The sequence below is a fragment of the Chelonoidis abingdonii genome, chromosome 7 (genome assembly GCF_003597395.2).
Source record: "Chelonoidis abingdonii isolate Lonesome George chromosome 7, CheloAbing_2.0, whole genome shotgun sequence".
Classification (NCBI taxonomy): domain Eukaryota; kingdom Metazoa; phylum Chordata; order Testudines; family Testudinidae; genus Chelonoidis; species Chelonoidis abingdonii.
The window spans coordinates 57,316,299-57,387,547 of NC_133775.1; the positions used below are offsets into that span (position 1 = coordinate 57,316,299).

Below are 71,249 nucleotides of genomic sequence, written 5' to 3' on the forward strand. Positions count from 1 at the left end.
GTAGAGCACAGAAGTTGGTTTCATCTGTGCCCTTTCTGCATAGGGGGTATTGAAATCTGACTAATTGACACAACCTGCAATGATAAGTTTAAGAAGCCAACACCACCCCTGTGATTCACAGTAGATGGAAAATTGGCTGAGCACAGACTGAAGTATATGATCACCAGCAATAGGATGTCTGCCCTCATACTGAGAACTTCCCCTGACAGCCTTTCTGCTCTTCACCAGTTTCCACCACAAGCCTTATTTCACAAAAGCTAGACACCTGAAAACAGTGTATCTATTTTACCAATCACAATAATACCTCTCAGTGGCAGCTACTCAGCCCAAATAAGCAATTAGACAAAGCTGAGCCTACACTGGCATAGCCAGCAAGGTCCTGCTAATAGATGCAAGATCAAGTGCCTCAGCCATTTTCTTACTCATGAGTGGCCATGAATTAAGCAGCAGGAGCCAAAGGCAGGGGCACTGCTTGCCCTTTCCCTGTGCTACTGCCAAACCACAAGGACAGAAACCAAGGGTATATCTACACTGCACTAAAAACACCCACAGCTGGCCTGTGTCAACTGGCTCAGGCTCAGGCTGCAGGGCTATAAAATTGCAGTGTAGCCATCTGGGCTGGAGTCATGGCTCTGGGACCCTCCTGGGTCGCAGAGCCCAGGATTCAGCCTGAGTCAGCTGACACGGGCCAACCATGGGTGTTTTAATACAGTGTAGCCATAACTCAAGTGTCTACCACAGCCCTACATTTGGCAAATGCCCTTTTGCCACCTAATTCCACACACCAAGGATGTAGGAGCGCCATTCCTGGGGCTGGTCTCCCTTCGCCTTTCACATCCCTAGTGCTTAAGCACTGCTTCAGTCTGCCAGTGTAGCTACGTCAGCAGTGAAGAGTGGGGACTGCCATAGCCAGGCACTGGAGTAACCAGCAAAAGGAAGGCATCTCTTGCTTCCTTTACATGGGTACTGAGGATGGAATGTAGTTCCCTGAGATCCCTGTAGGCTTAGGATTTCCAGCTAGTGAATGCAAGAACTGGCACCACACTTTCCCTGTCCGGGGATACTTGGGCCGGTCCCTGTTTGCTGGGCAAGCTGTTTCCACCAATTATTTGGATCAAGTAGGCAGGAGTTTGGATAAAATGACCCTGTCACAGCAAGTGCAGCCAACGGGCTCAATTTTGACAGTGTCAAGTAGCAACCAGTTTTTTAAACAAATGAATTAACTGCCCATGAAAAGTGCTCTCCCTGACAACTGGAATCCCCCATTCACACAAGAGATGCAGCACTGGCAGGAGCAATGCAGGCTCAGAGCCTACAGTGAAGGGGACCATACAAGCACCTGAATAAACAGAAGCCTTCCTATATAGAGCCTCTGCTCTGACATGGAGTGCCCACCTCTAGGTCTGATGGAACAGTGCAATCTCCAGGTCCAAAAGCCTGTGGCTTGTGCTGGGAGTGCTACCAAAGGAGCTAATACCAATGTGGAGACCTGGCTAACGCTAGCAGTAAGCCCTCCCATTCACCTCACATCAGTCGTCACAATGTCAATGGATGGCACCAGCTTTGGGCAGCTACTAAACTAGTTTATATTTCAGCAAGCCACCTCCCAGGAGAAATGCTCTGTTTCCCGTTACTAATCCCCTGAATCATCTCATTTCCCTCTGTCAAAACAGTTGGTCATTTAAAGAAGTTGAACACTTCCTCAAAGCCCGCTGGATGGAGAGATTCTGACTGCAGAGTTTGTGCTAAGTGGTTGCTGCAAATTGCCTGGCCCAGCAATAGTTTGATTTACCTCCATTTTCCTTGCTCGAGTCCATGGAGATGATGGTGTCTCCACATATGGGCCTGGTACACACTTTGCCCTGGGGATCTTACAGTCCCATTGGCAGCATCACAATCCAAGTGACCAATTGCCAAACAGCCTGAAATTGAAATAGCGGGGAAGTTATTTCCTGCCCATTGGAGCCAGTTGACCTTTTCCGAAATTGCAGCGAGGTCTTTGTCAAGTGAGGTATTGTCAAACCGGCCATCTGTAAGCAGGTGCTAGGGTGGTGGGGGAGCATAGTGCCAGGTCGCCTATGGAAAACACTGCTGAGGAGAGATGAGAGGTGTTAGCAACTCCTGTCAAAGTTTCTGCTGGTCGGGAAGTTGCTAGCAGCCTCCCCTCAAAGACAGAGCTCCAGTGGAGGGCAAAAGGCAAGAGAAGAAGAGATTATGCCATCACAGCCCTCTCCCCCTGAAAAACCCACAAGTCTGGTTGTGACTACTAAGGAGAGAGGGGGCAGTGCATTGATCCCTTAGCAGCAGCCATAGCCTAGCTTAGAAATTGGAAACTGAAGCATTTCCTCACTGAGCACGTATGCTAGTTTGTCACTGTAGGGTCCCTAATGCTGCCACTGCCGGCTTCCTCCCACAGTGGGGGGAGACAAAGAATTAAGGTGAAGAAAGTAGGTTATGTCTGGGTCTTTCCATTCTTCGCTATAATGTCCAGAACACAAGCACCCCAGGAGCTAGCTGAAGCAATCGTAGGCTTTCTGGGTTGAGTGCAAAGGTGCAGGGATGTGCCTGCTGCTTTGTGCCAGAAGCAGATGTTTCTCTTCCACTCTCTGACACAGCCATGGTCCCTATTACAGTGGATGAAAGGACAACAGCTATCTGAGGGCAGAATTTGGAGTAGTTGGGGGGATGGCCCAGCATTTGGCTCTCACATTACCTGGTTCATGTGGTCTTCTGTTGGACTTAGGGCACTTGTCCCCACCAACCTCTCCAACCCATGGTTACAGAACCGATCTCACCTGATTTTACCTTGTCCATCGTATCCAATAGTAGGTGATGCATCTTCCTGCCAAGTCAGCCATCGCACCACAAACTTATGCGTCTCCCTCTTCACTTCCCACCTGTTGAAGGGAAGCCTGATGAAGGAAACTCTAGTGAAACTAACACACAGACAGATGCCTGCTTGTGGCTCGCTCCGACACAGGGACAGGGTGGGTGTTTTACGCAGGAGTAGTGAAGGTGGGGGACTACAGAGATCACTGAGCGCACTGCACAGTCACAGTATGGTTATCAGCTGTCAGTCCTGACGAGAGGCGGAAGAGATCATGTTAGTGAATTTCTCTTTTTGCCCGTCTCCCACTTCACCATATGGGGTCCTGTTCACATTCACTGTGACAACCTTAAAAATGCTCTCGACTTTTACTTTGATTACCTTGATTCCAACAGCGTGACCGGCTCCCAGCTGCGGAGCACAGAACCTAGAGCAGAGGACCCAGCAAGCCACACCACTTCCAGGTGAGCTGGTGAATGTAGTGAGGAACCACATCAGGGAACAGGCTGGAGAGCTGCCCTCTGTCCACCAGCAGCGTGAACTGGAGAGTCTCCCCCAGCAACTAGAGTTTGCTAGAGATGGGCCTGAGGCTAAGTCTGGATCCAGATCCAGACCTGAACTTTCAGTAAAGGTGGGAAAGGGGTTTGGATTTAGGGGTTTTGGCCTCAGTCTAGCACCCAGTGCCCGAAATTGTGACAAGTCAATTCACCGCCCCCAAACCAAGAGTGAGAGTCTTTACATTCTAATTTACTTTTCAGTGTTTAATGCCCTTTGCATTTTGGGGTCCAGCTTAGCAAGTGAGGTCACACTGATCACCGATTCATATGCGCTGGCCTCATGCTGCAACATCTGGGGTGCAAACCCTGCTGAGGATAATTTTAAAAGAATTCCCATGGGACTGACATGTTTTGAATAAAAGCTGCCATTAGCCCTTCCTCAGGCCTATATTTTGGGGCACATTTAGGCTGATTGTGTCCCTTGGAGGCAACAGTGGTTTTGTTTTTCAGAACAATGGAACTTACACTGCCCAGTGCTTTCTAAGGGGAAGTCAGCGTTCTCAGTCTTACTTTGCATCAAGAGGCAGGTTCCTGTTTATCATCAGTGTTGCCAACTCTTAATTTTAGCACCAGTCTCACGCTTTTTGGTGGTGCTCTTAAAGCCCCAGCTCTTGGCGTTAGTTATGACATGAGAATCTCAGCATAAGGATTTTTCTAGCCCTCGCAACTGAAGACAAAAGCTTGACATCATGAAATTGAAAGGTTCAAAATATAGAAGCAAATCAAAAGAACGCAGAACTTTAAAAAAAAAAAAATCTCATGATTTCTAAACATCTGGGATTGGCAATATTGGTGCCATCAAGACACCAACATTTTCAATAATTTACTTTGCTGTGTAATTAGATGTAGTGATCAGAATCTACCCTGCAAACGATCTCTGGCCTGGTGCTGCATTCTACAAGGAGGAATGACGAAGGAGGAGACACAGTACAGGCTTGAAGCAATAGTTTTCCAGAACTGCTGTGATCTCTCCCACACAGAGAATGACTCCAGCCTGCCACTCACAGGGCTTTTATTTGGGTTAATATTTTTAAGCTGCAGCTAATCTGATTTGCTTGCTAGTATTTTGTTTTTCTTTCAGTTTCTTTTTTTTCTAAAGGCTAGTTTCAGATTTGCCCCAGAGGTGGCATTTGAAGGGGATGGCCCCCTCTGGCTGGGGATTTTGTAGCAGCATGATGCTGCTTGAGAGAGAGGCGGAGGTTATTTGTTATACTTCACAGGCGCTTTCTTTAGAAGAAAAGCTCTGCAAGCAGCCAAGATTCCTCCCCCCGGGTGAAGAACAGCCAGGCAATCTGTCCAGACACCCTGGGATCATTAGCATTGAAATATAAACTCTCTGGGGGATGGAGAACAAAAGCCAAATTACTCATCCAAGGAGCGGGGGCGGCACTGGGTGAAAGGAAGGCGGCTGGAAGAGCTGTAGCTGGGCAGGTGTCTTCTTTCCTTGGCTGCTGGCCCAGAGCTGTTTGGGGCCTGCAGTGAGTGTGAGTGGGGCACAGAGGCTTGCTGCTGCCGCAGGGGGCCCTCCTGCCTCCAGAGCAACAGAGGCAGCGTGGGGGGTGTGCTTGAACTGAACAGGTTCTCTCCAGCTGCCATGGAGGCAGGAAGATGCCAGCTGTGCCCAGGCTGCTTGAGGCTGCATGGAAAGCTGGCACAGAGCAGAGGCTACAGGGCCCAGTTTTCTAGAGCACCACAAGAAGAGCTCCAATCATAAGAGGGCTGGCAGAGGGGAGCAGTCACATTCAGCCCCGTCTGGTAGTGGGAGAGACAGTAGCCTCCGGCCAGTCACTTTGTCTGTGCCTGGGCTAAGCCTTTCACACACACATGCGCCTCTCTGGCTGTACTGCACTTTTCCCCATGGTACTCATGCACCATCAGCGCAGCACGGTGTCCAGATCATTGCACCCCCCACCCCAGCAACCTCGGACTGTTCTGCTTCCCACGGGATTAGCCAGCCTGCTCAGGGAGGACCCTGCGTACTCCCACTTGCAGCTCCCTTCGGCCCCAGCTGCTAAGTGGGGCTTGGCATCCAGCCCTGCTGCATTGGGCTCCATGACGAGTCTCTAATGGGGTCACTGGCACTTCCAAAGTGCACTGAGACAGTGGAGGGGCAGCATGGCTCAGTGCACTGAGCACAGGGCTGGGAACCAGGAACAGCTGACTTCTAATCTTCACTCTGCCACTGCCATCCTGGATAGTCCCAGGCAAATCGCTTCGCCTCAGTGTCCCACTTTCCTCACCTGCCTTTTACAAGCAGCCATACTTACACCGCCTCTCAGGGATGTCTGGGCAGCACTTTGAAAGCGTAAAGTTTGACCTAAGTGCTAGGTAACAGTATTTTTGCAGGGGGCTGTCAGCACTGGCCCTTTGGCCCCACATAACTTACAGAGCTTCCTGTGTGTGTGGAGGACAGAACTGGATAGCTGCTTCTCACACACAACCACCCAGGCTGCTTCTCCTTGCCACGAGGGAAGAGAACAGGGGAGATGTTGTTCCCATTCTTCCCATGCTCTCCCCCCGCAGAGCTGTCTGGGATGTCTGCAGGCTGGAACAAATCCAGAACTGCACTCCTGCTGGCTTTGACTAGCTTTCCCATCAGAGCGCGGGTTGCCTTCACATGTATGGAGAGCACCCGCAGGGTTTACTTCTGGGACACGTCGTAGCCAGCTCGCTCTCTCTCCGACATATATTCACTAGAGTGGCGATCGGCCTGTGCCAAAATAAACCTGGCATTAACCAACCTCAACTAGCCCGTGCCAGTGGCTAATGAAGGATGTTCCACTCCTAAGTTATAAGCACTTGAGGCAGGCTGCATGTTTCACCCCCATGTGTCTATTGACATATCAGCAAAGCAGAGGCTCTGCTGTGCTGAAGCTGGGCACCCTGGTGCCTCCTACGTGTAGCTCAGCACTTCTCATAATGAGACCTTAGTTTGCCTGCCATTCCAGTGACTCTGCACCTGGGTTCCTGCCATCTGTCATCCTCTCACAGGTGAGACTGGCAGCCTCATGAAAGGTGACCTGCAATGGAAAAAGAAATGGGCTCATCATGCCTTTGTTTGTGAGGGATAAAGCAGCATGAAAGGTTTTTTCCTCCCTAAAAGAGGGGTGGTGGCATCAGAAAGTCAGAGCTTTCCATCCCTGGAATGGTGCAAAGGGCTGGAGACTCGGTGGGCTTCACAGCGTCAGCACAGACGAAAGCTGAGCAATTGAGAGGAGTGTCCAGCCTCTAGGGAAAAGGACATCACTGCTAACAATTCATCCCCTCTACCCTGCTCTTCCGTACTGGACCTCCAGCAAAAAATCCAGACACTGCTTCCTGTTGTTCCTGAGGGGGTAAATCTAGATGCAACGAAAGAGGCACAACCCCTATTTTAAAATATTTCCCTTTGCAGGTCACCTAAAATCAATTGGCTAGGCTGGGAAAGCACAGCTGTGAGGACAGGGTTCATGGCTGAGCAGCTGTTACCACACAGAAGCCAGAATGGCTGCCTGCATAAACCACTCAGCTCAGCTCTACTCACCAGTGGAGGGAGCGTTAGGGTTAACTGAGGCGGCCCTCCGCAGATGCAGAGCCACATAGTGTTTTCTTTCAAGAGGCAGCACCTGGAGCCCAGGGCTATCCATCTGCCACCCACCGCCATCCGGCTGTGACCTCTGATGGCCGTCTGCCTTGTGCTAATCATAATTTTTTTGGAGGGCAGAGATGAATGGCTCTTACTGCCTCCTCTGAGGTGGGAGCAGAGGAGAGCTGTGGGCACTGTTTTGCCATTGGTTTTATTAGAGTTATTTAATACATACATTCAGTGAAGGTGCCAGATCAGCTGGGCCCCGCACTCAGCTACAGAGAAAGCATAAGCCCTCCCCCCTAGCCCCCTCGGGCTTCAGCTCTGACCCAGACAGGCAACATCTAGGGTGAAGAGGGGAGCGCAGCACCCAGGCTCAGCCCATTGTTGGCCTTTCTCCCTGGGGCAAGTTGTGGCAATGGACGTGTGATGGGGAAGCTTGTGCAGTATGAACTGGCCAAGCCCACAAACCAGCCAGCCCATGGTAACATGTTTCGGCCATTATCAGTCTGGGCCTGGGGTGAACTGCCCTCCTGAAGCAAAAACATCATGTCCCTTCCCCTCTGCCACAGGGAAAGGTGTTACCTGGCAACTGGAACGTGCTCCCTGTAGAGAGTGGGGTGGGGAGGGCTGGACCCAGCTGTTCAGTCTGGCAGCGTTGCCTGCTCCCCAGTAACAAGATTAGTTAAGAACACTGGCAGTGAGGAGGGGCAAAAGTGACCTCTTGGGAGAGCAAAGGCCCCGGACATGATGAGGAGAGCAAAGGCCGAGGAAGTCCTAGGAGAGCCAGAGCGTGAGTGTGTACATCAGACAAAGCATGCTCCCCATGCAGAGGGTGCTGGAGGCAGGGGCGGGAGGGAGGCAGAGATAAGGTTGGAATGAGCAATTTTGTTAGAACTTCCCCTTTTCCCAAGTCCTCCACTTTACCAGCAAAGTCCCTCCCTGTGCATCCTCTTACAAACCTCTCCTTTCCTTGCTTTCCACTACCAGCTCCCTCTCCTGGGCTGGCTCCTCCATCCCTCTGGCCCTGCTTTTAAGCAGCATCCCATTAGAGAAGCAAAGAGTCCTGTGGCACCTTACAGACTAACAGACGTTTTGGAGCATGAGCTTTCGTGGGTGAATACCCACTTCGTCGGATGCTTATGCTCCAGTATGTCTGTTCGTCTATAAGGTGCCACAGGATTCTTTGCTGCTTTTACAGATCCAGACTAACATGGCACCCTTCTGATACTTTATCCCATTAACTTATTTCACAGTATACCAGGGCCCTTTCTTCACTCTGGCCACCTTTCCATGGCTCATCCTGTGCAGTCCCAGGGACCAGATTGTGCTGGTTCTGGTGTCCCAAGCAAAACTGTCACATCCACAAATGACTAAACACCGGTAAGGTCCTTGCATGATGTGTCCCCCGCCATTTGAGCTCAGCAGGCTGGGAGGTCTCCAAGCCCACAATTTGCATTGCCCTGCACATGGAGCTGCCAGACCAGCTGCCTGTCATCTGGCCTTTCTCTAGGACTTGCACCAACTCAGCCCCACTTCCAGTAGGACTCTGGTTTCTAGCCATTAACCCTGTCGAGTTGCCAGACTAACCTCTGACAGGGAGCTTACTGCGCAGCACTGAGGCACTGCAGGCAAGTCTGCTTGTTCCTAAACAGACTAATCCCACAACCACGTCCCCCTTTAAGTGACTTAATCTTCCTGCTGCTCCAGCCCCATAACCAGACTGCAGCCCCCTGTAGCGAGGCAGTGGGATACCCCACAGCCCCGCAGAGGGATGAACCTCCCCTACGACCACCATGAGCGGAGCCGCTGGGTCCTGCGCCCGCCCCTCAGAGGGCACGGCGCAGACCCAGAAGTATAAAAGCCCGCCTGCAGAGCTCAGTCAAGGCCCAGCCACCGCAGGGGCCAGACGTCTGCAGCCGCTGCCAGCCGAGCTCACACCCGGCCAGCTGAGCCTGCCTCGCGCTCGCTACCCCGAGGAAAGTGGCCAAGCCTGCCCCACACTCGCTACCCTGAGGAGGACTGGCCGGGACCGCCCTGCGCCAGCTACCCCGAGGAGGACTGGCCGGGACTGCCCCGCGCCAGCTACCCCAAGGAGGACTGGCCGGGACTGCCCCGCGCCAGCTACCCCAAGGAGGACTGGCCGGGACTGCCCCGCGCCAGCTACCCCGAGGAGGACTGGCCGGGACTGCCCCGCGCCAGCTACCCCGAGGAAGGGCCGAGCCTGCCTCTTGCCAGCTACCCTAAGGAACCGCTGAGCCTACCATCCACTACTTACCCAGAGGAACCAATGGTGTTTGAGACCGCCGGTGATGCTACGACGACTCAAGTACCCTACGAGGGGGAGTGTGGAAGTAGCCCGGGGGCAGCCAACCCCAGTCTGGCCGCAACACTGCCAGAGCCAATGTCAGTGTGTTGCGACCAGGATCCCCACTGACAGCAGCGAGTCTCTGCTGCTGCTAGGGCCCCGGGCTGGGACGCAGTGGAGTGGGAGGGCCTGCGTCCCCCCTGCCACCCCACTCCGAGGTGGCAGACTCCCCCTTCCCCTGGGCTGAGGAGGCCGAAGCCTATGAGTACTGCTCACCCCTGCCTGAGGGCCTGAGCATTCTGACCCAGCGGTTGTTGTCCCACCCTGACCTAGGGCCTGGGCCAGTTTCGGACTATTGATTCAGCCCCATCCCGGGGCCTGAACCCCCCTAACCGAGTGTGCGTTATTCCCCACGATAGCAGAGCCACTGGCTGGCGAACTAGAGCGAGGCAGTGGGATACCCCACAGCCCCGCTGAGGGACAAACCGCGGCCGAGCCGCACTACACACCCCCACACCCAGACTCAGCCGTCCTGCTACCCTTCCCCCAGATCTATGGCTCCCAGCCTCCCATCCACTCTGTGAACCAGGGACCCTCCCCAGCTGTGGGATGGCTTTCTTTGACAGATGCCGAGACTGGCTGCTCCTCCTTCCTGCCCATTTCCTTATCTCTGCCAGCGCTGCGTATCCCGACCAACACCAGCTTACCCCCCCCCCCCCCCCCCCCATTTATCTACATGCGCCTCTTAGGGCACCGCATCCTCATCAGTAAACATGGTCCTGACCTGGCCACTCTCGGAGCACTGCCCGCAAACACTAACAGGCCCGTTCCCTGCCCCCCACTCTCACACCTGCTCCAATAACTCAGGTACAGAATGTGGAGAGTTTCCATCAGAGATTTTTAATAAGTTAAGAGAAACACAATGATGAACATACAGAGGTTTCCAACACTGGTTAAACGAGTCCCTCGTCAGGCCGAAAGGGTCCCATCAGCACATCCAGCAGGTCCCTGGGCTCTATGTCCCACCCTTTATTTCACCAGCATGAGTTAGCCGAGGAATGACATTGGCCTTCATCTCAGGCTGGCAGCAAGGAGCCAGTGGGAAACCTCTTGGTTCAGTGACAGGAGGCAACCAGAGAGGGACTGACAGCACCCAGGGCACAAAGGCAGACCTGGCGAGAGGGTGGCATTGCATGGCAGCCATGGGCTCTTGCTGCACAGCTGCCAGGCTGGCGCTCAGAGCTGAAGACACTGGTGCTGCCAGGCCCCCACCATGGGAGCCTCTGATGGATATGCTGATCAGGCAGCGCCCCCTGCTGTTTGGCCACTGGGAACAGCAGGGACTGAGCTGGCAGGTCACAGATCCCTCCTACATTGCAGGCAGTCACTGTGTGGTGGATGAGAGCAGAAAATAAGACCCCTGTCTGTCCCAAGCTGGAAAACATCGGGGAACAAAATATTGCACCGTAAGTCTTGCCCCTGAATGCTACTCAGCATGTTTGGGTGCAGAGCCCCAGCCAGTAACACTCACCGCAGGGGAGCTGAGCGGCCCAGGCAGAACAGCAGCACCTATTGTTTCTGCTGGACTAGCATGCATGAGCTGCTTGGTGCACCAGCCCGCCCAACAGAGACAGAGGCTGTGAAGCAGACATTGCCCTGACAGTCCCTTGGCCACGGACAGGGATCCGCACTGTCCGTCACAACTTTGCATGCGCGCACTATTTAGCACAGAAAGGTCCCCGACACGGAGACAGCACTGACTGTGCATCAGGCATCTTTCCAGTCACAAAGGCATCTCCTGGCAGCAGGAGTTGGGCTCCATGCCAAGGACTGTGTCCCTGCAGCGCCCCAAGAGGCAGCAGGGGCTTCACCCACATGCTGGTCTCTCCTTGTTCAGCACGGCCACTGAACACTGCATAGCATCGTGCTTCCTGGGTGCAACTCAGCAGGACCCTGGCCTCCTCCATGCTACCGCTTGGTGGGTCTCTGCTTGAGCACTCGGATGGATAGGGTGTTGGCCCATAACAGCAGTTCACTGATGTGGGCCAGGCCGAGCCCGGTGACCTTGGCACCATTCACCTCCAGGATCTCATCCCCCACTCCAAGGAGTCCTGCGTACAGCTTGGCTGTGCTGGTGTCTGCCATCTCCTGGACATAGATGCCTGCAAGGCAAGTGGAGAGCCCGCTCAGTGCCCCAGTTATGCAGAGAGTAAGGTGCAGCTTCCCTGCATCAACTCCTACCCTTCCTCTCAGCTCCTGCTGTGGCTAATGTTGCACACTGCAAACAGACCATTGCTTAGGTCACTTTGGCCTAGCTGCTTTTCCTTTGTGAGTATTAGGTACAACTCTCTGGTCTCCAGCTAGTCAGAACCAGGCAGGTGTTTTCAGACCAGCTCTTCAGAGAGCAGGGGACTAAGGCAAATCCAGAGTTATGCTGGAAGGCAAATTGGGAAAGTTCTGCGATTGGACCAGTTAGGAGAATGGAAATTCTCACTGTGGCATTTCATTAAGGTGAAAGCCAAATCAGCGCACACAGGGATATTCTTCTGCTTGTAAGACATTTAGGGCAAGGACTGACTCTTCCTACGTTTTTACATTGGCCAGCACAATGGGGCCCACTTGGACCTTTGGCCAGCACAACAATAAAAATAAATGATCTGCTCAGAGCACACATTCCCTGCACGTGTGACTGACTCCGGCTGCTTTGAATTTCTGAGCTTCCTGTTTGCTCCAAACTTCACAGCATGCCAGATTGTGAGGCCAGGATCTGGAGCGATCCAAGACCCCCTGGTGCACCAAGCCACAGAGGGATCTGGATAAGCTGCAAGTTCACTAAAAACCTTTGGTCGACACTGTTCCAACGGTGAGCACTCGCAGTCAGAGAGGGGTTCAGTTTTCATGCTCGCTCAATTGATGGCCTCTGAAGCAACACTGCCAATAAGGGTGCCTGCTGGGGCATTGAAATCTCTGAAATCACACACATCTACTAGTGATCGGACCACAGCCACCACTCACGGCACATTGGCCGCCAAACCACCCTGTCTCTGTAATTTGAGCTGAATTTGGAAGCAGCGACAAAGGTCCAGACCTCCACTGCTCATTACCAGCACCAGGCAAACCCTCATGGTCATTTCTTAAGGTAGGACAGGGATGCTGAGAGGGGTTTAGGCCACAGACTGCAGGACCATGATTGGCCATCCATCCCTGCCTGCAGGCCACCTGTTGGCCATTCCTTGCTGCTATGCTGCAGCAAGTGCCGATCTGAGTCCCCAGCTGTCTGTAGGGGGGTGGGGCAACTCTCCTATGCAAATAAACATCAAACAGTGCAACACGGTGGGGGAAGCAAGCAGCAAAGTACATGCACAACAGATGGGAAAAGAGAAACATGAAAACATCCTCATTGTGCCTACCAAGAGCTGTGGTGCATTCACCCACATCCACACAGCCCCAGGCCAGTCTGTAAGGGGAACTCCACCATAGTCATAGAATCAGAATATTAGGGTTGGAAGGGACCTCAGGAGGTCATCTAGTTCAACCCCCTGCTCAAAGCAGGACCAATCCCCAGATTTTTACCCCAGTTCCCCAAATGGCCTCCTTAAGGATTGAATTCACAACCCTGGGTTTAACAGGCCAATGCTCAAACCACTGAGCTATCCCTCCCCCTGGGGATGTCACAACCACTCTACCCAATGGGAGAGGGGTCCTGGTGTGGAACAGGCTGAGACTCATTGGCCCTCTTTAAAGAGCTCTTCAGCCATTGGGTATATGCAAGTCCTTACTAGCCATCCTTCCTTCTCTTCCCCCAGGGGGCTCTGAATGGCTGTCCATGTTCTGAGTCTCAGCTGAAAGGCCAAGGACTGCAGCGGTGCAGAAGGAGCTACCCCCGGAGCCCAGGATGGTTGGCTTTGAGGCACCCAGCAGCGCTGCTCGCCGGACCTGCTCTGTGGATAAACTGAGGAGTCGGGGCAGCAGAGCTGTCATGGCAATAAATTCACTAAACATCTTCAATGGAATATAGTATCCAAGTCAAGTCTGGTTAAATCAAATGCCAGCCTCCTCCTGGAGCCACCTATCTGACGCCAGGAGCCAGATGTCTTGCAACACTGCCAGGAGCCCAGCTGGGAAGAAGCCTGGAATGTCTGGGCTCAGTCAGGCCCTGAGCCTTACCAGTTTCAGGGGGCTCTTCTCTACTTGGAATGGAGATGAGATTTGTGGGGGGGACTCCAATAGCAAAGGCTACTCTGAGGCTGGTGGAGGTTCCAGAGCCCACTACTGCCTGAGGGCTGCTTTCCAGGCTGGCACTCCAGGGCTCCATGGGGATTTACAGAGACAGCAGGCCCCAGACACAGGCGCTTTCCCCATCCCAGCTGAGGACGTTAAGGATGAGAGGTCTAGATGGGGTGTTTTGGGAGCTCTACTACTCTGCTGACAAGCTAACAGCCCAGGAACTGCCAGGCTGGGGCAGCCCAGGGGACCATCCAGTGCATGCCCAGTGTTCCACACGGGCCAGCAACAGCTGCTTTACAGGAAGGTGCAGGACCCCTTCCAGCAGGCTAAGGCAGCCACCTCTCCTGCCCTGGGCTGCCATGTTCCGGGGTGATGCTCATGGGACACCGGAAGTAGGGTGCTGCTAGAGAGGCCCCACTTGTGGAATTTGCTCCCACCCAAACCATTCCTAAGCCTGAGACTGGCTGCCCGTAGGTCACACTGCCGTCTTTGTCCAGGCTCCCCCAGCCAGGGCCAGCCATCCTGAGCATTGAGCAGACTGACTGGCTTCTCTCCACCTCTTGTCCCATAAAGCTGCAGGGGGTCACGGTGTCATTGCTCCCCACCCCAGGAATGTCAACTGCTCCCAGTCCAAGCTGGGTAACATACACAGGTACCAAACATTGTCACGCGTGTACGACACACCACAGGAAGAGTCCAGCTCCCTTCCAGCAGTAGCATAACACATGCCGTTCTCAAAGCTGTGCCGCAGACCCGAAGGAGAGACAAGGGGGTTTTCAGCCGGGCACACACACCAGGCAGGCTGGGACTAATAGCACTAAGCAGGTGCTGAGAGGGGGGTATTTTTAAGGTCTCAAGAAGCTGAAACAAACCATAAAAGCTACTTGACGGTGCTGCTATAAAACCCCACGCGTCATTCACAGCAGGTACCTGTGTCAGGTCGACCATTCCCTGAGGAGACACTGAACCCAAAAGTGCCCTGTGGGGGGCGCTGAAGCTCCAGCTGACTGGTTCCATCCGGGAAGACTTCTACCACCCGCCCGACTGTTCGCACCAAGTCAGGGGCGCCAATGTCCTCCACGCTGAGGGAACGCCGGGGCGGGGCACCTGCTATCCTGGAGGGAGAAGGGAATGAGCCAGAGGGAACGTTACTGCTGTGTGGAGCAAAGAACCCACCACCCTTGGAGCAAGGAGGTGTAATATCTCAGCTACTGGGAGTAAAGGGCTGAGGCCTAGAGCTTCCAACAGATCCTTCATCTCAGGGTCGCAGGGCAAGTCCAATTTGCACTCTGAGGAGCCTGAGGCAAGTGTTTGAATTGTTACTGCCTAATAAGGACTTCCCCTTGGTTCTCCCGTTTCAAGGCAGAGGAGACCCTGATCTTACTAAGAGGAGACTCCTGGAAATTAGAAATGGAAGAGACCTGCAGCATTAGACCCTCTAAGGCCATCCCTCAGGAGCCCAGGCGAGGTTGCCTCACTCTCCGCCCACTGTCTCCAGGCCTTTGTTCATCCCTGTTTCAATTAGCTCCAGCAAATGTTGCTTCCTTCACTTCCCCATAGGATAGCGGGTCACGCACTTACAAAGTTTTCCCTGATATTCACCTGGATTTTCCTTTCCTTCATTTCATCCCATCTCTCTTCATTAGACCCTCCTACCCACAGCAGACCAATCCAATCAGCGCTCACACTAACAACTAGCTGCTTCCGAATCCAAGTTCTGTGTCTGCTGCTCTCCACTGCACCCAGAATGGAAGTTTCTGCAGTCTAGGCATGAAGTTTGCAAGGCCTTCCTGGAGCCAGTTCCCCCAGAGTAACTTGCCCTTTGGAGGAAGCTAGGCAGAATTCCAACCAGGTGCAAGGTCTTTCAGACGGTCTGGAACTAGGTTCCTATCTGTTCTGCCTGAACGTTAAAAATCCAGCAGCACGTTTTGCAAGCATAAAAGTTTCCCTCACTCAAACATCCCCCAGGCCCTCAGTACTGTGCTGTCTTTCAGCATCCCGCCTGAAGGTGACTATACCACAGCAGTGAAGTAACTTCTATGGCATTTAATGTGCCTTGGGGAGCAAGCGCTGCATCTTCCTCTCCTCCCACTAGAGTATCATATCCCTCTTCAGCTCCCTTTGTTGGCTTCCCCTGCCAGCCCTTTGGCATCACAGTAACAGTGTCTTCCTGGTCTCCCCCCTGATGCCCCGCACAATTCTGCTCTTATTGCTCCCTGTTTGTCCCCTTCACCCCCAGCCAATCTCCTAAAGGGCTTCTTAGCCCCTCTTGCTCTTTCCCTGGGTATAACAGTACTCACTGGAGACCTGGCATGTGACTGGGGCATTTCTTTGGAACCTTGACCCAGGGCTGGCCTATGCCACATGACAATAGAGACTCCTCCCAGCACTCCTGTGTATCACTCTTATTACACTGGCATCTTCTTCCAAGCTGCCCCATGCCCCAGGAACTCCTCCCTCAACACATTCAGACCCCCTACAGACAGGCTCAAGCGTGGCTTCTTACCAGAACCACCCCAAGAAGGGCCGCACACAACCCAGCGTACCTGAAATAAAGTGATGTCCACACTGGTTTGTAACAGAACTACTCAGTGTGCAAGGACCATATCTCGTGCCAGGCTTTGTGCAGCACCAAGCACACAGACAGAGCTAAATAATTATTTACTACTGCACTGGCATCACCACTAGTGGAATTAACTTGTATTACAGATTAATGTAGAACACTATCACCCAGCACCAGCTGCAACCTCCCTTGCAGATCGGTAGCATCAGTGTTCTCAGAACAATTAAACGTCATCAGAGATCTGGAGTGGGGTGAGCTGGGAGCGCCCCTGGCCCTCCCGCATTCCTACCTGTCAGCTGCTTTGCTTTCCCCTGGCTTGCCCTCCAGATAAAAGCTGGAACGGTCAGTCTTGCCCAGGAGAGAATGCATGTTCTGTACCGAAGAGGCTTTCCTCAGTTGGCAGAAGGGTGACACCTAGTGGGAGAATGAGAGTATTGTAAACCAGAAGTACTGGAAGAAAATCCAAGCAAAAGTGTCTTTTGCCAGAAGGGGACGCTCAGGGAGCTCCCAAGTGACCAGCATTTGAAACCCCAAGTCCTCTTGATCCCTTTTGAACCCTCTAAAGGCCATAAAAATCAACAGAGGAAGAAAAACAATCCCAGTTTCTTCCATTTCTTCAGCATCGCTGTATTAACAAATGTACTAACAGGAGTGTCAGCTGTAAGACCCGGGAGGTACTTGCCCTGCTCTACTCAGCTGGAGTAGTGTGTCCAGTTCTAGGCACCACACTTCAGGAAAGATGGGGATAAACTGGAGAGAGTCCGGAGGAGAGCAACAAAAATGATAAAGGTTTAGAAAACTCGATCTGTGGGGAAAGGTTAAAAAACTGGACATGCTTAGTCCTGAGAAAAGACAACAGGGGAGGGGGAGGCGACTTGATAACAGTCTTCATATATATATTATGGTCTGTTGTACAGAGGACTTCTCAATTGTTCTCCATGTCCACTGAAGAAGAGACAAGAAGTAATGGGCTTAATCTGCAGCAAGGGAGATTTAGGTTAGATATTAGAAAAACTTTCTAACTGTAAGGACAGTGAAGCTCTGGAAGGCTTCCAAGGGAGACCGTGGAATCCCCATCATTGGAGGTTTACAAGAACAGGCTGGACAAACACCTGTCAGGGATGGTCTGGGTTTTTTTGGCCCTGCCTCAATGCAGGGGGCTGGACTAGAGGAACTTCCGAGGTCCCTTCTCACCCTACATTTCTATGACTCTATGATCAATGCCTTCCACAGAAGTACTGGGCTGTCTTGCTTTTATAATCACAAGCAAACACAGATTTAAGTGTTTGAAGACAGCTCACACACCCTTCCAGGTTGGCTCAGAAACGTGCACCCGTGAAGGAGTCTGATGAGGCTTGCTTTCATAAAATTCCCTCAGCCATCCTGGACTGCTTAGCACTTGTTGGGAGCAATGTTACACAGGGCCCCAGTGGGACCAGAGGGGCTTTGGGCCAATTACATTAGCAAAGGGACTTCATTTTGGGATCAGTATCTCAACTCCATATAATTAAAGGCTGCAAACAGATTAGGCTATAGACCACCCTCCCAGCTCCAGTGCCCTGCTGGGGTTGGGTATGTCTGACCCTGAAAAGGCCCAATCAGCCAGGACTATGCAGAAAGTGTGACTGAACCCAGCCTAAGTGATCTATGTGCACGCACGCACGCGCGCACACACACAAGCACACTCAGTTGTAGTTGTCTGTTTCCCCCCCCCCCCCCGCACTACACTCTTCCATCTTCTTCTTTCTACCTTATTCTGTTACACTTCCCCAGCTCTTCTCTTCCCCTCTGCTATGCCTGTGGCACAGATTCAGCTGTGCTGACCAATTTTCTTGTAAGCTTCACTCAGCAGTCTGTGCGCACAACACAGTGGGGCAGACTGGCAGGACATGAACGGACAGGGATGCACTTAAGGCTGGTAGAGCAAAGCTCTCTCAAAGTCAGTTCAAGCTGCAGCAGCCTGCATACTCTTCAAAGGAAAACAGAGTAGGTCAGACATAAATGGTGCATCTGTGCAGTGTGGTCTAGTGGGTAGAACACCAGACTAGGACTCAGGAGACCTGGATTCTAATCCTGGCTCTGCTGCTGGGTGATCTTGGTTAAGTCCCTTCCCCCTCAGTCTCCCCATCTTTAAAATGAGGATAATGATACTGTACTCTTTTGTAAAATGCTTTGGGATCCAGTGGTGAAGACTGCTGTAAAACCTAGAGATTATGATGATTTAGCGTTATTCTTCTGCAGATCTCAATGCACTTCCTCTAGGAAGGAGGGTAAGCATCCTAACTCCCATTTTACATAAGGGAATACTGAGGCACAGAGAGGTAAAGTGACATGCCCATGGTCACAGAGCTGGGAATCACACCCAGCAGAGGATTGTTTCCTACTACGGTATATTCCCCAGTGCTCTGTCCAATCTAGGCCACACACAGACCCTGTGTTCTGCCTCCATTGTAAAGGATCTCACAACTGCCAGACCTGCAGCATGTACAGAGTCACGCTTGGGACTCACCAGGCGCAGTGACTGCAGGGAAGGTGCTTTCTTCAAATCAGAGCAATCAGCAGCATCTGCCTTGGCTTCTGGGGGTGGAGCCAGGCTTGGCGCCTCGGCGGGAATCTGATCCATGCTGTAGCACCGGAACCTGCCCAGTTTCTGCTTGGTGCTCTGGCTGAGGGTGCAGAAGAACTTTTTCAGCCCCGATGTGGAAGAGCCCCCTCCTTTCCTGCTTGCTGCAGAGGCCGACGGCTTCTTTGGCTCTGGGTGGGCATCCAGCGGTTTGCTAAAAGACAAGTAGTTTCCATTTCAATAGAGATGTCAGAGTTTGCAGCCAGGATTAGATTCCACTAAGACAGAACAGCAGATGAGGGGTTTGTTTTACTAAGAGCATCAACACATGAACAGTTTCAAGTGGCACAGCAGAATCCTGCAGCAAAGGCATACGCACACAGGGCCCAGTGGATGTGTTTGGCGGCTTGTGTGAAATGACTTGATGGGTCCAGCTCTTAATAAGCTGGTGTCCATATCTCCAAAGCCACCTTCCTGGCCATCTCAGCAGAGAGGCAGCACTCCCGTCTTACGTGGCAGTGCCAGCAGGGCACACCAGCACAGAGAAAGCCTACACAGCCACTGTCCATGTGTTCTGACAGAGAAGGACTTTCACCAGCACTACATTTGCTAAAACCCAAAAAGAGCAGCCGTAGATGTTGCCAGTGTTGCAATGTAAAAAATACAGAGTAAAAAGGAAATAAAGTGGCTCCCCTGAGTGACAGCGAATGGAAAAATCCCTTCGCATGGCTTTGGTGCACAGACTCTAGCTATGAAAGGTGTCTGCACAGGGGTGAGAATTATGCATGATCAAAATTAAAAACAGATACATGACTGGGCAGAAACCATAAACCACCAGATTCTTCCACCTCAAACCTGCAGCTTGGGGAACAGAAACGGAGCACACACACAAAATTGCTAGTGAAAAGAAATCCTTTAGGTTTGTGTCAATTCTTTCTCTGGCTTTTAAGCCCTGTAAAGTATTCTGTTCCTAAAAGCTGGCAGGGGCCAGAGGTTTGGGGGAGGTTAGCTTATATGAGAATCAGCTCTGGGAAACCCAGAGGAAAAACACAGGTTTTTTTAAAAGGCAAATGTATTTCAACGTAAACATTACAAACTAGACTGTTAACCTGCCATGAGTAAAACATCCAGACTCCCCTCGTAAGAAAAATCACAAGGAATAATGGAGAATATTGTACAATGTAAGAATACATTACATACAAATAATCTGCATGAAAATAACATTATATTAAAGTTGAAGTAAAACACTCAAAAATTAGGAAATGCCAGAATAAATGTTGCCTGGGCAACCTCGATTTGGCTCCCTTGAGCATACTTAATTACTTGGTCACGTACTATTTTTTCATGGGGCCCTTGCCTCATTCAGCACGCAGGATGGGTGGTGTGCACTTAACTAGCATCTATTCAATATTTTGTTTTAGCCTCACTGTTCAGTGAGTGTCCCCAAGTCTTATTTACTCCACACTATTCAAACCCTGCTCTGAAGACAGAATTAGTACGTTCCTCAAGGTCTGTCTCTATGGTGCTCATCACTGCACTATCTGAGTGCTTTACAGACGTCAACTGATTTTTTTTCACGACACCTCTGTGAGATGAGGTGGTATTATTCCCATTTTACAGATAGGGGACAGACATGGAGAGGGAAATGAGGCAAAGAGATTAAGGTCAAAAGTGTCCACTAATTTTGGGTGCCAAATTTGAGACCCCTAGGACCTGATTTTTCAGAGGACTTGATGTTATGTGGTGCTTTGTATGTTCAAAACACAGCTCCTGTTGACTCCAGCTGCAGCTGTGAGTGCTCAGCCCTTCTGCAAATCAGCCTCCAGGGTCTCACATTGGGCACCCAGAAAATGAGAAACACACGATTAGTAACCACCTGTGAAAAGCTCGGTTTAAGTCAGTGTTTCTCCTCCACCTTTTCAAGCTGGCAACCCCTTGTTCAAAGTCAGATATTTTCACAACCCCCATCCTTTTATCAGAGTAAAATGTAGCAGTGACAGCAAGGATCAGCCTATATAATTTAACTCTGAGTTTTGAGAGGTAGAGAGATCTTGACCTTGAAGGGTAAGAGTGTGTGGGGAGCGAGATTGTCTTTGCTTTAGACTGTAATAAAACAGTCAATGCTCACACCTCCCCACCCTCACCCTTGATTGCCTTTTGGGATCCTTCCCACTCTCCTGAGGGCTGTGGCCAGTGTTCCCTCTAATTTTTCACACCCATGTGCAGAATACATTTTGTTACGTGCAGCAATATGGAGGTGATGTGTCACATATCGACACATCACCTCCATATTGGTGCATATAAAAAAATTCATGTGGTGAGGGTGGAGCCAACGAGTTCAGAGTGTGGGAGAGGGCTCAGGGCTCTGGCTGGGGGTGCAGGCTCTGGGATGGGGCTGAGGATGAGGGGTTTGGGGTGCAGGAGAGGGCTCAGGGCTGCACCAGAGGATTGGGGTTGGCAGGGCACAGATGAGGGGTTTGGGGTGCAGGCTGCCCCAGGGCTACGGTGGGAAGAGATGACTCCCCCCAGCCCTCTCTTGCCACAGCAGCTCGGGGCTGGAGAAGAGGCACCTCTCCCTGGCCACAGCAGCTCCGGCGGGCCTGGGTCAGGCTGAGGGAAGGGCTCTTCCCCTGGCTGAGGCAGGTCCACACTGGGGCTGGACTGAGGGAGGGGCTCTTTTCCCTTGGCCGAGGCAGGTCCGTGCTGGAGTTGGAATGAGGGAGAGGCTCCTTTCCCTTGGCCGAGGCAGGTCAGCACTGGGCCTGGACCGAGGGAGGGGCTCCTCTCCCCTGGTCGAAGCAGGTCTGCGCTGGGGCCAACAAGAAGAGGCACCTCCCCCGGCAGCGCTGGGCTGGGCCGGGCCGAGGGAGGGGCTCCTCTTCCCCAGCAGAGGCAGGTCCACGCTAGGGCAGGTAGGGAGGGGCGCCTCTCCCCATTTCACCCCTGAGTCCCTGCATGGAGCTTAATAGGCAGCTGTGTGGCCACACAGCTTAGAGGGAACTTAGATCCATCAGTTGAGAAACACTGAATTGACTTGCCCAGCATCACATAGGAACTCTTTGGCAGAGGCAGGGCTAGAACCCAATTCTCCAGGACATTATTCAACTGTTTTAACCATGAGACCATCCTCTCTCTTCCTCATTCACTATGCACCTTCCAACTTCACTACACAATTCGGATTCACCCCAGAAGCAGGTTGATCCTGTGCAATAAACGAATTAAGGGTCCTGTGGAAACAGTAGCATGTAATCATGTAATTAAAGACTAATATAACGCATCTGTAAGCAGAATCAGGATGAGCTCTACCCTGACATTTGGTGGTGAATTATGGGGAGTGTGGAAAGGAATTTCAGATATTTGCATTGGCACATCCACCCCACCTAGCATAGCCCATGGCAGCCTGGGATCCCCAATCTCTTTGTTATTGGGGCAGAAAAAAAAAAAAGTGTTATCACCCTGATTATGTGAATGAGGAACTATGAGGCTGCTTTATGACAGAAAGGACTCAAACTCAATTAAGTGGTACTTGCTAGACAAGGGACATGGGTTCTAAAACCCAGTGAACTGAGAGAGGTTGGGGACTGGTGTGTGTACCTGATGGTATGGGCCCTTTTTGAGGGCCTGGAACACCAATTGCACATCCTCTTCTCTCCACTGTTAAAGAGTAGAGCTAATATTGATTCCATTAGGAGTCCATCTAAAGGCTGCTGAGCTGAATTCATGTTGGGCCAATGATGTACCAGCACCGGGGCTCCCCTACTACAAGCTGAAATTGCTAAGAGCTGAAATCACTAAAAGAGCGGAGCTGAGATCACTGAGTGCTGTGTTAACTAGTGGGGGAGCCTGAAGACCTATCGCTAAGCAGCTGGCAGAGTGGAGCAGTTTGCAGGGATGGCTGGAGTGGCTCACAGGTTGGCTGGATGAGTGGCACAGCTGGCGTGCATATCACTCCTGGGTTTTAAGTCCAATCCACCCCGAAGTCCAAAAACCCGAAGTCTTTTGTTACAGAGCAAGGCCCAGAGTATTCAAAGTTTATTCTGGCGAGTTTTTTACCCCCTAGGCCTGAGTGGGAGGGGAAAGCCCATACAGGGTGTTACGGGGCACTACCGTGGGGGGGCCAGGGGGCCAACTTGCTCGCCTCTCCGTGGGTAAAACTCTGCAGATAAACTCTTGAATTCTGAGGTGGCACTGACTAGAGACTTTTGGGTTGTTGGACTTTGGGGTGATTGGACTTAAGACCCCAAGGGAAAAAGGACATTGCCGAACATACTTGGAGGTGGGTTTTTGTTTATGGTTTGTGTTATAATCCTGTTTGTGGTGTTTCTCCAATGTGATGCCGCATTGTTTCCCTCCTTTATTAAAAGGATTGTGCTACACTCAGACTCTGTGCTTGCGAGAGGGGAAGTATTGCCTACTAGAGGTGCCCAGGGGGGTGTGGTATGTAAGTGTCCAGGTCACTGGGTGGGGGCTCAGGCCGGTTATGCATGGTGTTACTGAAACGGAACCCCTGGATACTGAACCCGGCCCTTGTTGCTGCCAACTCAGAGGGGCAGAAGGGTTACACATGTGCAGAAGGGGCCACATTGAGGTTGCCTTAATTCTGGAATTTCTAACTTTTGAGTCCTTGACTTTATAACTTGAATAATGTTCTTTTAACATCGTTTGTGTGTGTAATTTCCTAGGTTACTAGAAAACAAACAAAAAAACAAATTCTATCATGTAGAGTCACACAGAAACCCGCACAGTTCATCAGCAGGGTTGGAACCTTTAGATTCACATCACAGATCTCTGCTATTTAAGCTAACAGAGTAACTGATAGCAGTAGCAGGTTGTCATCCTCTCTGCGAACTAGAGGCGAAGGACACACACTTTGCCAGTGGTTTCACAGATATTTGCGGACATCAGAGCAAATTCCAGTCCGGGCTGTGGATGGGAGGGTACTCTACTGATCAGGCCCGTCTGTTTGCCCCCCCCACGCTTAACCCCTTCTGCTCCATCCATTCCAGCCTGTCTGTGTTCTGTTCCCCACCCCAGCTCCTTGTCCCCGTCCCATTCTCCTCACATAGTCAATCCCAATCTCCATTCCTCAGGCTTCTCATCCCCGTCCCAGTCTCCCTGTCTCAGTTTCCCACTCCCAGCTCCTCATCTTATCTATTTCTCCCCAACCCATTTGGCCTCCAGTCATTCCCCACCCCAACTGCCCCTTACACTGGGTCCCAGTCTTTCTCCCAGGCTCCTCATCCAAACTCAGTCTCCCCAACCCCTCCCCAGCGTTTCCCCTCTCTGGCTCTTTGCCCAGACACAGGTAGATCAGAATGATCCCCACGCTACTGGAGGAGAGAAAAGCCAGGTTTTCAGAGGTGCTGAACACGTGCCTCACACAGTGACTTCCCCTGGACTTGTGGCTGCTCAAAATCAGCCCCCATCACCACAGACACAGGTCACTGAGTCAGTGGCTGATGGGAATACAACCCATATCTCCTGACACCCTGTCATCAAAGCTAAGATACAAGCTCCTTAGTGATGACTGTGATGCTGCTGTAGGATATTAGATTAGGTGACTGCAACATTTCAGTGGGAACTGCTCAGATTACACCTCCCTGCACAGACAACACCCATCATGCATGCCTGATGGCACCTGGATTAACCTGCAAGGAACCCAACATCTGGGTGGGATTCCGAGGCCATGACAGGCCCTGTTGACAGACAACAATGAACATAAGCACTATGGGTATATGCAGGAGAGGTGGCCTCTCCTGTGGGCAGGCAGGTGTGTGGGTAAGACTCTGACAGTGCTTTAAATTGCCTTTGCTACAAGAGACCACCATAGTTTGGCTCCACTTTCCTACCCTACATCAGGGTGGGCTGTTCAAACAGTGGAAAGACTCCCAGGTAAACTTCAAACTCTCCCAGGCCTGAAGGAGCAACACTGGCCTTTAAACTAAGTGGCAGAAACTACAATTTGGGGAGTAGTGGTAGAGAACAAAGAAAAACATTAGGGATGGAAGAAGTTGGGAAGATCCTTTCTTTAAATGGCACAAAGAAAAGGGCAAAGACACCACAGTACCAGCAGCGGCACTGAAAATCTCTCGATGCTGATCAGAAATCCATTTGGGTCTACAATGAACACCATGACTCGCAATCAGGTATAATTAACCCCTTCGTGTCTTCACTGAAGTATTTATTTCTAGCATTCTGGGATGTGGACAGGAAAGGGGGAAATGCATGCTGACTGAGGGGTATCCTCAGTAACGGCAGCAGCAGCTTTTGGGGGAAGGCACAGTGGGGAACAGGAAGTTCCTGGCCAGCTCTAGGGAGAGCAGGGACACCAAGGAGAGGCTGATAGAGGAGGAGAGATGGGCAGGTACATGGATGGGAGAGCAGAATCAGCAGGGGAAGGTTTAATACTGGAAGGCTGGCTCCCCACCAATTAGCAGCTACAGCTGTGCCAGCCAGCCAGCAAGCAGTACTAGCAGCAGCTGGGGGAACAAAGAGCCAGGGAACCAGAAAGGGGCTGCAGATTTGGAGAATGGAAAGGTTGCTGACCCCCTCTGGTCAAACGCTGCTCCCAACTCTTTCTGAAGGGGTACCAGAGGATGACAGGTATTTACATATGCATAGCGCCTCATTACCAGCAGATGGGTGTGTCTGAGGCCTGGGACCTAACTGCCACACCCCTGCCTGCCTTGACAACCCCACTGCCAGGCAGAGCTGCCAGTGCGTGGGTTGCCAGTCTCTCTCCTATCTGCCACCTCCATGATCACAAGCATCAGTCTATATACCAGGCACAACATAATCCCACCCATAAATCCCGAGGGTTGTTACTTGCAAACCTCTGCAGCCACAGAAGGAGCTGTGCAGTTTACAGAAGCAGGAGTCAGTCCAACGCCAAGCCACTCCCCTCCACAGCTCAGAGCCCTTCCACTGATGTGGTTGTAGAGTGGGGAGCTTGCTGGATATTTACTCACCTCCCTTCTGCGAACGGCTTTGCTTGCTGTGACCCAAACACTGGCGCTTCCCCGCTGGACAATCGACCAGCCTGGGTGGGCTCGGTCTCCTCAGCTGCCAGGGAGAGGGTGATGCCCACTGAGCTGATGGCACTGGGAGCAGCAGAGGGAGCTGCTGCTGAGGATGCACCTATCATGACAGCAACATAGTCAGACAAGCACCTATTGGCTGGTTCAGAAAACAGGCTCGGACAGGAAGGTGACTCTGACCCAGCTATTGGAGTCAGCAGGGACGCTGACCTCACTCAGCCAGGCCCGCTGTACTACAGGAGTAGTGATAGTTTTCATTACTCTTCCTACATCCCCATTGAAATGGAGCTGCCAGTACCTCAAGTGACCCCTTTTCATTTAGAGGGTCTAGTCTCTCCCCAGATACCCATCCCTGAAGCCTCTCCTGTCCTGCAGTGGGTGGCTCCCATCTCAGCGGACTTGTGCCATGCACCTGGGACTCTCCCTTCATCTATGGATGACAGTAACCCTTCTCTGCCCCCTCTAGTTCTTTAACGTCTATCCTGGATTGGGTAGCAACCAGCACTATTCCCATATTAGCCAATCTCACCCAGCTGCCAGACCCCACCCCTCCGGGTCTTATCTCCAAGCACAGCAAACATGTGACCCTGGCACCGCAGCCTGATGACCAGCATGTTCAGGCATTGGTGAGCTGTCAGAGGGAGGGCAGGTTTTACCAATGAAGAATATCTGCTCCAAGAGCCCACTACTTCCCTTGCTGCGGAGTTCAACTCTCGAGACTGTCCGCAGGAGCACCAGAGCTCGCTCACCTGTCCTGAGAGAAGGCAGGGAAGTGGCCAGGTCTCCAATCAGACAATGCTTATGAGAGCCCAATGGGAAGCCAGCTCAGAGCACAGAGGACAGGTATAACACAGCCATGTCACTAAGGGGCTAGCAGCAATAAGCCCATCTTACCTTTACTGTCTCCCAAGGAAGCAGGCAGTTTCTGGACACTCACGGCCCACTCTCTGTGGCTCAGAGCCGCGCTGGCAGCCTGGCCATCATTCTGACACTGAGACTGTGTGTTGTTGCAGTTATTGGTGGACAAGGCCAGGAGTCGGCCCTTGGAAAGCACTTTTGAGCTGTGCTGGCTTTTCTGCTCCTCCGGCACAGACCCACACTTGCTGGGAGAAGTGGGACGAGTCACCGGGTCACTGGTCTCATCCAGGCACCCAGTTTTGCGGCCTGTCAGCCTGTAGCTACCCGTCAGGACGGCCTTCCTGTAAGGCACAGGGGAGGAAGCTTTCCCAGTCGGCGGCGGGGCAGGGACCCGAGCCAGCAAGTTGTAGCATGGTGCCCCCTGCTTTGCTTGTTGTTGGGAGATGCCTCCTGCTGCTCTGGGTTGGCTATAGTTGCTGGCTGGCTGAGGGGTGGGGGCAGAGCTTTCCAGTATGCCTCTGTTGCCTGGGATTGACGGTGCTGACAGCTGACCCTGGGCAGGGGGCGGAGGATGAACATGCCCCCGCTGGACAGGGCCAAGCGCTGCATCACCACTGTTCTTCCCAGCCAGCCGAGGTGCAGCTGGGAGTTGGTCACCTTTGGAAAGTGCTTCTACTTCATTGCCTGTTGGCTTGGTCACCTGACCCTCTTTTAGCATGAGGGTGTCCTTCAAGCTGGAGTTTCTTTCCTCACTGATGTTCTCACCAATGGCAGCCCTGCCAGTACAAAGCACGTTGTCAGAGACCCTGGTCCCTCCACTGCCATCATTCACCCCACACTCCTCTTGGCCCACCTTCCTGCCTCTCATGTCCTTCTCCGGAGCACGAGTTCCCCTAGGAGCTTGATGCCCACCAGGCCAGCAGCCTCTGGCATCCTGGTAACCCTGGGGGTGGCAGCTCCCTGGCCCAGCCTCTTCGCTGTCAGTCCTGCAGCTGTCAGATGTGTCGGTGCTGTCGAGAGCTGAGTCCACGTCATCTATGTAGGTGACATCCCCGATATACGTCTCCCTGATCCGCTCCGTATGAACACGCTGCCAGGAAGGAAGAATCCAGAGGGGAGACCCCCTTGGGCCCAAAGTCCTTCCTCTCGCCTCCTGCTGGGAAGCACTTGGCTCCCCACTTTCAGCATCGGTGATGATTGTTTTGTTTTCCTGAGTTACGCTGTGGCCCTCCAATAAGGGCTTAATGGTCTGATCAGCCCTAAGGTCCATGTCCTGATTAGCTGCTGAGCCCCTGAGATAGGAGCCACAGGCTCTGCACTTCCCCTCTGCACTTAGCACAGTGGGCCCAGCCTTCTCAGAGCGCCCCCTGCTGGCCAGGTGCGCAGATGTCCCTGCAGCCTGCCCACGGTTCTGCTGCTCCTTGCAAGCTTTACTGACCCCATTCTCCTTGCGGTGGAAGTCCCCACTGATGTAATCTGAGAGGTCTGGCTTGGAGACCAGTGGGCTCTGTCCCAAAGTCAAGAGGACTGAGTCCAAGACCCGCTTTTGGCGCAGTTGCAACCTCTCCAAATAGCGAACTTCGGCATCCCGGAGAGATTCGTCCTCAAAGCGCACTCGGGATGGGGACAGCCCTCGCTTCCTGGCCTGCCCACAGCTGGATTCCCCACTGGAGGAGTCACTCAGGTTCCCACTGATGTGGGCCTTCCCATTCCTCATAGCATAGCTCTTCTTCAGATCTGGAGCGGTGCTCCCACCCGCATCCCTAATGCAGCCACATAGGGACAGAGAGGATGGTTATGGAGTTGCCAGCCAGTCACCTCTCCCCTTTTATTCCCTTCAAGGGAGTCCTGCCACTCTAGCATACTGTGGGCAAATGGCTCCACCCTGTGGAATGGACCCTTGTCCATCTGAGTGATTCCAGGGCCCCAGGGTCAGGACTCATGCCTCACCCAGCCCACCTCCCTTTCCCTAGGAGGCAAGTACACCCACCTTAAATCACCCCCTTTTGGAACAAGTTTCCCTCCTTTGCTACCAAGACTCAGGGGGATACGTCCAGTGCCCATGGTGAAAATCCCACTGAAACCATAACAGAAAGTCTTAAGGGACCAGTGGATTAAGGGCTAAAGGCCAACAGGGTGCAAACTCAGTCCAGCTGCTGTTCAAATCAGTAAATCAATCTGTGGTAAGTACAGAGGAGAACAGGAGCACCAGCAAAATATGAACAGATAGGATAGATGTAGGTGCCATAGGGGCCTAGGGGCCGGGCTGGGCAGTAATATGCAGGAGACCTGTGTTTGTTTTCATGCCTGGATCTAAACTCTGCTGGCCTAGAGAGGTGTGGGGGAGCACACTGGGCCCCTCGGGAAAGGCAGTCCTGACGCATGGCTCAACACTGACCTCTTCAACAGATAAGGGAGTAGTGTGGCCAGGCTCCCTCAGAGGTGACTGGGACAACAGGCCTTGTTCTAATGTGGAACAAAACCAAACAAATTTTAAAACCTCACAAGCCAAAACTGTCATCCTCTGGAGCGCTTGAGCTTATTTTAGTCTGGGAGACCTTTCTATATCAGTAGCAAAATAAATCGATCTCTGGGAGCCAAGAACTTGCAGTCGGTGCCTCTGTCATCATAAAAGGAAACAATGACACCCCATTCAAATCCTCTAGTATGTGGTTCATTGTATGTCTCTATCCGGTACGCATGGAGCATCTGTACAGTGAAGGTGTAACAGGCTTCTGCTGTGCATGTGACATTTGTTTACGTGGTATAGTAGGCTGCAGAAGTGTCTCTGAACCCTTTTGATACCAGGAACCGGCTTGCTGCCTTCCTAAACTGTGTCAGGAAGATCTCATGAACTGGGGCCAGTCCACGGACCGGTAGTTGAGAAATACTGGGCTACAGAATGCCTAGTGTGTCTGCATCTACATGAAAGCAGGGGTACTGGAACAATTTGGATAGTGGGGGTGCTGAGAGCCATTGAACCAAACTATAAACCCTGTATGTGATGGAAACCACTTCAAGCCAGGGGAAGGCAGCTCTCCTAGTTCCAGTCCCTATGCGTCAGAGCGAGGATCACAGTCTGGTTCTATTTCCATACATGCTTAAGAGTGTGAGTGAGGCAGGAAAGCAGAAGAATACTGCAGGGAGACTGGCAATAGAAGCAGATCTCCCACCCCCTCCCCCTGGCATTCCCTGGAGCTGTGACTGACATGCGAGGCATTGCACTCACCGCTTCGCCTGGGGAACAGCAGGAAGGATGTCGTGGCTGGCTCGGAGAGGGCTCGTCCTGGCCTTCATGCGGGCTCTCTGCAGCAGCTGCTTGGCCTGCTCATGCCTGGGGCTCAGCTCAAGCTCCTGAGTGGGAACAAAGGCCCTGCAGCCAAGCCAGTGGGGAGCAAGGCAGGGGGATTAGAAAAAAATAACAAGGATTAGAAGTGGTTTAACAGTGACGAGGACTGCGGCTCTGCCTGGAAAAACAACCCACAGTGCAGCCTCAGACCCACTGCAAGCCAGCACTAGAGGGCAGCCTATGCCACCAATAGGGGAAGCCAGGGCTCTCACAAGAAAGGCATGGATGCCTGTTTCCAAAGACACAGTGATAGACTGTCCAGGGACAGGAGGAGGAAGGACGGGAGCATTCCCTAAGCAGCCTTACAAGTGGATGCAGCAGCTCTCAGGGACCTAAGCCAAGCTGAGGCCAAATACCCTGAAAACCAGGACAAGGAGCCCATCTCCAGCCACATTAAATGCACCCTCATGGTTTCCACTCCCGCTCAGTTTGACCTTTAAAGACAAACTTCTACTCAGCGACTGGTTTTTGCTGGTCCCTCTGGTGGCTATTTACCAATAGGCCAGAGCTGAAAAGAGCCTGCTAGGCCCCCTCCCCTCTGCCAGTACCCGGCTGTAACTGCTAAATTCCCAGCATACATAAGGGGAAGTTAGATTAAAACAATATACTCGCAATGGAAGGCTGCAATGCAACACAACTGTTTCTAAGACTTCAGAACAATTACACATAAGAACACAATAGCAGACACACAAAGCAGGCTGCCCCCCTAGAACAGAGGCACAACTCCCGTCATCTTGCTCTAGGCTGGCTGGCTGAGCAGGATCTGGGCCTAGCAGCACATATTCTACAGAGCCCCCTAGTCTGCAAACAGGAGCAGCAACCTTCCTGAAATTTAAAGGGACAGTGTGTCATTTTTACACAACTTTCAATGCACCACAGCACCCTGCATAAACATCTCTTGCAAGTTACCTTAAATATTTGGAAATAGCAAAGCAGAAGCTCTCCAGGGACAGGGTTGCTGGTATTTCTGCAGTTTTGCACGCCCATCACACTCCACAGCTTCAGTTGCATAGTAGATTTGCCCAAAGAACAGTTGAATGCTGCGCTATAAGTCACAGTGAAAATACTACTTCTCTCTGCTTTCCCTCTGTAGATCTCAAAGAGAATATCACCTCCATTTTACAGATGCAGAAACTGAGGCACAGATAATTGAAGTGACTTGAACAAGGTCACCAACCAGGTCAGTAGCAGAGGTGGGAGTTGAACCCGGGTCTCCTGAGTCCCAGTCCCTTTGGCACAGGACCGCACTGCCCCTACAGCAATAATATGTAAACGACAGGGAGGACTGGCTGAGCAGAAACAAAATGAAGCAACCAGGAGTAAGGGTTGTGCAGGAGGAGGGACTCTTTCTAACAGGAACTAAACAAAGGTAGCAGAAGCAAAAAGAGCAACAAGCAGGTTTGCAGCCTGAGATCAACCCGACATTCCCCACCTTGTCTCTCTGCAGCAGCCCTGTTTACAGCCTATTCCTGCAACACCTGTGCAAAGTGAAGGGGAAGGAGAACTGAAGTTAACCCCTTGTGCACCGGAGAACGTGTAGAGCCCCTGCAGCCAGCTGTTGGGGCAGTCCCTCCCCAACTTCCTTTCCCTTGGAGTTCAGCTGCTCTGTTCCCTGGGAGCTCCCTCCTCTCGATGATCTCTGGCAGTCTTATCTTATCCTGGTGCTCATTGGCCAATTAGCTGCCAGTCAGTCATCTAGAGAGTTAAATTACAGATGGATTTCTTCTCTTCAAAGGCCAGCTCCCAGCCACCCCATGACATTGGGCAAGCAGTAGTCTACCCCCTTTCGCCCACCGAGATCTGCCCATGCACCTTAGTCCTCACATGTAGCACCCCCTCCTATCCCAGTCAGCTTCGCCAATGCATCTCGGCCCAGGCCATTTGTTTCCTTCAACAGCTTCCTCTCCTCCTCCCCAACGGTCATGCACTGTACTGGGGGAAACCCCTTGGCAGCCAGCACAGCAGGCACAGAATGGGAGGTGCTGTTACCCAATGGGAATACTTGACCCCAATTCTCCAAGAGTCGCACTGGCTCCCTGTCCACTTCCAGGTGCAGGCCAGGGATTGGAGCCCTAGGTGGTTTGGGTTCAGGCTGTCTGAGACACATCTCCCTCCCCACCTGCCACACAGCAGTTGAGGGTCTTGAACAAACAGTCCTTAAGTTTAAGCCAGGAGGCTGGTGCATTCTCCAGGGGTTCTGGCATTCATTCCCTGGCTGGGTTAACAGGGTTCAAGTTTGTTGCCCTGAGGCCCAAACAGGGGGGGTTGTCCAGTTTTCTGGGAGGCCGTTGTGCCTATGTTTTTAGTAGGCTCTGCGTACTGCGGAGCCAGTGCACAGGAGAGATACTTTGCAAAACAATGCAGTACACAGCGCAATACATGGCACTTTCCTTCTCTGTGCACATCCGACTCCCTCTCCAGCTAATCTGCTGATGCCATTCCCGCCCCATTCCACTCAGAGAAATGGCAGGTGCTAAGGTGTGACGAACTGGGAATGTTCTTAATGTTTGCTCTGAATAGTGTATTGGTGCCTCAGTGTCCCCTATGCAGTTCTTAATATCTAGGTGTTGGGATAAGAGTGTGTGATTGCTGCAGAGCAAAGGGCCAGTGCACCTAAATGCCTGGCACTCTGTCTCCTAGCAACTGATGGCCGGGGCCCCTCCTCTGCAAAGGTGCCAGCTGAAGGTGTTGGAGACAAAGAGATCAGGTGACCTCCTGGGAAAGGAACTGAGCAGAGAGGAGGGGCTGGAGGGGTTTGTTAGTCTAGAGCTGGCTGGGGACAAGGAGTGAAGTGCAGACGTGGGGGTCTGGCTCACTGCCCCCCGCCCCAGAATGGACCCGGCCGAGGGGTCCGGTTCGCTGTATCTACAAGCTCTGTTTTAGACGCTGTTCCTGTCATCGAATAAACCTCTGTTTTACTGGCTGGATGAGAGTCACGTCTGACTGCAAAGTGGGGCGCAGGACCCTTGTGGCTTCCCGGAACCCGCTGAGCGCGGGCTTGCTGTGGGAAGCGCACGGAGGGACAGAGGATGCTGAATGCTCCAAGGAGAGACCCAGGAGGTGAAGACGTGTGAGCGTCTTGCCCTGAACAAGTCTGCTCCAAGGGAGAGGAGGCTCCTCAAAGTCCTGACTGGCTTGGTGGGGAGCAGTTCTCATTCCCGCCCTATTCCACTCAGAGAAATGTCAGGTGCTAAGGTTCCCGAGAACAGGAGGGCGCTCCACAAAGCGTGCCAGGGGCATCAGCTTGCAGATTTAACTGAGCCAGGAAGCACTTTGATGCTCTAGTGATGGGTGCTCTGCCATAAGACATCTCTCGCATGTGGCTGTTCAGTCCACAGAAGAGATGAAAGGGGTGGGTGTGTCCCCCTTTGTGTCAGCAATGCCAGGAGTGTAACCCGCCAATGACAAAGCCAATGACCACGTGTCTCAGGGAAGGGAGGAGAGCAATGTCTTGTGCCCCACTAAAGGTTGTTCAACCACAGAAGTTCTTTGCCTACCAAAACATTGAGGGGATGCTTGGTTCCTAGCTCACCAGCAAGTGTCATTAGCAGTCCCTTCTAATGCAGCATCCAGCTGCTCCAGACACATGCTGGGGTCTGACTGGGGCTTCCCCCTGGGCTCTGTCACAGGGTCAGGGAGAGGGATGTATCAGCACATCTACATCTTCCCAGGCAGGTGCACAGCAGCTTTTCCCCTGATCTGAGAGCACGGATGGGGAATTCAGTCTGTTGGGACATGCACCTGTCTGGGACGTGGAACTAAGTGAGCCCCTTACAGGCAGGGGAAAAGTGTTGCCAAGGGCAGGCAGCCCCACAAGTGGGAGAGGGCACTGGGGATGTTCAGTGGTGAAGAATGAGGAAGGAGAGTTTACCAGCGGTGAGTACCTCTGACACAGTCCATTAACCATGTGGCTAATCGCTTACAGGACCAGACACATGGCAGACTAGGCTGCTAGCAATGATGGCCCATAGTTAGGGTTGAGTGGTCATTACTCACAGGCCATACAGACAGGAGATGTTCTCAGACCACCGGACCCCTAGCCAGTTAGTGCTCTGGGGCTGACACCCCTAACATTTCCTTCCATTCGCTTTTGCTCTCAGATTGTCTTCCCCAAAATCACTGCCCCCAGGCCCAGAACTCAGGACCTACAGGCAAATATGGCCTGGAGTGCCATGGTGAGAAGACACCAGCATGAAAGGGAGAGAGAACACAGTCAGGCTGCTTAGTGCCATGTGCTGAGAGCAGAATTACACTGTCGCATCAATGGGAGACACTGGCCCCATCCAGAGGCTGCCTCCTCCCAGTTCACTAAAGCAGTGTAGAGGGACAGCAGGGAACACCCGAGAGTGCTCTGGGCACTGTTCCCATTTCTTCCCTGCTCTGCCTCAAATGCTGTCACTCAACAGCCGGCGCCTACAAAGCCAGGAAGGTTCCCATGACACCAAATGGCCACGCTGTCCTTGAAGGAGGGGACTGTGGGTAGAGTGTAACAATTCCCAGAATCCTCAGCAGAAACGGAAGGGGGTCTGAAAAACAGCCATTGTCCTTGGGATAGCTGCCCAGAACACACTCCTAGCATATACAGTTAGGCAGAGGGGGGCACAAAACCATGGCTGGCATGGAAGAAAAGCAGCTGTGTGGGCCCACACCAAATGTCACTTTTAACTAGCTGAGCAGACACTCATTGTGTCCCAGGCTGGCAGGAGCCTTCAATGAATGCACTAAACTCAGTTTTATGTTCAAGAGCTAGCAGGTTTGTTGAATGCATCCAGCCTCATCCTCTGCTCACACTCTCCCGGAAGGCCCTGCATTGGATAGGACCCATGGTGAATTTTTCAGGGCCTCTCTCTCACATCCTGGCCATGACCATGGAAAGGGATCAACCCAGCTTTGAAGTAAAGTGACGCCCCAACACCAGCTACACCCAAGCCAGAACTCAAACACTTCACTAGCCCAGAGGCACAGGATTTCTGTCAGTTCCACAGGAACCAGCATAGCAGGAGCCACACATAATGCACTCAGTCACACTGCAGACCCTGCCCAGAAGCAGCAGCCTAAATCCACTTGGAATTAGAAAACAATTTCCCAACTGTAATTGGGGCTATAGGCTCCAGTCCCCGGGCATTCAAACTGCAACTGGAGCATTACTGGATCTGTAGTACAGCCCCTTCCTCCCCCTCCCCCCCATCCCCGCCAGGGATTGCATCTCTCCACTGCAAGAGGGTCTGCAGCAGCCCTCTCCCGACACAGCTGTGTCAACACAATGCAGCTCCTCTTTCTCCTCCATAGAGAACCACCACAATCCCTCTAGTGCCGCCAGCTCCCCAGGGGAATAACCCTAGACTGTCTCAACAGCAGCTGTACTAGGATATGCATGTTAAATCTCACCCCCAAGGGAACAGAATCCCATTCTCTCAGGGGCAGTAAGCTCCAAGCTTTCCTTTCTGCTATCTAGTTAAGCTGCTGCACTCAGGACAATCCCCAGGATGCCTGTCCCCACCCACTCCTCTGCTCCCTTGTACATTGCACTGCCCTGGAGAAAAATTGCTTCCCATTCTTCCACTTCACATTGTCTGCAAGCTGCCCCCTGCTCTGTCCCGCCCCACATGTGATCCACAGGCTATTCCAGAGCACAGGCTTTCCCTACTGGCTGCTGCCATAATCCCCCTGATTACAGTAATCAGCTCAGGCAGTCACTTCAGAGAGTCTCAGATTAACCCTTTCATGCCCAGGGCTTCCTAGGAGAAGGCAGGCATGTGAAACACAACAGCGTCCAAACTCACTTCAGAGCAAGACACGCATTCCGTGGGCACATAGTGCTTCCTACTGACTGATGGGTAGATTTGTCTTGCCTGTGGATCCTTTCCGTCACTTGCAGCCTCCATAGCGGGATGGCTACCCACACAGACCACTCCAGAGCTGGAGCTAGCGTATGCAGGGAGCACATTATACTCACCTCTGCAGCGGAGTCCAGACAGTTTCCCAGTGCCATTCAAGGCACTGACTGGATTTATGAGGCCCTTTATAGCTTGGGCCCTAGTATCTTAGGACTTGTCTACACAGGAGCTAAACCGGATGAAGACCAGTTAAGCCGGTTTGAAAACACTTGCATACGCTAACTGCACATCTGTTGCAAACTCTGGAATCATCTTGCAAAGTGAGCTAAGTTCAGTGTGAGCTGAGTTAGTTCAATCTACTGTTCATGTGTACGTGATGCTGCTATGGCAGTCCTCCAATGGCTATCCCACATGGCCTTGTGGGTGGTGGTTACTGACCTCTCTGTTTATCTGTGTGCCCTCCACTGCTGTGGTGTGAAGTTGACCTGAAGTCCCCCTCCTCCAGTTAAAAACTGGCAGAGGGCCAGGATATTTGCCCATTTGCTCCTGGATTCAAATACATCAGCTTTCCTGCAGCATTACTGCAGAAACCCTGCAACATGCCTCGAGCAGCTGCTTGGAGCTATGCTGAGACACTAGATCTCATAGCCATCCAGGGAGAAGCATAGCTGCAGGAAGCCCTTGTGGCCAGCCACCAGAATAAAGATCTGTGTGTGGATATTGCTGGATAGATGTCTTCAAGGGGTGACAACAAGGACTCCTACCAGAGCAAGCTCAAGAGCAAACAGGCAGAGGCCATTAAGGAGGCTGTGTGATTCAGTGACTACAGAACTAGCTCAAGAATTATGAGAAAAGCGAGATTCCCTTCCCAGCTGAGTCACTGATGTGCTGTGACACCTTTTGGCAAGTCACTTCATAGCTATTTGCGTTTGTTTCCCCATCCGTAAAAGAGGGATAACAAACTGAAACTTGGTGGGATAATACACATGATTGGAATATTGGTGTGGATGAGTATAGTTTGCTTAGGAAGGAGAGACGGGAAAAAGGGAGAAGGGGTTGCCTTATATATTAAAAATGTATACACTTGGACTGAGGTGGAGATAGACATAGGAGACGGAAGTGTTGAGAGTCTCTGGGTTAGGATAAAAGGGGTAAAAAACAAGGGTGATGTCGTGCTAGGAGTCTACTACAGGCCACCTAACCAGGTGGAAGAGGTGGATGAGGCTTTTTTTAAGCAACTAACAAAATCATCCAAAGCCCAAGATTTGGTGGTGATGGGGGACTTCAACTATCCCGATATATGTTGGGAAAATAAACCACTGCGGTGCACAGGCTATCCATAAGTTCCTGGACTGCATTGCAGACAACTTTTATTTCAGAAGGTTGAAAAGCTACTAGGGGAGAAGCTGTTCTAGACTTGATTTTAACAAATAGGGAGGAACTTGTTGAGAATTTGAAAATAGAACGAAGCTTGGGTGAAAGTGATCATGAAATCATAGAGTTTGCAATTCTAAGGAAGCGGTAGAAGGGAGACAGCAAAATAGAGACCATGGATTTCAGGAAGGCGAGTTGGTAAGCTCAGAGAGCTGATAGGTAAGGTCCCATGGGACAAGACTGAGGGGAAAAACAACTGAGGAGAGTTGGTAGTTTTTCAAAGGGACACTATTAAGGGCCCAAAAGCAAGCTATTCGCGATGGGTAGGAAAGATAGAAAATGTGGCAAAAGACCACCTTGGCTTAACCATGAGATCTTGCATGACCTACAAAATAAAAAGGAGTCATATAAAAAATGGAAACGAGGTCAGATTACAAAGATGAATATAGGCAAATAACACAGGAATGCAGGGCAAGATTAGAAAGGCAAAGGCACAAAATGAGCTCAAACTGCTATAGGAATAAAGGGAAACAAAGAGACTTTTTATCAATACATTAGAAGCAAGAGAGGACCAAGGACAGTAGCCACTGCTCAGTGAGGAGGGAGAAACAGTAACCACGGAAACTGGAAAGTGCAGAGGCTAATGACTCTTTGTTTCGGTCTGCCACTGAAAAGTCTGAGGAATGTCTAACAAAGTGAATGCTTATGGGAAGGGCCTTAGGTTTAGAAGATAAAATAAAAAGAGCAAGTTAAAAATCACTTGAAAAGTTAGATGCCTGCAAGTCACCGTGGGTACGATGCATGTAACATACATCTCGTGAAATACAGGGAACTGGCTGTTGGCAGTAGTCATTTCCTTTCATGGGACTGGGAAGGCATTTTCCCTGTAGGGAGGTTGTGGAATCTCCATCTCTGGAGATATTTAAGAGTAGGTTAGATAAATGTCTATCAGGGATGGTCTAGACAGTATTTGGTCCTGCCATGAGGGCAGGGAACTGGACTCGATGACCTCTTGAGGTCCCTTCCAGTCCTAGAGTCTATGAATCTATGAATCTATAAAAAAAATCTCCTTTGCTCTGAGTGTGCAGAGAGCTCAGTATTATTCCCCACTTGTAATGGTCTATCTCCATTCTTTGTTAAACTGGAGAATGCAATAGAGCAGAATCCCTTGACTTACATAAAAAGTTTTGCATGAAGGGTGTATCAGGGCACCATCAAGTCTTGTCCATTTCCCTAGTTAGCAGAGACACCCGCTAATGTGACATTCTCTCTCGTTAAGTGCTTGCCGAATTCCTCCCTGCTCCCAGTACTGATCTGTGAGATGCCTCTAGCGCTGCCCTGAGTCAGCCATTCCACAAGTTCACTCACCCACCTACTATGAAACCTGTCAGGTCTCTCATCACCCATGACATCCCCACCAGCTGGAGGCCCAGATCGTACAGCGAACTCAATCAGCAGATCCCCCCGCCAGCTCCCACCTTTGGTGACCAGAGCATCATCCTGCACAGTCCTACAGCTGAGCAGCTGCTCAGCTGCCTCAAATGAGGCCAAACACAGCTGGAAATCTCACTCTCTAGGATCTCTCTCTCTTATTTTTAGTCCATATCCCTAAGGTTTATCATTAGTTCACTGAGATTATAGGTTCCCACCTGCACTATCTGCACTAGCCCATGGGGGGATTTAAGTCCGATTCCCTCCCAACCACAAGCAGTTACAACTTTCCCAGACCTGTATATGTTAACCCCTTTGATCATCTGGGTCAGTCTCTTCCTGGAGATTGTGTGGAGCACAAAGCCCACAACTGGGCCCAGATCTTGGGCAAGCTGAGGGCCATATTTCCAAACCGTGGCCTCTGCGGATGCACTTGAAAGCCAGTACACACAAATTTTGAGCACTAGCACTTGGTGTCTTACAAGTGTGACCTCCCAAGGGACAGTGCTTTAAAATCGCTTGGATCCGTGATGTGCATATGCACAGATGAACATGGAGGCAGACTGGCCTGGGTAGGGCACGGCACTGGGAGGCAAGAGACCTGGGTTCTATTGCTGGATGACTTCGGGCAAGTCTCTCCTCCCCCCACCCCGCCTGTGTCTCCGTCGTTGCAAAGCACTATGAGAGGTGTGCAGAGACTATGGGGACGAGGGCCAACAGGCCGGATGGATGGACAGAGACCAGCTCCAGGTCTTATTGAATATTTGACCCACTGCCTAAAAGGGGACTAACAAATCCCCCAGGGAACACTAGAACTATTGACTCCTCCTTAAAGCCCAGGCCCACAGTTTAGAGCCCATTATTTGCTTTGCCCTATGACCCAGCTCTACACTGATTTGCAAGAATCTGTCTAGCATCTACAACTGCTCTCAGGTCTCTCTCTTGCTCCCTATTCCACAGGATGTATCTACTCCATGAATACCCTGACTCAGGCTCCTAAGCTAACTGTAAGGAGCCAAAAACTACCATCACCACTAGCAGACTGAATAGAGGCCCAGCCCTCGCTGGGCCTGGAGACTGAGCTGCCGATCTCTCACCCAGGGAACTGATCCAGGTGGCTGATACACAGAGGCAGGGCAATAGCTGGCGGAAGCTCATGCTACCCTGGTTCCATAGATAGAGGGCTCCAGAGATGTCAATCTGACACCTCTGCTAAGCACTACAAACAGTTAATTGTCACTGGACCGGGACTCAGCAGACCTGGATTCTGTTCCCAGCTCTGCCTCTAGCCTGCTGGGTGACCTTGGGCAAGTCACTTGTTATTTAGGGAAGGGGGAGGTTGAAACAAATAAATGAGCCATTTGTCCACCCATTCTCCCAGTCTGCATCCCCCAGAAAGAACAGCAATTGGAGGAGGTTGAGATGAGTAACTCACTGTGGAGGGGTTAAGGGGAAACTTCCACCCAATCCACAGGGCAACAGCAGATCCTCTGCAGCCTCAAGCATGCAGTAGCCCCCAGGGCTCTTGTGCTTGTGGGCAATGGGGAGAAGGCCAGGGGATCCCTGCAGTCATGCCCTGCTCCTCTCTCATCCAAGAGCTCCAGGCGCTGGGATACAGCGAGCACAACTCTATGGCAAGCAGATGGTGCACCCCGGAGTCCTGCCACTCCTCCCCACAATGGAATCAGGCCAGATCGTTGGCTCTGCTCTCACAGCGGGGCAGAAAGAGACACCCCCCACTCCATCTTTGCACCTGCTGGGAGTGTAGCAGCCTGACTTCCTAGTGGGTGCCATCAGCAGGGGGTAATTGGTGAGGGGAGCACTCTGAGCAAACAGGGACGGAGCACAGGGCAGAGTTTCCTTGGATTCCAGAGTCATACCACAGACTAATAGACAAGGTGAGGGGAGCAAGTGCAGCACAGAAGACACCCCCCTGGAAGGGAATGGGTAAGGTATGAAGCAAGCCCTTCCTCCTCCGCCCTCTACTGTGCACACGCACACATCCTAACCTCAAAAACCTTCCTGCTGACAATGATTGTTCCCCCAACAGCTGGATCTGAGCTGGTACCCAGAGCCAAAGTCACTCAGAGATCCAGATCTGAATTGGGCAGCATTGGCCCCTTGTCAGGTTTCCCTGGCAAGCCCCCATAAGCAGTAGCCAGTGGCGTAAGGTAAAACTACTTTTAATGGCAGCCCCACACAGGTCACACTGCCATGCTCTGCTAAGAGCTACCTGTCCTCAGAGGAAAAACATGCCTCACATGCTGGACCCACCCCTTGTGAAACACACATGGGACTCTGCAGCAATATAGCATTTGGGGCTATTCAGGGCTCCAGCTGGGAAGAACAAGTCCTGTAATGCAACAGTCCCAGGGCTTATAATGAACTAATACAAGCTGGCGCTGACGGGAGCCTAGAATTAACTGCTCTCCCAGACTTTACTCCTTTTAGCCTTCTGTTTAGATGTGTGTGTTATTTTTTCTTGTTCAAGTGGGTGGTGTATTGCAAACTGTTACAATTACACATTATCACTTTAAATCATAGGGGGTTTCCTGCTCCTGCTTGAAGGCTGGGGGAAGCTACAGGGAAGTGTGTGATTTGGACATAGCAGCAGTCAATCAGCTGCCAGCCACCCTGCAGAAAGGGATGAGATATGCTTCTCTGTCTTAGGGAGCAGCCTGTTCTGTCTCTCTGCTTTTGGGTTCTTGTGTGTTACCCTTCTGAAGTCTGGAAATAAAGTTGTGTTATGTTAAAAGCTTCCAGCAGAGTACTGTATGTTTCCATCTGCTCCTCTCCATGCGTATGCTGGGAAACAAAGCACAGTGAAAGCAATTCCCATCCTTGGTTTAGCAGTGCCAGGTTCCTACTCATCCATGGGCAAGGGGCACTGGCAGGGAATGCTGTGCATTTAGCGATTGCTATTTCAAGTGAACTGGTGGCAACTGCCTGACTCGTGGCCCTGCAGACTGGAGCTCTCCATAGAACCTCAGAGCGGCTGAACACAAGCAGCAGCAGGGCCAGCTTCCCCCAGGCTGGCCTGGGAGAGCACCTTCGTTCTGGCCTTGTGTGTGTGAGGGGGAAAGGCCACCTCCACGGGGAAGGGGTAAATTCAGGAACCAGATGAAGACCCACCAGGGACTGCCTACTAGTTTTAAAAATACATGTGGAGGAATCTTCACTTCCTTCCCGCAGTGTTCTCAACTCTTACCTGTACCCTTCTGAGTCCTGCAGTGAGATCCCAGAGTCCCAGTCCAGGTCATTCACCAGCAGCTCTGCAACCCAGAACAGAGACGCACATTGAGTCGCACACCTCAGCAACAGGTAAAGAAAGGGGTGTGAAAGTGACGCTGCTCTTCTGTTCACTACAGATCTCATTTACCCGCAAACCAACCTCAGGGCTCATCCTCCAAAGCCAATCCTTTCCTTCTAGATTATGTCACCATAATGCAGCGTATTTCAAAGGCTTCCAATCTGCAATATGAAGATTTTTGAGATACCCTCTGGTCTGACCCAAGATACCTTTGTACAGAACCACTGGCAAGAGAGAACAGCATGGGCTTCACTAGGGTTTGTTTTAAAACAAATCTACTTGGACTCGTATCACTCCATTGAGTTGGGTGGTCTCAGCTTTCATGAGATAGTGATAAGGAGAGTTACTGTTGCCTTCCTAGCCATGTTTCCACAAAGAAGGCTGACTACTCACTTAGCAACCCCTGCAGATGGTGCACTACCCATTCCCACAGAAAAGGGATTTGGGGGCCACGGTGCCTAGAGCTACAGTTTTCTACAGGACAGTCTTGTTTCTCCTCACTCAGCCTTTCCCTTATAAGATGGCGAGGACAGAGCTCACACAGCACTAGGCCGTATTTTGGAAAGAAATGGTCACCCTGACAGGGAGTTAGCAAATTAATGATGCACTAGTGGGGATGGAAACTTCTGGAGACAAACAAGTAGTGAGTTTGCTGATCTACTGTCCATAGTAATTCAAGGGTGGATCTCCAAAAGAAAAATTGAGATAAAGTGTCCTGAAAAGGGCTTTTTTTCTGCTTGTATTTTAAATATTAGAAATTCAGGCCTTGGCTCTTCTGTTTAACCTGGAAGACACTATGGATGACTGAAGAACTGGCAGCATTATGACCTCAGATCTATTCTACAAGTGAAACCTGATTAATTGAGAGAGGTGATTTTTATTCACACACTGTAAAATCTTGGGATTGTATGCGTATGGAACTGAAATACTGGAGAAACACTTAACAGAAAAGCTGTCTTTGTTAAAGATTCAATTTTGAGCTGTGAACGCTTGCAAACCGCATCTGAAGCCTCCAACCAGGCTTGCCATTCCTCATTTTTAAGCTACATTGATAAGGCCTTGAATTTAAGTGACTACATAAGGAACGTACACTGATTTAATTGAAGTGGTAGCTATTTTTTTGTGGAGAAAAGGCCTGTGATTTAAAAAAAAAAAGAATACAAAAACCCTCAACCCCCCTCCCCCCGCATTTCAGGCCTTCTTTTCCTATCATAAAGGAGCAAAAATGGGCAACAGTCACAACTCCAGTTTGTTGTGCTTTCTTTGCAGGGCAGCTGTAAGTAACGGTGAGTGAGACTGTGTAATTCAGAGTGGACAGCAGGGGTAGGTACTGCAAGGCAGGACTGAGGTGCATGGCAGAGTAGCATTAAGATGGCTATGACACTTCCCCTGCCCATTACACACACTTGAGATGCTCCCACATCAAATACCCACCTTGAGCAGCTCCATCCTTCGCTAGCATGAGTGCTTCCTTCGCATATCGATGAGGCTCCAGAGGAGAGCGGTTCTGCCTCGACAGGCTCAGCGTCTCCTGCAGCACAGCCCGGTTCCTCTCTACCCGCTCAGCCAGAGACAGCCCGCTGGCAACACTCGCAGCACTGCCAAGGCTGTCCCAGCTCTCAGCCCTCCACAGCCGCCCTGATGGGGCTAACCCCCTGCACAGATCGTCCTTTTGAGCTAGGGGGAGGGTCTCCGAGTCCCTAGCCTTAGCCAGCTCTTCTCCAAAGGGGGCTGGTTTGCCATGGTCTTCAAGGGAAGATTTCTGGCTGCTTGAGGGAGGATTCGTAGTGGAGCTTGTGTCCCAAAGTCCATTTGGGGAGTCCCTTTGGGCCCTGTTTTCTGAGCAGTAGTCAGCATTCTCCTGCATGCTCCTTCCTGGACTTGGGAGCCTCCAGAGTTCCTCAGCTGAACCACAGCCCAAGGCACTGCCTCCTCCCACTGTTCTCTGAGCCTTCAGAGTGTCTACATCGTCAGCGTAAAGGTCTGCAGCCACAGGCCCCTTGGCACCCTGCCCAAAGTCCACATCATCATGGCTGTCTAGCAGCACGTCCGTCAGGTAAGTGCGGATCTGAGCCTGTGGCTCCACCACTGCGTCCTGAGGGACCCCCTCCACCACTGCCGGACCTGGCGCAAGCTTCCCTTTCCTGGCCTTGGGCTTCTTCAGAGAGGCCCATTCCTGGGACACTGCTCCTCCCTGCTTAACGGTTGACCTCTGCTCCTTCAGAGCCTTCACCTTGCCCTCCAGAATAGAGAGAGTGGCCCTGCCCGGTTCCCCTTGCAGGCCCACTGGCTCCAAGGTCACTCGGACAGGCTGGTCGGTGCTGGGCTCGGCACTCTCAGTGGGGAGGTTGCTCCTACTGGCGTTCCTGCCATGCTGCTTCATGCCCTTCACGGCTCTTCTCTTCTCCATAGGCAAGTTCCCCTCCATGCCGGCCTTCTGCCTCCCAGGGGCCCCTTCAGAGAAAACAAACAGCAGTTAGGGCAGAACTCAGCTGGACTGTAAAGGGAGCTTTCTGCAGCACCACAGCTGGATGGGCCTACACACCCTCCTCTCAGGGAACTGCTTTTCCCATTGCTCCCGCTAATAACATTGGCCAGCTCCACACAGCCCTTGCCAAAGATCTCTAAGCATTGCATACAAGTATTCACACTGCAGTAGCCCCTAGGAGCTCCAGTCATGGACCAGGGCCCCACTGGGCTAGGTGCTGCGCAGACAGGACAAAAAGATGGTCCCTGCCCCACTAAGCTTAGATGTTTATTGATTATCCCTGTGTCAAGGAAGGGCAAAGAGAAAGACCGAGCAACTTGCCCAAGTTCACAGCATTCCGGGGACCAGCCAGGAATCCCAGCTCTTAGGGCCCTGCTTCCACTACTAGCCAACAGGCCCTCCCCACAGTTGTGTGCAGTTCTTGGGTACAACCATCATTGCAGGCAGAAATTCACCTGGCGTTGCCGTTTCACTATTTTATACTTTCCATCACAATCCTATGTAGAGAGAGTGGCGCGCGGCTTTCGGATCAGTTACTGCACTAGGCTGAAGCAGGGAGGAAGAGATAAGTTCCGTGAACAGAACTCTGTCTATGGCAATGGGCACTTCAATTTTCCTTGTCTTCAGACACATTAAACAAGTCATTCTCTCTCTGCTTTTATCTCATCTCCCTGTATAAATGGTTTAGAATAGCAGTAAGGGCCTTCAGACTGAGCATTTCCTGGCAGTTATAAGATAAAATACCTATTTGCATTTATCTCATACATTCCATCCGAGGGCTTTTGCAAAGGCAGGTGAGTATTATCATCCCCATTTTAGAGATAGGGAAACTGAGGCACTGAGCGATTAAGTGCGTGACATAGGCAGATCAGTGACAACACTGAGATAGAACTCAGGTGTCCTGACTTGCAGTCCCCAGCCTAGCCTCTAGGTCATGCTGCCTCTCCTCAGGCAGTGAACCAGCTGGTCATTAAGAGCCACTATTGACTGAGAACTGCTGAGTTAGGAAAGTGACCAGCCTGAATGAAGTTTTGGGGGAAGTTTAAGACCCACCCCCAACTCGGCTCATCCACTCTCACGCTACTGCTAGTTGTCAGCACGTAGCAAGGGCTCCTCCACTCCCAAATCTGTCTATAGCATCAGAGGGAACATTAGTGATTTTCAGAAGGTGTGGATCAGCCTCCAGAAGACTGGTTTTTAATGCTGAGTTCGCTAGGCTGGGCTGGTAATCTCCCAAGATTTCAGTTACGTCCTGCCTTCAGCTGGCTGCCAGGGGAAGAACCTTGCTTGTGGCATTCCGGTACCTCCTCTCCTAGAACTGTGGAGCCGGGCAGAGGGGCAGGAAAGCAATGAGCCAGGAGAAGAGCAAGAGAAGATATTCCCAGACAGGTGTGGGTCAGTTCTGCATGGGTTTGGAGGAGCGGTTGGGTGAGCATGTTAATTCCAGCCACACACGCATGATCATTTCCTAGAGTAAAGACCTCGTTCTAGGCATCGCAAACTGACTGAGTGTGCAGTTCCTTGCTGGGAAGGTCAGGGCCCCAGGTGAGGTCAGATGGACTCCAGTGTAGAAAGCTGAGTCCCTCCACTACAAAATAAGTTTAAATTACTATTTTTAAGTGAATCCAGGTGTGATCCTTTGTATTGCTGCATTGTGGGAACTGATATTTAGAAATACATAGATGTACCCAGGATAGATGGATCCTGACACCCAATGTTCTCCTAGGTTTCTCACTAGGACAGTGGGTAAACACTCTCTGTGGCCCCTCCCCTCACCACAAGTCAAGACTGAGGATAAGAGTGAGCAGGTTCAGGCATTCGCCTAAGGCTGAGACGGACATTGAAGAGTGGGCACAAGGGTGAGGGCCACAGCAGAATTCTGAGCAGGCTTTGGGGGGTTGGAGGGGAAATCAGCAAGTGACGTGAAACATTCTCCTGGACTTTCCAGAAGGTCACAGGGAGAGAGACTTCAAACACAAGGGCAGTATGGGGAGGGAAGGGGAAAACCTGGATCAAAAGAACTATACTCTCCCTGGAGCTGTTTCCAGACCTGAGCCTCACAGCAAACTGTTCAGAAGAGACAGAGCTGCTGCCATCTCCACTTACCACATGGCTCTCCACATGGCCTTGGCTGGGATGTAGCGATTGGATGCTGTCAAGGAGCAATGGCCAAGCCCAGCCCTCCCGGCTACACAGAGCCGCAAGAACAGGCATATTTAGTACCTTCCCTAAACCCAAGTAGCTGGCTCTGAACACTTGGGAGCTACCCCACATCCCATTTTAAAATGGTAATGATTTTGCCCTTCTGTAGCACCTTCCATCTGAGGATCTCAAAGCCCTTTGCATACTTTAACCCATCCTCACAGCATCCCTCGAAAGCAGGGGAGGTATTTTCAGCCCCATCTGACAGATGAGGTCCATGAAGTCAGAAAAGCTAAGGCCCAGACTTTCAAAAGTGACTAGTAACGGGACTGTCCAACCTGAGGCATTGTGAAGATCCTGATTTTCAGAATGTGTGGAAAATCAGGTTCCTTTAAGGTGTCTCAAAGTGGGCAAACAAAAATGGAGGCACCCAAAATCATTAGTCACTTTTGAAAACCTTGGCCTAAGTGACTTTCCCAAGGTCACACAGCAAGTCAGTAGCAGAGTCAGGAATAGAGCCCAGGAGTCCAAAGAATCACCCTCCACCCAGGTCACTGCAGGCTGATGATCCTGCAGTCCAATGCCTGTGTGTTGCTGTGATATTCCACTGATGTGCCAACACCCGCCTGGAATGTAACACAGTGCTGCACTGAGTATCCAGGCAGCACTGCACATGTGCTTTGATCAGCCTACCTCGCACACAAAGCAGCAGTGAAGTGGTTAAAGATGTTACACATGTCTGGATGGGGAAAAATGAGTGTGACGCATTTCAACATGTTAGCCAGCGAATCTTCCAAGAGCAAAAAAGAAGCCAAAACTTGTTTTTCACCTCCAAGTTCAGCAGAAGTTTCACTGCTTAGGGTTTGTCTACAGGGGGACAGAATGGTATAAACTAAGATGTAAATTTAAACCAGTATAGTCACCCTCTCACCATCATGTAGATGCTCTTATACTGGTATATAAGTTTTTTGTGATTTAGCTTAACCCTCTTCCCAAGCAACATAAACTAAACCGAAAACAGGTCTTCTTCCAAACATTCACATTGCGGGTGGGGGAGTTATACTGGTACAACTATATCAGTATAATGTAAAACTTCCCCATGTAGACAAGCCCTTGGAGTCCCAATGACTCATTCAGAAATACGTATCTTAAAAAACCACCAGACTGGAAGAACCTTATGCAGAAGCTGTAGGCGACAAGAGGCTAAAATCACAGCTTGCCTAAGTGAGTACAACTCCAAGTGTCCACTTGTGACCGTATTGTGTGGTCCAGTGACATGGAGGTGTCAAAGGGAGGTCAGGACATGCACAGCTGAGATGCCCAAATCAATTAGTTGTAATGCAGTCATGCCCTGCTGTGCTAGGTGCTGTACAAACACAGCGAGAGGCAGCCCCTGCCCCTAGAGTTTACAGTCCTACTAGATGAGAGATAGAGTAAGGGGAAAGGGAGGGTTATTTACCTGCATCTTGCAATGGGGGAACTAAGGCAGAGAGATGCAGTGATCTGCTCACTGTCACAGTCAGTGTGTAGCAGAACCAGGAACTGGACCCAGATCTCCTGAGTCCCAGTTCTGTGCCTTAAGCCACGAGCACCCTTCCTGTCTTGTGGCACTGGGGGTAATAGTGGAGCATTCAGAAAATACCGGGGTCTCCTCCTAATGTACCACACCAGCTGATCCTGGGCTTCACAGAGATGCATCACAGTCACCCCCAGCTTGCATCCTCTACCGCAAACACCCACTCCCAGCCCTGTATAACCTCCTTTAAGGCCTGAGATTCAACTGTCCTAGCCAGACAGAGGGCATGGGATAACTACTAAGGAATCCCCCTCCCCACATCCTATTCAGTTCTCCACTGTCATACTCACCAAGCCTTCCTGAGTCAGCTGGGAATGGTGTGCTGCTTCTGTGTGGGACACAGGAGCTCTCCCCACAACTGAGTGGTGGGTAGAATCTCCTCCCCAACCTCCATCCAGGCTCCAGATTACACCATGGGACAGAAGTGTCTGCGAACCAGCTGCCAGTGGTGCCGGCAGCGCTCCATCTCCCCGAGACTGGATCCCGGAGGCCCTATCCGCATGGCGGGAGCTATTCCTCAAGGCAGGGCCGGGCAGAGGCTAGTCCGCTCTCTGGCCCTCTTCGCTCATTTCTCTTTCCTATGCAGCACTGCGGGGATGATCTTGGGAGGGAGGCAGGAAAAAGAGCATCCCTCCCGCCCCCAGATGTTAACCTTTTATAGCCACACCGTTACAACCAGCAGGCAGCGGGGAGGAAGCAGAACTGCACTCAGGAGAGACATACACCAAATATGAGGGGGCAGCCTGAGAGCTATTTTGGGGGAAATCATAGCAGGACCCCAGCTGGGGAGAGGTGGTTAGCACAGGGATCACAGCAGGACCCTAGCCAAGGGGGAAGGGGAAATCAGCTCAGGGAACAGCAGCAGGACCCCAGCAGGGGTAAGGGGGGCAAGTCTGCATACGGGATCGCAGCAGGACCCCAGCTGGAGGGGACAAGGGCAGGGGGGAAATCAGCACAGGACCAGCTGGCTCAGCACAGGGCTCACAACAGAACCCCGGCTAGGCCTCTCTCTGCCACGACTCCCACGAGTTAAACGCGGTGGAGTTTTCCTAGCACTCCAGCTAGAGCAAGGGCCGGAAACCAAGAGGCAGGAAAACAAAAACCAAACCACAACCTTTGCCAGCAGCGCCTGAGTTCACTGCTTGGGTGACTCCCCTCCACAGCTGGGGTGCCCCCGCCCCCCTTCTCCCCTCCCCTCTCCTTCCAGTGATCCAGCTGTGCAAGCTGAGAGAGCCCGGGGAGCCGGCCCCGCGCATACCAGGGCACCCAAGCAAAAACACATGCTAACCACGGAACCGCTGGCTATAAAAGGTAAGACATGTTTGGAGGGGCCCACAGTGTCACCATGGCTACCCACTTGCTTGGCCAGAGGGGAGGGGTGGGAATGGGGGAAAGGCTACAAATCCACCCCATTGGCTGCACAGCCCCGGCTAGCTGAGGTGGGAGGGTGGAATTCTACACCCCGTGGGGAGCTGCTCAGTCCCAGCTTGGAGGGAAGTTGGGAGGGAGGAGGAAGCGGGAGGGGACGGGAGGTGGTGGAAGCTTGGCCGCCTTTGGCTGCTAGTCAGGAATGTCCCTTGTTTAGTCTCCATTTTTGGAGGCGGCTGGTAGAACTGAGACCCACAGGCGGGTAAAGCGGCCCTAGGAGAGCGGCAGGGCCTCTCTGGCAAGCGGAGGGAGTTATGTGGGCTTTTCAAAGGTGGGGGGAAGGGCAGGCTCTGACTGCACGTTGCTTTATCAGTCCCTAGGCTGGGGACTCAGCCCCCAGGGCCAGTCAATCCTGGATGTTCTTCAAACCATGGACCAGACACAAACCTGGAGGACCCATGTTCTGCTAAGAACCAGACTGAAATTCACCGTCCACCTTCGCTCCACCCTAGCCTCCTAGTCCGAAGCCTGGCTGTGTGCATAGCTAGGGCACGTGAGATGTGTATTCATTCTGTCCATGCATGTCACTCACACGCCCTGGAAAGCCAGGATGGGTTTTGAAAGCCCAACCTTGTAGAGAAGGAACTAGGCTGGGTTCAGTTCCTGCCTACAGACTCCACATGTGACCTTGGGCAAGTCACTTAGGCCAAGAATTTCAGAAGTGTTCAGTGATTTTGGGTACCCTAACTTCAGACAACTTACAAGGGGCCTGATTATCAGATAGGTCCAAGAGCACCCACCTCTGGAAGTCAGGCACCTTCTAGGCATCTCAAGTTGAGGCAATCAAAAATCATTAAGCATTTGGGTCTTAATCTCTCTGTCTCTCAGCCTCCTACCTGTAATGGGGGGGATAATAATACCGCCTCTTTCCCACCTTGTCTCAACAAACTAAGTTCTTTGGGGCATGAACTGTCATTAGCATGAGTCTGCACAAGGCATAGCAAGATGGGGTCCAGATCTCCATTTTGGCCTCTAGAGTCTATTTCTGAAAAGAAATAGTATTTTTCTAAACATATTATTCTTTCATACATCAAGATTTGATGAGCAAAACCCAGGGAATCAATGCACAGCATACCCCTCAGTGGCCCTTTGACCTAAGGGACACCACCAATACACAAGACCCGATTACCCAGCACAAATCTGAGGGCGCTTTTATGGTTCCTTGCTGTTAAATATTGACAGCAAAATCACTTGTGATAACTGGGAAGCTGTCGAGGGCTGGGAGAACGTAACCGTTAGCCAGGAAATGCTTCCCACTTCATATCAGGCTCCTTACTTAGCTGTGGGTTTGTGCTGTGCCCTGTAAAAGCCAGCACTACATATCCATGGGACCATCAGACACTATGTGACAAGGTGGGAATTTTCTGTAATATTTTTATGATGCCTATGTGTGACTCAGTTTCCCTCTGTACTTTGCATTGCTACCCAGTGGGGGCATGTGGGTTAAGTCTGCTCTTGGGGCAGTGCAGGAGACATGAGGTGTGCCTGTCATCTGGTTGCTAGAGATAGACTGAATGGCTCATTAAAAGACTGGCCAAGGCCAACCCATACCAATGGAAAAATCCAAGTGGACAATGGAAACCCCACTGACCAGGACACTGACACCGAGCAATCAACAGCCAAGAGGAAGGTGGCTCCCCCCTCCCCCACCTCTCAGCAGAGGCCAGCTAGAGAATAGATGACTGAGTAGTGACAGGAAGGGGAGAAGAGTTAGGCCCCTGGAAGGACATGGCTCTCACCAGGGTCAGACAAAGGGAGAGACACAGAGAGAGCCCAGAATGGTGCCCAACCCCAGCAGCTTGGCTGGTGGATTGCTCTGGCTTGGCCAGATGGACTATGCTTTACCTTTCATTACTCCATGTGTCCTAAGGAATTCCAGTGCTGTGTCCCAGCTGACTAATAAACCCTGCTCTGGTTTGGAAAGGCTGTTGAGTGTCCCTGCAAATACCTTCTGAGGTGCCTGTGTCCCTGAAGAGTGCCCAACTCTCCAACCAGGAGTCTGTCTCTGTTGGCTTCGCTGGGCTGAGCTCAGGGTGTGAGGCAGGAGAGCTGAAGCCCAGAGGCTCAGTCCTGGAGACAGTGAGAGTGTGTGGACTACCCTGAAGAAAGAGTAGGAGCTGTTGGGGTCTGGCAGGCAAAGCCTGTGGATCCATGACACTCTATAGCTCCTCCTGCTGTGTCAGGGATGAGCCACTCAGGGCCTGAGCGTGTTTGGGAGCAACTCAGGCTTCAGACACGTTTCAGGTACAATTGCAGCTGGTGTAATTCCCTGCTGGGGAGGTGTCTGGCCTGCACAGGAGCAGCACAGCAATTACCACAAGAGAGGTGCCTTTAGGATCATTTCCTGTCTCTCTGGCCGACTTATTTCAGATTAAGGAGAACAACAAGCACAACCAAAAGCAGAGACTCTCCATGAGAGAGAGAGAGACACAGCACGCCCCCAGGAGGTATCTATCTCCCCTCTGCAACAGGCTGCAGCCACATAGCCTTCCAAGTAGCCAGCTGACAATGCAGAGAGCAGTGTCCTTGCAGATTTAAACATGCAGTACATGGAAAACAAAGGTTTCAGAGTAGCAGCCGTGTTAATCTGTATCCACAGAAAGAACAGAAGTACTTGTGGCACCTTAGAGACTAACAAATTTATTTCAGCACGAGCTTTCGTGGGCTATAGCTCACTTCTTCGGATGCATAGAATGGAACACACAGACAGGAGATATTTATACATACAGAGAACATGAAAAGGTGGAAGTATGAACACCAACAGGAAGAGCCTAATCAATTGAGATGAGCTATCGTCAGCAGGAAAAAAAAAACCTTTGAAGTGATAATTGAGATGACCTGTAGAAGGTGTGAGGAGAACTTAACATAGGGAAATAGATTCAATTAGTGTAATGACCCAACCATTCCCAGTCTCTGTTTAAACCTAAGTTAATTGTATCTAATTTGCATATTAATTCGAGTTCAGCAGTCTCATTGCAGTATGTATGCCACGCCTTCCTTTGTAGCTCAGATCTACAACTTCCTTCTCCCTTCACACCGCAAGTGCAGCTCATTCACAGCCATACTCCTCCTTTTCTTTAGCCCCAGTGACCTGGTCTCTATTATCACTACCTGCAGGTCCAAGAAATCACCCATCAAAAGTGTCTGACCACTTGCAGGAGCGTGTACATAACCCTGGCTACAGTTCCATCTTGTGCAGTCACTCACGCCTATTGAATAGAAGGAGCAGGTTTCTCTCTTGGATGCCAAATGCCATCTCTACATCACAAGATACCTCACATAGCAGTGCAAGACCTGTGGCACTTGGTCAACTGACTTGGGCTCACAGGGTGTGGGCTGCAGGGCTAAAAATAGCAGCGTAGACAAGGCTTGGGCTGGAGCCCAGGCTCCGAGACCCTCCCCCGAAGGAGATTCCTCCAGCCCGAGCCCAGACGTCTACATTGTCATTTTTAGTCCCACAGCCTAAGTCCAGGCTCTGGGACTCACCCCTGTGGGCGTTTTATTGCTGTGTAGACGTTCCCGCATTGTCCTGCTAACTTTTCACTCCCTCCGCTCCTTCTCCCCACTGGAACTTGTGTCAGTAAAAGGACACGCTGCCTACTGACTGAACCACTGAGTCGCCATGCAATTACACACCCAGGAAGCTGTTTAGTAGGACTGGTGTCATAAACAGATAGCTAAGGGTTAATGTCTCTTTCACCTGTAAAGGGTTAACAAACAGTGACCTGCAACACCTGACCAGAGGACCAATCAGGAAACAAGATACTTTCAAATCTCGGTGGAGGGAAGCCTTTGTTTGTGGTTTTTGGGCTTTGCTTTGTTCTCTCTGAGTCCTAGAAGGGACTAGACGTGCAACCAGGTTTCTTGCCAATCTCCCTGCTACAGTCTCTTATATATTCAGAATAGTGAGTATTGAGTAGAAAGGCGGTTATAGTCTTTTGATTGTTTCTGTATTTGCAACTGTGTATCTGGCTGGTAGAGTTTTAATGTGTATTTGGCTGAAAGTATTTTAAATTGTATTTCTGCTGGAGAAAGCTTTTTCTCCATTGTCTATAAGCTAAGAGACCCTGTAATATTTACCATCTAGATTACAGAGATAACTTTTACTTTTTTTTTCCCGTTCTTTTTATTAAAAGTTTTGCTTTTTAAGACCTGTTTGATTTTTCCCTAGTTGAGGCTCAAGGGAATTGAGTCTGTACTCACCAGGGAATTGGTGGGGAGAAGGGAAAGATAAATTTCCTCTTTGTTTTAGATTCCCAGAGCTTGACTCCGTATTGCCTCTGGGTGAGGGGAGAGAGGAGGAGTAGAGGTGGAAGCCTCTGTTTTAAGATTCAAGGAGTTTGGATCACAGATCTTCCAGGGTAACCCAGGGAGGGAAAGCCTAGGAGAGGCACTGGTGACGGAAAGAGTTTACTTTCCTTGTGTTAGGATCCAGGGGGTCTGGATCTTGGGGGTCCCCAGGGAAGGTTTTGGGAAGACCAGAGTTTATCAGACACTCAGAGTCCTGATTGGTGGCAGTGTATCAGATCTAAGCTGGTAATTAAGCTTAGAAAAATTCATGCTAGTACCTCATTTTTGGACTCTAAGGGTCAGATTGAGGAAAGTATATTATGACAACTGGAGACCAGCATTAAACTGACCCACAGCCGCAGTTTCCCCTTTCTTCTACTTATGAAAGTTACACATGTAGTTTCTCAGTGTCCGATACAAAGTCCACCTCTGGGCACAATTTATTCACATACATCAGTACAGTAATTCCCTCCAAACCTTTTATATTAAACAATCCTCCAGTTCCCAAAGTAAACATACAAGATACAGCAGTTCTTCCATCCCCTTCTCCAGGGCCCTCACCTCCTGCTCACCCACCCGACAGTCAATAGCAGCACTTTGTTCCCAGTTCCTTTTGCCCTTGACCCAGGGCCCTGCTCTCCAGACCTCCCTGCCTGAGAGCGACCTGTCTTCCCACCGCCCTTCACTCAGGTCTTTAGCCTGAGGGCTCCCCCTCCTGCAGCCTTCCACTCCTCCAAGCCTCCCTGCCTGCGAGTCCTACCCCTGCTCAGGGGAACCTACCCTCCCACAACCACCCTCTCTTGCTTCCAGGCAGGGTTCCCTCTGGCCCAACCGGGGCCACTTCCTGAGCCTTCTGCTCAGCAGGAGTCCCTAAGCTTTGGTCATTTCTCACCAGCAGCCATGTTCCAGCTCCCATTCAAAGTCATCTCTCTCCCAAGTCTCCCATAGCTATCTCCCAGGCAACTCCTGCCCTTCCCTCTCCCCACCAGCAGCAGCTCTCACCTGCGCTTCCTGTGTCCGACTCTTAAATTCTGAGAAACTGACTCACCTATCCCAGTCTCCTAGTCCTTCTCTCTAGGGTTCAGGTGCCCTCTCTCAAGCCTAATTGGGGGTCAACTGACTAATCACAGGTGTATTGGCCTCTTCCCACTTGAGAGGGCCAGTATCACTCTGGTTATTGCAATATGTGGGACTGGGAGGAGGTGGAGAGTGATGCAGCCAGCCTGCCCTAGAGCTAGGTTATATTGTTAGCAAAGCCTCAGGGAACCTTAGCCCAGCTCACAGCTTCGCCATATGGAATGCAAATGTCCCAGGTGGTTTATAGCAAGAGGATCATATGCCTCAGAGTGCAATATGTAGAAGGTGGGCTAGAAGTATTGCCAGCTTCAAAAGTTCAAGCATTAGGAGTCAGGCTTCCCTAGATCCAAAGATTCCAAGAAATAATAAATCTGGTCTTTGTTCTGAGCCTTTGGGAGTCGTGTTTTCAAGTTTTTCTCTGCAATCAGAGGGCTAGAAACTTACTTGTATTCAAAATTACAAAAGCTGAGATTGTCATGAGACCATAGGATTCCAGGAGCTGCAGCTTTAAGGGAAACATCAAATATCCTACGAGTTGGCAATACTCAGCTAAGCGAAACCAAGGGGAGTTTGAGGCAACTTGGGTTCAGAAACTGGGTGTCTGATTTTGCATTTTCTCAATTTTCTGTAGGGTACTGATATGCCAGTGAGCAAAGAGATGGGGAACAAAAGACTGTCCTTCCATCCATGTCCTCCACACCGCTCTGGAGGGAATAGCCTTTAGCTTTGCATGCTGGGCTTTCCAAGCCAATGCCGCAACTGCAGACTGTGCAAGAGGAAATGTTACTGGACCCTTCTCCAAGCTGGCCCCGACAGAATGAGGCCAGCATGCAAGCATACCCATCTCTCAGCAGAGGTAGCAGCAGCCAGTGCTAGAACTGAATGGAGTTCAGTGAAGAATCAACTTTGTTCTGCTCTTTCATTTAAAGGATTTACTGAGGGGAGAGAGAACTGGAATTAAAGTATTGATACTAACAGGATGAAAGCTGTTTTAGGATCACCTTCCCCATTCTTGCATACCCAGATCCCAGCATGCAGCCTACTGGGGTGTTGTGAACACAGGAGCTCCAACCCATGCTGGCACACAAGACATGCACATACACAGCAACAGCTGTTTTCCTCCACAATGTCTTGCTTCCTGGTATTTGTGTTCAGAGCTGTGGATTATCTGCCTATCAGGAAGAATTCACACTCGAGTTGATAGATCTAAATCCTGCCGTGATTTCTTCCGAGAGATAAGAGTGACTTCCTAGTAAAACAGCTTTGGATTTACTTTCATCGCTCCTCAAGTGCAGCTCTTGGAGTGCGGTTCCCACTAAGGGAGTGAAATTTGTTTCTCTGGGAAGCTCAGATGCAGGACAGACACTCACCAGGATGCACAGGGGCAGAACTGCCATCATGCACTACAAAGCACCAAATGTAATTTGCAACAAGCACCCAAAAAGGTAACTGCTCCCTAATTCTGGAAAGGGGATTTGCAAGAACAAGGTAACCCAGTCAGGACAATCACATTAAACAGCCAAAAAAACAGTGGCTAACAGTTACAGCACAGAAAGAGACCTATCAACGGGGCACTGAAATTCATCTTCCCCTTTCTTACTAAGAGATCACAATGTCCAGATGTGCCTGGCTCACTCGCACCAAGGTTTAGCTGAAGCTCCTCCCCCTTCCTAAGGGGCCTCAGGTCAGGAAATGCCTGGCCAGGTCACTCTCACCAGGCTGCATATCCCTGCCTTAGAGAAGCAGACTGAAGACAGATGGCTGCTTTCCTGGAGAACAGGAGTCTGGTGCAGTGGGATGGATCAGTTGCACTAGAGAGACTGCGGCGGAGAATAAGAACCAAGGGCTAAAGCTGGCACTTATCCCATGCAGGATGTATGTACCCCAGGAGACACCCTCCGCCACCCTTCACAAGCACAGTCGTGTGTTACCTTCTCAGGCAGTCGCAGTGGCGTGTCACACTCTCGTCCCATTGCACATCACACCAGCAGGGCACTTGGGCTTGAGGTACCTTAGTTCATCAGTCTCCCCTTTATAACATGTGGTACTTGTCTCCTAAGAACAGAGGCAGAAGAGAATGGGAACAGCTCCAACCGGCCTGGGGCAGCTCCAGTAGGTTTCAAAGTGTCAACGTGCTTTACTTAAGTATGATTCTTACCTGAATGCTCTTAGGCAGCCATCCCAGTCCAAACCAGTTACCACCTTACTGATGGGGCTCGGGGATGAATGGGGAGAGCGGGGGTGGGAGAGTGAAGGCCTCTCTGAGTGAAATGGAAGCCAGCCCTGGTTCTGCCTCACTCCTTTCCTGCTGCAGTCTCTGCCGGCAGCTGCTCTCAGGCTGCTGATGGAAGCTGCAGCTTTTGATATTCATGATTGGTTTCATAATCCCAATCAAAAGGAAATGGCCAGGATTACAGAATTGTTTTAATCCTCCCCTGCCCCATACATGGCTGCCGCAGTCAGCGCAAGTCACAGAAATCGGTTTTATCTCCTTAAAACGGCTCTAACCTGTCAGCTCCTTCCAAGCAGCCCCTGGGAGCCAGCAAAGAGGCCAGCTCCCAGCTCTCACTGCAACACAGACGCGAAACATTTCCATTTCCACCGCTTGCCCTGATTTGCCAGTCTCATCAAGCTGGAGTAAAGACCCAGGTTAGAGTCCTCAGTGGAGTCTGGAGTCGCTCTCTTCTGGATTGCGAAGACACTGATAGGTGCCAATGGGGGTTATTACTGCACTCCAAGTAAAAGCCCCATGATAAAATCTTGGTCAGCACTGACTGGACACTAGCACATTGGTTAGGAGCCGTTTCTCCTTAGCATTGCCCTCCATCAACACCAACACAACAGCCATAAGGTTGCTGGCATCTTAACCACTGCGTTGTCCAAAGCTGTAGAGAGCCCAGTTGGACAACACTGGTTACAACACTGGTATCCATTCTGTGCTGTTGCTTCTACGCTATAACAAGTAGGACTGGAGAAAAAGACCCTGGTTTCAGAAGGGTCCTAGATTAACAAGGGGCCAGAGGCTCAGGAATTTAATGGGTGGGGGGACTGGCTACTGAGAGGCAAAGAGCAAAGCCTCACATGCTCCTTTTACAGCTTCTCCTGCTTCCCACTTCCCTCACTGCCGAGGACACCATTCCTGCTATCAAACCCGCACCAGAGTTAGTTACTGTGGGAAATGTGGGAAAGCACCACGTTGGCAAAGTTCATTTGTGATGGAGGCTGAACTCCCGTTTGCCCCGGCCAGCAGTTGGTGTTGGTGGGTCAGGACCTGAGACAGTTATCTTGCACCTTTGCTCATTGCCTGCCTGCTTAACATTCTGTCTGACACCCCGGGCCTGTATTGGTTCTTGCATAGGAGTCTTTCCCTTCTAGGAAGGAGCCCTGAGAAACAGTCACCTTGGATGGGAACATGGACTCTAGCACCAGAGACCCCGAATGACACTCAGCTGCTACAGTGGCCAAGCTGCACAAATGCTACCTTTACCCAGGTGCTGGGAATGGAGCTTCAACAGAATGCTTGGTCCCAAGACTGGCAGAAAGCTGTATGTCACACATGGAGTTAGCTAGCCAAAACACCCCATTGGGCCCCTTGAGGTCAATCGCCAGTCGCTACAAAGAGGAGAAAGGGATTTTGCAGAATGATCTGAACAGGAGTGAACTTCAATGTAGTTCTTCTATCACATCCTCAAAATCCTGCTTGCCTGGCCACCAGGACTCTACAATTTGCACATCACCCTCCTGGTGTCTCCTTCACCCTTATCATGTTGCCTTTGTTCCTCGTTCAGACAGGAATTGTTCTGGAGAAGTTCTCTGGCCTGTGTGATGGAGAAGGTCAGACCATATGATCACAGTAGTCCCTTCCAGCCGTAGAATCTATGATTTGGCAATATTTAATAACTCAATCTGGTGCACGAGCACATGAGAGAACAGGATTTCTCTGCCCCTCTGATAACACAGAGATGACCAAAAAGCAAGAAAGTCAGAAAGGATTTAAGCAAGAGGGCAGGCTGAACTTGCAATGCTGTATAGGAAGGGGTTACATTTTGGAGGGAAGGAGGCGTGTGACACTGGCTGACCAGGTCATGCTAGTGTGTATTCAGGTCAATTCAGTTGTGTATTAGATCAAAGAGACTGTAAATGTATAAGTGTTTGGGATATTTAAACTTCATAAAACTAATGGAAGGTTACGGATATTGTTTTCACTTATCTATTCCTGTCATAATGTAACAGCAAACATTTACATGGCAAATACCCTGGCAACTAAATTACCCATCAAAGAAATCTTGTGAAAAGCTAACAAAGAAAATGCTAATTTCACAGCAGGTGGCCACTATGGTTTATGGCTGGAGGTCAAAAGTACCTTCCTCACTTGCTGTCATTAAATGAAAAACCAGCATGGGTAGAGAGACTGTCAGCTTGTCTTCTGGGAGAAGAAGATATAAATATGGATTAAAAGTAAGATCCTTTATCTCTGGTCTGTTTGAATTCTAACAGAGCAGAACAACTGAAGGAGTAGACAGAGACCCACAGAATTATTCTGGGCAGCCCCGGAAAACACTTTTGGGAAACTGGCAGTCTCTTACATCACTGCCACCATCTGGAGTTACAGACTGTGATTTATTTGTAGATATATTTTACCTGCTTTAACCTTTCAATAACTCTCATTTTTTAGCTAATAAACCTATAGTTAATCTACTATAGAATTGGCTGCCAGCATTGTCTTTGGTGTAAGGTCTAGAGTACCAATTAATCTGGGTGAGTGACTGGTCTCTTGGGACTGGGAGTAACCTGATATGATGTTAGGTTTAAATAACCTTTTATCACAAAGCTCAGTTTTTCTGGGTAGCAAGATAGACTGGAGACACTAAGGGGACTGTCTGTGACTCCATGGTAAGACTGGTATAGTGATCCAGGGATTCACATTTGTTATTGTCTTGGTGAAATCTAATTACAGAACATACCACCAGCTTAGGGTGTCTGTCCTTGTTTTCTGACAGTCTGCCCTGAGATAGACACTGCTAGTTGTGAGCCACTCCAGACAGCGTGAAAAGGTGTTGAACTGTAGATTAGGTATGTAGTTTTGAAGACCTTATTGTATGTATGCAGACAGGTCAATATTGAAAGGTGGGGCCTCAGATCTTTTGTATATTGGTTCTAACATGGTTTGCATCTAACCCACAACACCTGGGGTAAAGGTGCCCCTTGCAAGCAGTTCATAATCTAGCTCCCAGCCTTTGGTTAACACCTTACAGTTACGCAATATTGTGCTGCTTTGCAGACTGGCATTGTCTTATTGCTGTACTTTCCCTTTGACTTCAGGTCCAGGAGAATGCCCACCATCCAGCTACAGCAGAAACCTGCATGTCGTCTATCCTTTATCACTTCTCAGAAAGCTAGTCAGCTGGGGCAAGGTCAGTGCCTCCTCTTGGCCATGTCAGAGGCCCAGCCGGGGAGCTGCTCTGGGATGCTGTCAGCAAGCCGTCAACTGACCTTGCATCAATGCTCCGCCTGCTGACCAAATGGTCGGGCATCTCCCAAATCCTGACTACTGCCCCCCATTGCACCCGTGGGGCCCCTCTCACCCAGCCCTCCCAGACTTCATGCTTGGGGGTCACAGGTCAAGCCTTTACCCAAAGCAATAATCAGACACCACTTTGCACTCACCATTGACTGCAACAGCTGAGGATATAGGCTGGTCATAACTCAGTTCACTGCTTCAATACCAAGGTGACAGGAACCTTCTGCAAAGGAGAGAGTGATTGCCATTCCCATAACATGGCACCAAAGAGGAAGAGGCAAAGAGTCACTTCCTGCTAACACTGAACAAGAATAAAGGAAAATGCTGATTATCCATAAAGCCCTTAGAACCTTCCCCAACCTCTCCTGCATGGGTCCCTGATCCGGAGCTACAGAAAGAGGAGACATCCTCACACACTCCTCCCCAAAGCAGGGTGAAAGGGGGCGAAAGGGGAATGGCTTCCTTGGTGCCGTAGTCAGATGCACACCACTGGAAAAGAGCAGAAGTCAGCCTCAAGAGTCGAGTCAAATCAAGGACAAACAGCGAAAGCCTCTTGTGGCTGCAGTTTGCCCAGTGGTGTATTTGGGAGGCAAGAGCCTAGCTTAGTTTCCTGCTGTGCTGCATGCAGTTAGCAGCAGGGAGAAATCAGAGCAGTTTGCAAAGGTGCTGATTGCACTGGGCACTGGATGGAGACAAACGCAATTAACTCTCCTTCCATTCATTATGCAAAAGGCTTGAATTGTTCTTGAGCCTTTGGACCGAAAGGAGTTAGGGATTCTTAATCAGGCTTATCCACAGGTCAGCCACACTTCCTCACATTCCCTTTCCTCCTGATCACCGGACTGAACCTAGAGGGACCCACTGAGTTCTGGAACAAGGAGGAATTTGTTCAGTTTCCACTTCTTGGGTTTCCTGGCTGCAATTCTGTTTCCAGCACAAAACCTTGTCCTTGCCCACTAGGGAATTTATTCTCTGAGATAGCTCAGCCCTTTGCCTCTCCCGAGCAGAGCACTTGACGCTAGCCACAGGGGGACCTGATGCTAACTAGCTGAGCTGAATCATACCAGACTTGCATTTGAGCTCTAAAATCCAAGCATGGGACTAAGATTTATGGAGCTGGCACAAGCTCTTTGTTACGAGAGCCGGCCCTTGGTCCCCAGAACAGAGAACCTTGGCTTTTGACTTTAAAAGCAAAACAAAACACAAAGTCTCTTGCCTTTTTCCTTGCCAGGATAGCCCTGAAAGCTCATACCATTGTGAACCAGTTGCTGAGACCAAAAAGAATATACATCTGGGCTCCCTTTCTGCAGCAAGAGGAAAAGGGGGACCAAGCAATTCCTCCCACAATCACATGCTTTATGTAAAAGGCCTGATTTCTGTTCAGAGTGTATCTGGAAGAATCTTTTCATTGACCACTTCCAAAGCCCTTCGCCCATCTCTGTGCATAATGGTGCACTACTCGTGGGCAGGAGGCATGGTGACCAGTGGGTAAGTCATTGTCCAATACAGTATGGCTGACCTAAAGAGATGAAAAAATCCTGAGTCATACCCCCAAAATCAAGAGATAAAAAAAAAGTCTATTGTGATTTTTAGACTGTTGACTTTTGAACTCCCTCTGCCCATCTCCAGTGCACGCGGGTTCACGTTTGTATAAGTGGACAGCAGAACCCTCTTTATTTGATGTAATTGGGACTGGGCTAGATCAAATAATAAAAAATTTGGATAATCCAGAGGATGGCAAAGTGTGAAGCTGCCACGCTGTCTAGCGGCCACAGGAGAGATCACCCACTTCTGGACCTGTGTGCACTGGTTATTTGGTTAACGCAGAGAGCTGGATAATGAAGGGTCAGATAAATTGGGTTCTGTTGTATGTCTGTGCATTGATTAGTGTAGCCCACTCTCCTAAACTTATTAAGAAAGGCAATTTTGGCCCTGCTGCAGAAGCATTCACCCTATATCTGTCTGTCCCCTGCCCAGCAATTAACCCTGCCCTTATCAAATCAACATCCCTCCCCCACAGCCTCCACCGGTTTACTCTTCCAGCCCCCTAACCCTCAGAGGCCCCATTCGGTCCTGGTTGCTCACGGGAGAGGAGGGGGAGAGGTAGCAGGGTGCCCTGAGTTGCTGGGCTCTTTAGCTTCCCCTTTCCCTCTGGTGAGAATGGCTTTGTGTTGCCGTGGGGAGGGGGAGAGAGCTCTGCCTGCAGCACTCTCTCTATTCTGCCCCAGGAGGCAGAAAATGGAGCAGGCAGCCCCATTTGCTCACATTCGTTAGCGGGCTGGAGCTTCTCATGTCATGGATGGGCTGGCTCCAGCCTCTGCCAAAACCCCGTCACTCAGGAAAAGAATCATGAGGACTGGCAGAACTGCAGATGGGATGGAGAGCAGCTCTCAGGAGTCCTTGGTGTCACCAGAGTCTCAAGGACCCCAGGACATCAGATGCCTTTGACAGATGATGAAATGGTGTCAGCCTGAGTCTTCACAGGGTTTGGTTTCTCTCTTCTTCCTAGCGTGACCTCTGTCTTGCTGAGCTTCAGCCAGGCACTAGGATAGCAGGGAAATGCACTCTTAGCCCCAGATGTGAATGACAGGCAGCTGCAGATTGAGTTCTCTTTGGTGGCTGTGGGTATCTGGTTATTCTCTCTGCAGATACAGAAGGATGTTCCCAATGTTTGTTTCTGCTCAGCCACTGAGGGATTGCACGAGGATGGAGGCACCTGCCAACTCCTTTCACCAGTGAGTCAGGCTTGTCAGCACACTGGACTGGGAGGGGGCAGTTGGCTTTCCTGGCCAGGGTCAAGACTGCACTAGCAGAGATGGTCACCGAGGAAAGTAAGCAGGGTGGCAATTGGATGACACTGCTGGGGGTGGGGGGGAAGGTTTGGAGAATGGGGAAAGGAAATCACACATGGCCAGTTTTGAGGGCTGTGGGCTCATGAGGCGTGGGGGAAGGAATGGCAGTACCAGCAGGCAGAGGGGTTACAGCTCTTTAAGGACTATCCCCCAATAGCAACAGAGACTCCCTTGAGCAGCTGGAGCTACTCGGCCTGTGAGGAGGAGAGGAAAGAGTGAAGCACAAAGATGTGGGGAAACCCTGGGGAAGGAGGACAGCAGAAGAAAGGCTGCAGCAGGGGCAAGGGAGAAAACCACAGGGATGAAGAGGGGAGGGTGAAAGGGGCAGAGAAGCCAATGGGGCGAGGCTGTGTCAGGGGAAGCAGTGTTAGTAAAGGGGTAATTTTTCTAACCAGCCGGCAGGCTGGAGGTGCTAATGGCTTGCCTGCAGTGTGGTGCAGTCTGAATTTGCTTCGGGCTCCTCTCTACTTCACCCTTCTTAGAAGTACAGGAGTCCCCTGGCAGCTGAGGCTTCATGGCCCCATCGCAGCCCCTTGGCTGATTTGGAAAATTGTCCATGGCAAAAATGTTTAGTGTTGACAACTCTGTAGTACTGTATTTCCAGAGGCAAACCCCAGGAGCTACCGCTCACTACATTTCATACGGAAAAGGCTTGGATGTTATGTTAAAGGAGAGGACATGGAGGATTAAATGACTGCATGGATGCAGGCAGGGAAGGTTGTTTAATTAGCCATATGGAAGGCTGATGTAATATACAAAGGCAAGTTAGTGACTTGAGAACATCAAAGCATAGGCAAGATTCCACATCCTGACCAGATGAAAATATAATGAAAATGGGGTGCAGATAGAAAACTGGCTTAAATTAGAGCCATCTTCCAAGAGGAAAGGAGTGGATTATCGACAGAGTCAGTTCTAGGCCCTCTGTTCATTCTCTCTCTTATCCAGAAGTGCCTTCAGTGTAAGAGTTCTAATTATTTGCTTTTCTCCAGTTTTAGGAAAGTCTAGTGGGGCACTGCTGGATTCACTACTAGGCCCAATGCTATTCAACATGCTCATCAGCGACCTGAAGTAAACAATCACTGAAGATAATATTCGTAGATGACAATGACTGGTGGAGTGGTAAATAACGAACACAGAGCAGCCATATAGAATGATGTGGATTGCATGGGTAAGCTGAGTTGGTTCAAACAAAATGCATTTTAATACGGCCAAATGCAAAGTTGCACATTTAGGAACAAGGAACACAGGCTGCACCTACAGAACGGAGGACTGTATCCTAGAAGCAATGACTGAAAAGGAGTTAGGGGTCATAGTGCACAAGCAACTCAACATGAGCTTCCAGTGCGATGCTGTGGCAAAAAGGGCTAATGTGATCCTTGGATGTATAGACTGGAGTAGTGAGGATGGCTTGATTAGTGTCTAATCACCTTCATGGAGGGAACATAACAGATACCAAAGGGCCCTTTAATCTAACTGAGAAAGGCACAGAAAGAACCAAGGACTGGAAACTGAAGCCACACAAATTCAAATTAGAAATAAGGCACCAATTTGTAAACAGTGAGGGTGAATAACCATTGGAACCAACTACCAAGGTAAATAGCATATTCTCCATTTCTTGGAGTCTTCAGATCAGAACTGGATGCACTCTGGAAGACTTGATTTAACTCAACACAAGTTTATGCTTTACTCAACCCACAAATTATTGGGTTTGACTACAGGGGTAACTGGGTGAAATTTCATGGCCTGCAATATACAGGAGGTCAGACTAGATGATCTAATGGTCCTCTCTGGTCAAACTCTGAGTCTATGAAATACTTTACCTTGGACACGTTTAACCTTGGTAAAAATTCAAAACCTGTGATGACGTCCTGCCCCTTTTGAAGTCAATGGCAAAACTCCCATTGATTTCACTGGCAACAGAAATCAGTAAGGCAACTCAGTCACAGAACTATTTTTTGCAAAGAGAAATGGTCATGCAGAATAAGCTACCAGAGAAAGCAACTGAAGCAAAATAAGCTTAGGTTAAATTAAAGAAAGACACTGGGATTTGCTTCTGGAAAAAAGATTGATTGAGGAATATGGCAGGAGGAGATTATAAACCTGTGTTGGACTAGATGACCTTTTTCTCTTAAAATGGCTTGCAGTCTAATATCCTGTGCATCCACTCAATGACTTGTTATTTTTTTTCCTATGGCTCTGATCTGTGACTGATTAGTCATGGGCAAGCCTTCCAAACTTATTTCAGAGAGACACTCAAAGCTTAAGCTCCCATCTTTGGTCTGGAAGTCTACTGGGATGTGGTTCTCATGAGGTTCTCCATCGTGGTTTCAGTTAGGCTAAAATACCATAAGAATCCTGCAATGCCAGTGATATGGTACTTCATTTCTTCTGCCTGAAACCAGAAAGTGTGGAAGTAGGCTAGTATTTAGAACAATGGAGCAAATTTTCAATTCTTTCAGATCATCAGGTTTGGGTTCCGTTAGCCTTTTGGGCACAAAGGCCCTATTCAGTTCTTGTTTCAATCCCAGTGACCATGTCCCCTTTACTTTTAGCAAATATCTTGAGTGGAAGATATCCACAAGCTGCTTCTGCTTCTTATGACAAATACATCTTATTGCTCAGCTTCCAATTTAGACTGTCTGCTCCTCAGTGTAGGGCTCGTCTGTCTGAAAAGCACCATGCACACCACATCACCATAGAACTAATAAGACAACATTTAGCAAATAGACCCAACTATATTTTCATTCTATTTTGGCCAAACTTTTCTTTTTTTAAAATGAATCTCCTACAACATGTGGCAGACTGTTACATATTGCAGGAAATCTGGGAGAAGTTCTCCCTAACATCTGGGCCAAACCATCCCTTCTATAGCTTCCAACTATTACACTAGTTCTATTAAGCAGAATTCATTATCTAGATCCTGGCCTTTTACAGAACACAGAAGTAACGAGCTGGAAAAGACCTTGACAGGGCATCTGGTTCTGCCACTACTGCTAAGGCAGGACCAAGTAAACCTCGACTGGAGATTCTCAGACTGTGGTCTGCAGATCACCAGTGGTCCGCAAACTCCATTCAGGTGATCTGTGGATAGTTCCCTCTATGGTGCGTGCCTGGGCAGCTGCACATGAGAGAATGAAGGGGCACCCACCTAATTAGTGGAGTGGCGCAGGCGTGTCTCCGCTAATTAGGTGGTTCCACCCTGGAGAAGACACACATGTAAGGTGAGGTGGTGGCCTTGGGGAGGGAATAGAGGGTAGGTGGGAGCAGGCAGTGGGGTGAGAAGAGGGGGTGGGACGAATATGGGATGTGCAAGGCTGCAGTGGCCAGAGAAAGAGGTGACTTCCCCCAGCTCCAGGACTGCGGCTGCCAGGGAGAGATGGCCCTCCTTCCCAGCCCCAGCTCTGTGGCTGCCGCAGTGGGGGAAAGAGGGCACATCCACTGCATTAGAAAGGTAAAACTGCTGATGTTAAAATATGAGTTGTGTGCTTTTATCTGTAGAACAAAAAAAGTTAATTACTAAGGTTTTTTTATATAGTGCTTTTATCCAAAGTGCTTTACAATAGTCAGCTAATGATACAAACAACATTTGGAAAGATCACTAAGTGGTCTGCCGAGACCTTCAGCAATTTTCAAGTGGTTCATGAAAAAAAAAAAAAGGTGGAGAACCACTGACCTAGACCACCCTGGAAAGGTGTTTGCCTAATTGGTTCTTAAAAATCTTCAGTGACTAAGATTCCACAAACTCCCTTGGAAGTCTATTCCAGTTCTTCATGATCCTTATAGTTAGAACGTTTTTCTTAATATATACCTGAAGTCTCCTTTGCTGCAGATTAAGCCCATTACTTTTTGTCCTATCTTCAGTGGACATGTAGAACAATTAACCATCCTTCTCCTTATAAAAGCCCTTACCACATTTGAAGAATTATCACATCTCTCTCAATCTTCTTTTCTTAAAACTAAACATGCCCAGTTTTTTAACTTTTTCCCCATAGGTCAGATTTTTTACACTGTATCATTTTTGTTGTTCTCATCTGGACTCTCTCTAATTTATTCACATCTTTCTTAAAGTGTAGCACCCGGAACTGGACACAAGACTCCAGCTGAGACCTGACCAGCCTGAGCAGAGCAGGTCGGTTACATCCTGTGTCTTACATATGACACTTCTGTTAATACACTCCAGAACGACAGTCACCTTTTTCACAATTGCATCACATTGACTCAATTTGTGATCCACCATAATCACCAGATCCTTTTCAGCAGTACTACCACCTAATCAGTTATTCCCGATTTTGTAGCTGTGCATGTGATTTTTCCTGGTCTTCATTGAATGTTATCTTGTTGATTTCAGACCAACTCTCCAATTTATCAAGGTTGTTTTGAATTTTAAGCCTGTCTTCCAAAGTGCTAGCAGCCCCTCCCAGCTTGGTGTCATCTGTAAATTCCATAAGCATACTCTCCATTCCATTATCATTAATGAAAATATTGACTAGTACCAGCCCCAGAAAAGATCACTGCAGGACTCCACTAGACATGTCCACTCAGTTTGACAGCAAAATTGATAATTATTCTTTGAGTATGGTCTTTCAAGCAATTTTGGACCCACCTTAAAGTAGTTTAAGCTAAACCACATTTCCTTAGTTTGCTTATGAGAATATCATGTGGGACTGTCAGAAGCCTTACTAAAAATCAAGAAATATCACATCTACAGCTTCCCCCCTATCCATTAGGCTACTAACCCTGTCAAAGAAGGAAATTAAGATGGATTTGTCAAGAACATATCATGCCAAACTGATGCTGGCTATTATTTGTAACCCTTTTATACTGTAGGTGCTCACAAATTGCTTGCTTAATTTGTTCCAGTATCTTTCCAGGTATCGAAATTAGGCTGGCTGGCTGGTCTCTAGTTCCCTGGATTCTCTTTGTTCTCCCTGTTAAAGATAGGTACTACACATTTGCCCTTCTCCAGTCCTCTGGGACCTTCATCCTCCATGAATTCTCAAATATAATTGCTAACAATTCTGAGATTGCTGCAGCTAGTTACTTACATACCTTAGGGTGAATTTCATCAGGTCCTGCTGACTTGATTACATTTAACTTCTTTAATATTCTTTAAGCTATTCCTTCCCCCTGTTGTTAATATTAATTGTCTTAAGTATCTGGTCACAGTTTACCTTTTTAGTGAAGACTGAAGCAAAACAGGCATTAAACACCTCAACCTTCTTGATGTTGTCCATTTTTCTCTCTCTTTCTCCACTAGGTAGATGGCCCACACTTTCTTTTATCTTTCTCTTGCACCTAATGTACTTAATAGAACAACTTCTTGTTGCTTTTTATGTCCTGTGCTAGGTGTAACTCATTTTGTGCCATAGACTTTCTGATTTTGTCCCTACATGCTTGTACTATTCTTTTGTACTCTTCCCTAGCAATTTCTTCATGTTTCCACTTTGTAGGATTCTTTTTGATTTTCAAGTAATTAAAGAACTCCTGATGGAACCATATTAGTTTCTTACATTTCTTCCAATCTTTTCTTTGCATCAGGCTAGTTCACTGTTGCATTTTTAATACAGTCTCTTTGAGAAACTGTCCATTCTCCTTTCTCCCTTAGATTATCTTCCCATGAGACCCTACTGATCAGTTCTTGGAGTTTGTTAAAGTCGGCTTTTATGGTCCTTATTCTACTGTTCTTACTTCTTCCTTTCCTTAGAATCATGAAATCTATCATGTCCTGATTACTTTCACCCAAATTGCCTTCAACCTTCAGATTTGCAACTAGTTCCTCTGTTAGTCAGAATGAGCTCCAAGAACACATTCCAAGAACTTATTGAACATTTTGTGTTTTGTCCTATTACTTTTACAACAGATGTCTGGGTAGTTAAAGTCCCCCGTTACTACCATGTCTTGTATTTTGGATATTTCTGTTATTTGTTCTAGAAATGCCTTATCCATCTGCTTTTCTTGATTTGATGGTCTACTGCAGACTCCTACCATGACATTGCCTGTTTTTTTTTCCTTGTCATACATAGATAGCTAAGGGTTAATGTTTCTTTTACCTGTAAAGGGTTAACAAAGGGAACCAAACACCTGACCAGAGGACCAATCAGGAAACCGGATTTTTTAAAGGCTCAGGGAGGGAATGTTTGGGTCTGTGTCTTTGTCCGGCTCTCAGCTATGAGAGGGGATTTTCTACTGTAAGCTTCTAATCTTCAGTTTCCAAAGGTGAGTAAAAAGGTAGAAAACAACAGGCTTTTATTTTTTGTGTTGTATTTACATGTGTGTAGTTTTGCTGGAATGTTTTAAATTGGATCTCTTTTTGAATAAGCTGTTATTCATATTTTCTTTAAAGCAATAGCCCTGTGTAATGTCACCTTAGCAGAGATCATATTTTAATGTCTTTCTTTCTTATATAATAAGTTTTCTTTTTAAACTTTAGTTTTCTCTCTGGGCAGGCTCAGAGAATGAAGGGAGGGAAATCTCTTGTGTGTCAGATCTACGGAGGGTGAAGCTCTGCAGCACCAGTGAATTGGTGGAGGGAAGAAGAGATACAAGAAAAAAGAAAGATTCTATTTGGTTGTCCTTTGGGAAGAGAGGAGACTGCTTCTTGGTATTGTGAGTAAAGAGGTGCATCAGTAATCTCTAGGTAGCCCGAGAGGAAATCTGGGTGGGAGAGAGGGGGAAGGAAGTGGGTTATTTCCCTCTTGTGGTAAGACCAGGGCTTCGGAGTCTTGGGGTTCCCCAAGGGAAGGGTTGGGGAGACCAGAGGGCCAAACCCTGAATTTTTGGCTGGTGGCAGCAAAATCAAATCTAAGCTGGTAATTAAGCTTAGAGGGGTTCATGCAGGCACCCAGATTTCTGGACGCTAAGGTCCAGATTTGGGAATGCTTATGATAACCTGTCCGCTTTGAACCCAATTGAAAGCCCTTCCTGCTAGGCTAGTGAGTCAGCGTGTGAAGATGCTCCTGCCCTTTATCATTGAGTACATACTTTTTGTTGCAGCAACTAACACTGATCACTTTTCTCCCCTCTTCTAAAATAAACTCTAATTCTTCCTACATTTCAGACCTTAATCCCTAATTACTCAACCTAGCAAAAAAAAAATAATTTAATCATTAGTTCGAACCGGGCACTGTGATGACCATCTTCATATTATTTCTCTCCACCTTCCCTATTCAAAGTACATTTCTTCATTTGGCTTATTCCACTGTTATAGGGCATACTGCCCTGTAACACCCCTGCTGGCAAAGTGTGGTGCTTCGGATATTCCCTGCCTCAATTTATTCCCCTCACCAGGGTTTCCTGTCTGTCCCAGGGATCCACACAGCTCAGCCCTCTGGCTGGGTCAAAGTTCACCCTCCTTCCAGGGTAACAAAGCTCCAAAGAAAAGTCTCAAACAAAATGTTCTTCTGCCCTGCTTGGGCTTCTCTTCAGCTTCACCCCACCCTTCAGTCCCTTCTGGCTTACTAGTAAGTCTCTCTGGCTGTGGGAGAGACCTTTATTCCAGGGCTGTCATCATCCTTAGAGTCCCTGTCACAGTCTTATTCCCTCTGGGCTACCTTTCCATCTTCCCTGCTCTGGAATAGAGGGCTTACTCACAGGCTACATCCCTGGACTCCTTCCAGACCCTACTTCAGGGCCTTACACAAAAGCCCTTGTTGTTCTGTGGTTTCTCTTCGAAACTGAGTTTCTCAGCCCTTTTATGAGGCTGATTAAACAAGGCTGGCTAGCTCCAGACCTCCTGACCCTTAAAGTGTAACCACTCTGTTACTAACTTGCATCCATTTTTCTGGAAATTTTGTTGTTTCTCCCTACATGCATCCTTGGGGGCTTTTCACTCTGATGATTATCCAAGAATCCACTGTTTCCATTGACACAACAGACATCACCTAATGTGTTCTGGATGAGATACTAGCCAGGTGGCATTGTTTTGTTGTTATACTCGATCCTTACGAGAGACAAAAAGCATGGTATTAACTGGACCATTACAATATAGATTGCACATACTTTATTGTCTGTTGGAAGATACAAGATGTTTGTGTGTCCTTCTCTAGAGTGGCAGAACCAGTGTGATATAC

General features: G+C 50.0%; 1 protein-coding gene across 1 annotated transcript; it reads right to left on the reverse strand.

Annotated features, from left to right (window-relative positions):
* Positions 1-9,262: 9,262 nt before the first annotated feature.
* KIAA1614 (KIAA1614 ortholog) lies at positions 9,263-48,629 on the reverse strand. The gene is made up of 10 exons (XM_032796197.2): positions 48,303-48,629; positions 43,241-44,260; positions 41,705-41,768; positions 29,735-29,878; positions 26,542-28,268; positions 25,579-25,747; positions 18,557-18,824; positions 16,337-16,461; positions 14,415-14,599; positions 9,263-11,419 (listed from the first exon to the last, which is right to left on the reverse strand). Exons 2-10 carry the CDS (start codon positions 44,232-44,234, stop codon positions 11,226-11,228), a joined length of 3,870 nt encoding a protein of 1,289 aa, XP_032652088.2. The 5' UTR covers positions 44,235-44,260; positions 48,303-48,629; the 3' UTR covers positions 9,263-11,225.
* Positions 48,630-71,249: the final 22,620 nt, after the last annotated feature.

Excerpts from the sequence above, each read along its gene's own strand:
- KIAA1614 (XM_032796197.2), bottom strand. The coding sequence starts at position 44,234 with ATGGAGGGGAACTTGCCTATGGAGAAGAGAAGAGCCGTGAAGGGCATG. Across the intron at positions 28,269-29,734 it reads GCTGTTCCCCAGGCGAAGCG|GGATGCGGGTGGGAGCACCG; the intron begins GTGAGTGCAATG and ends TGGCTGCATTAG. Across the intron at positions 14,600-16,336 it reads GAAAGCAAAGCAGCTGACAG|GATAGCAGGTGCCCCGCCCC; the intron begins GTAGGAATGCGG and ends TTCTCCCTCCAG.